Source organism: Malania oleifera, chromosome 12 (assembly GCF_029873635.1).
Source record: "Malania oleifera isolate guangnan ecotype guangnan chromosome 12, ASM2987363v1, whole genome shotgun sequence".
Taxonomy (NCBI): Eukaryota; Viridiplantae; Streptophyta; class Magnoliopsida; order Santalales; family Ximeniaceae; genus Malania; species Malania oleifera.
In genome coordinates, this window is record NC_080428.1 from 61,830,686 (window position 1) to 61,902,774 (window position 72,089).

The 72,089-nt window shown below is 37.8% G+C and overlaps 2 protein-coding genes and 1 pseudogene across 2 annotated transcripts; 1 reads left to right on the top strand and 2 right to left on the bottom strand.

Moving 5' to 3' along the window:
- Positions 1-4,852: 4,852 nt before the first annotated feature.
- On the top strand, positions 4,853-7,511 carry LOC131143814 (pentatricopeptide repeat-containing protein At4g21705, mitochondrial). The gene is made up of 2 exons (XM_058092185.1): positions 4,853-5,320; positions 6,004-7,511. The coding sequence occupies exons 1-2, from the start codon at positions 5,024-5,026 to the stop codon at positions 7,249-7,251; spliced, it is 1,545 nt and encodes a 514-aa protein (XP_057948168.1). The 5' UTR covers positions 4,853-5,023; the 3' UTR covers positions 7,252-7,511.
- A 3,176-nt stretch (positions 7,512-10,687) lies between these two features.
- LOC131143815 (monothiol glutaredoxin-S17) lies at positions 10,688-47,700 on the bottom strand. Its single transcript, XM_058092187.1, has 3 exons — positions 47,310-47,700; positions 45,301-45,375; positions 10,688-12,286 (listed from the first exon to the last, which is right to left on the bottom strand). Exons 1-3 carry the CDS (start codon positions 47,607-47,609, stop codon positions 11,054-11,056), a joined length of 1,608 nt encoding a protein of 535 aa, XP_057948170.1. The 5' UTR covers positions 47,610-47,700; the 3' UTR covers positions 10,688-11,053.
- Positions 47,701-48,684: 984 nt separating this feature from the next.
- On the bottom strand, positions 48,685-57,272 carry LOC131143956 (putative nuclear RNA export factor SDE5; annotated as a pseudogene).
- Positions 57,273-72,089: the final 14,817 nt, after the last annotated feature.

Consider the following 72,089-nt stretch of genomic DNA (forward strand, 5'->3'; position numbering starts at 1 on the left):
CATTTGGTCGCCATGGATTCTCATCTTATTTGCAATTGCCATCATCCTGGAGAAGTAATCTGTACCGATTCTCTAGACTTCATGTGTAAAGTTTCAAAATCGCCTCGAAGTGCTTGTAGTTATGCCTTCTTTACCTTTGTTGTCCCCTCATATTTCTTCTTCATAGAGTCCCAGATCTTCTTGGAAGTTTCTTTATAAAGAATGGTTTCCAGGATGGAAGGATTAACTACCTAAAAGAGATAATTCTTTGCTTTGAGATCCTTCAACCTCTACCCTGCAAACTCCACCTTCTGTGCATCTGTCAGCACAACACCTATTGTTGGTTCTGCTACTCCAAAAACAACAACTGTCCAATATTTTTTGGACCTCAAAAAATTTTCCATGAGCATGCTCCAATGGTCATAGTGACCATCAAAGCATGGAATGGCTGACTGCACAAAAGTTTCAAAAGCCATTATGGAACTCTAACTTGGCTCTGATACCACTAATGTAAAATGGAAGAAGAAAACGATAAATTTTTTTTTTTTTTAAAAAAAGGATACAAAGTTGGATTGAAAACTCCACTACTTCATTGATAAGGAAATGACCATTATATAGGCTAAAAACAAACGGTTACAAGCACAAAAATAGGCACCACTAACATCATGCTACCACTAACTTCATGCTAAACAACTCCTAGGCACCACTAACATCATGCTAAACAACTCTTAGACACCACTAACATCATGCTAAACAACTTCTAGGCACCACTAACATCATGCTAACTAATTCCTACAAACTAGGCAGAAAATAAAACACATTTGCTGCTATTAATTTATTCAACAAAAAATAGGTATTATGTATCCTTAAAAACTTTTTTTTTTTTTGGTAGAAAATCTATACTTCAAGAACAACTAAAGGATTCTCCCAAATCCCTCAAGAAAATAGTGACAGAATAAGTATAGCTTATTATGATTAATGTTCATTTTTTGTTTTTTTTGAAGAATGTAAAAAGAATATATTAGGGCAATGGAGAATAATTGTACAAAAGAAAATTCTAAGATTTTTTAAATTATAACATCTACCTTTGCCATAAAAAATAATTCATTGAGAAATGAAATTAGAATTAAGAGTATCTTCTTCAAATAAACAGGTATTTTTTAGCTTCCCAAATATAGTATATAGAAACTATCTAATTAGACAACTTGTTAATGATTGCAAATGGTCCAATAGATAAATCCACTTGAGATCGATATCCCATCTAAAGAAAGTCCCAAGCAAACTAAGAACTTTGAGAAAGACATCTTTATGAAATCATAAGCAGAGAAAAGATGATCCTTACTTCGAGGACAATACTTATAAAAAATATAGCAAGAATTAATAATCATGTTCCACTTGGATACATTATCAAGATTGACTCAAGAATAGTCAATCTGCTTAAGATGGCTAGCCAACTTACCAACTTACTTATGAAACTTTAGCTCTAATATGATTCCAAAACAAATAGGATGAAAATTCATCAAAAAAATGTTAATTGCACATTTGTTATGTAAGAATGGAATAGAATGAGGAAGAATGGAATCAAACTTATTACTTGATTTAGTTAACTCTCCATTCTCATTCCGTTCCTTTTACATTACATTCTACAAATCAAACATGATATTAATATACATTCTATATCGGGATTTGGTGTATTTTCCATCTTTCTTCATTAATTCAAAAACTCTGTACATGGCTTTATTAGTCATTTTCGCTCTTGATTATTTATGATTTTTGAAACTTGGCATTAAACCAAACTCAATAGAGTTGAGGCCCAAACTAATAACCAAAGGGCTTAAAACATATCAACATTTTTTTTAAAGGAAAGTGCTTCTTCCATTGTCCATATTTTATTTGAAATGTTTATAAGGAAGTTTCCTAGTTTTAAGATTCGTTTTCACGTCCAAGAACAATTTGGAGGAGATTCAATAAGTTGCAACTGCGTCTTCATGAGATTTGAAGAACAGTGAAATTGCAAATATACCCCAACAATTTAAGAGTTGTAACTTCATTTCAACTTGATATCATTATATTCCCATATCAATCCCAATTTGGGTGATCGTAGTTGCAATAATTTAATGCTAAATAAGCTATACTTGAGTTCAAGAAAAATTATTCTAAAGATAAAAATAAAACTTAATAAAGATAAAATTCAATGGTGGTTTTGATCCCTTCTCCCACCTTACTAGTCTAACTATCCAATAAAAAAATATTTATAAAAATTCAAAAGTAAGCATTCTTATTCAAAGGGGAATACCCTCAAAGAAAGTTATGCAACCTTTCCAACATAAAATACTTTTCTCATCTATCCTCAATTCAATTTCTAAGTTAAGCACAAAAAATTTATTTTAAAGTCCAACTCTAGTTACCTCATCTTCTTTGTTTGTAGGGAAGCTTGAAAATCATTCGAGGCACTAACCATGACCAACATATTATACTTTGACTAATAAAATCCATTTTGACACAACCCCTAAAAAAATAAACTCATCCAAGTAAAAAAATATGTAATATGTATTCTTAAGTACAAAGATTTGTTTTTTGGTAGAAAAATATATACTTCAAGAACAATTAAAGGATTCTCCAAAATCCCTATGCAATCTCAAGAAAGTATTAAAAGAATACGTGTAGCTTATTATGATTAATATTCAATTTTTTTCCTTTGGAAGAAGGTCAAAGAATATATTGGTGTAATGGGGAAAATTTGTGCAAGAAACAATTCTAAGATTTTAAAAATCATAACATCTAAAGAAAAAGACACTGATCTCCCTTGAGGTTTGGTAAATAGACAATAACCTTTCTTGTGATTTAAAAAAATTCCAGAAACCTCTCTTGAGATTTCAAGAATTTCAAGGATCAGACCTCTCTTGAGATTTGCCAAAAAGACACAAAATTCCTCTTATAATTTGTAAAAAGACAAGTTTTTTTTAGGAATGGTATCTGTCTTTTTGGCAAATCTCAGGGGAGATTTGTGACAATTTTGAAACTTCAGGGAAGGTCTATGGCATTTTTAAAACCTTATGAGAGGTATTTGCTTTTTTGCCAAACCTCAAGAGAGGCGATTGCCTTTTGCCCTAAAAGCATTGCAAATAATAATACATTGAGAAATGAAATTAGAATTATGAGTGACTTATTCAAATAAGAAAGGATTTCTTGCTTTCCAAATATAGTATATAGAAACTATCTAATTAAGACAACTTGTTAATGAATGCGAATGATCCAACAGATAAATCCACTTGAGTTCCATTCCCCATCGCAAGTTATTCCTAAGGAGACTGAGAACTTTGCGAAATATATATTTAGTGAAATCATGAGCGAAGAAAAGATAGTCCTTACTTGCAGGGCAATACTTACAAAAAATGTTGCAAGAATTAATAACCTTGTTTCAATTGGATATCTCGTCAATATTGACTCAAGAATAGTCAACCTAGCCAACTTACCAGCTTACTTGCGAAACTTTAGCTCTAATATGATACCAAAATAAGCCAATGAAAATTATCAAAAAATTGTTTACTATATATTTGGTATGTAGGAATGAAATGGAATGGGAAATGGAGGAGAATGGAATCAAACTTATTACTTGATTTAGTCAACTCTCCATTCAAATTTTAATTCCACTCATTTCTCATTCTATTCTACAAATCAAACATGATATTATTATTTAGATAATGTTCCTTCCATATTGGGATTAGGATTATTTTCATTTTTTTTAATTAATTCAAAAACTCTACAAATGGTTTTATTAGCCATTTTCACTCTTGATTACTTATGATCTTTGAGACCTTTCCTTTAATAGGTAAACCAAATTCAATAAGGATGTTGAGGCCCAAACCAGCACCCAAAGGGCTTAAAGATATCATTTTTTTTTTTTAAAGGAAAGTGCTTCTTACATTGTGCATATATTATTAAAAATGGTTATAAGCAACTTTCCTAATTTTAAGATTCTTTTCATGTCCAAAAACAATTTGGAGGAGACTTTATAACCCAAATGCTTTTTTTTTTTTTTTTTTAATTACACCGGGTGTCCTAGGATCATCGGGTGCCACCCCCTAACCTAGACTAATCCCATGCCCACGTTTGCCTGCCCCACAGCCAACGCAGGAGTAAATCGAATTTTGATCGTGGATAGCAGGAATTGAACCTGGGACTTATACCGACAATCAGCTCATCCCAAGCTCAACCCAAAAGCTTTTATCCTTTAACAAGTGTGTCTTCACAAGATTCAAAGAAGAGTGAAATTGCAAATATACGACAATAGTTCAAAAGCTGCAACTTCATTATAACATAATATCATTATATTCCCAAATCACCTTCTAAAATGAGCTTGCAAACTTGAGACCATCGAACTTATGCCTTTTTCTAACCATTGCTTTTCACAAAAAGATGTTAACCAGCAATACTTTATAAAAGAAACATGGATGAACACCAATAACATGAATGCTCAACAAAATAGAGTTAGTGAGTTGTAACCTATCATGAAAAAGGTATTTGTGAGTTCAATCGTCAATCTTGAGAATTCATGTTCATTTTAATATAAAGAACTTTGGATTATGAATGATAAGAACTTTGAATTACGAATTTATCTTTATAATTTTTCATTCATTCCACTCCCAACTCATTTCACTCCTATATAACATGGCATTGTACTTATAATTTATAATAAGAACATGAAATACCCACATTGATATCATTCATCAATCTAAGCCCATATGGTAGGCCAAAAGCCCAGTCCAGGCCCATCAATTATCCGGGACAACCCCCACGCCAAAAGGCCATTCCTTCACGCCTAAACCCTACATTCATCAATCTAAGCCCCATATGGTAGGCCAAAAGCCCAGTCCAGGCCCATCAATTATCCGGGACAACCCCCACCCCAAAAGGCCAAGTTGGAAGCCCATTCCTTCACCCCTAAACCCTACTGAAGCTTAAAACCTCGGGGAATAATCCCCTTCTCTTGTTTTCATTTCATTTGCAGAGTTCGAGAAATCTGCAAAAAAAAAAATCTCTCATGGACGCAAAGCTCTTCTCGATCGCGAATCGATTGAGTTCGAATGTCGGAACTCAGCCAATCCAACGGCTCGCTAAAACCCTAATCGGGGATGCGAGTACGAGCAAAACATACTACACCGGCAGGAGTAGCAAAGTGAGCCTGTACTCGAAGATCAGTCCCCTGGGAAGCCCTAGCGTAAGCGTGGTGCCCGAGCTTGACCATTGGGTGGAGAAGGGGAACCGGGTTCGAGTCGGGGAGCTGCAACGCATCATTCTCGATCTCCGCAAGCGTAAGAGGTTTTCTCAAGCACTAGAGGTTTGTTTTGTGTGTGTGTTTTTATTTTTTTCCTTCCTCTCCCGAGCGATTCCGTTTGTTTGATTAGAAAGTGCTGGAAGAAGAAAATGAAAAAATAAAAAAATGAAGTCTTACGGTTTTCTTATTTAAAAGAACGCGTAAATCGTTAGTAAGAAAAAGGAGGAAAAAAAAAAAGCTTCCATCTCTCTCAGTCAGCTTAATGCTTGTATTTAGGAGGGTGATTTTTTTCCCTTTTTCCTTTTGTGGGAAGGAAGATATTTTTGTCACTAAACAATGTCTAGTCTGCTCTCTGGACTTCTTTATAAAAGCTGATAATGCATGTTTTGCAAATTTTCATATGAAACAGGGGTCTAAATGCTATTTACCTGCCAGCAGTTTTGATTTAGACTTTTTGCCCCCAGTGTAATGCACCTTCAATCAAGCTCAAGTAATTTATTTTCCTGGATCACGATAAAATTTGATAGTAAGGCTAAAATTTGATAGTCAAGCTCAAGTAATGCTGTGAAATGTCAAAAAGACATAATCTTGAAAATGCGGAGGAATTTTTTGTTACATTTAAATAGATATTCAAGAAATATTTTGTGTGGGCGTTCTGATTATCGCATGGTAAGAAGTGTTGAAACGATTTGGTTAAAATTTAACTTGTCTGTAATCTAGTGATTTGTATTTCTTTATGGGTGCAGGTTTCTGAATGGATGAATAAAAAAGGCATTTGCATATTTACACCAAGCCAGCATGCCCGGCAGCTGGATCTGATCGGTAGGGTTCGGGGGTTTCAATTTGCTGAAAGCTATTTCAATAGTTTGATGGAGCAAGATAAAACTGACAAGACTTATGGTGCTCTCCTGAGCTGTTATGTTCGGCAGCGCGTAACTGATGAATCGCTGTCCCATTTACAAAAGATGAAAGAGAAGGGTTTTGCTTCGTCTCCCCTGACTTATAATGACATCATGTGCCTCTACACAAACATTGGCCAGCATGAGAAGGTTCCTGATGTGCTGAGAGAGATGAAGGAGAGCAATGTTCCGCCTGACAATTACAGTTACAGGATATGCATCAATTCTTATGGAGCAAGATCCGATATTGAGGGAATGGAGAGACTTTTAAAGGAAATGGAGAGTCAATCTCACATCATCATGGACTGGAACACATATGCTATTGCGGCCAATTTCTACATAAAAGCAGGACTAACTGATAAAGTGTTTGATGCCCTGAAGCAATCTGAAGAGAGGCTTGATAAAAAAGATGGGCTTGGCTATAACCATTTGATCTCACTCTATGCAAAAATGGGGAAAAAGGCTGATGTTTTGAGATTGTGGGATCTTGAGAAAAGTGCTTGTAAGAAGTGTATAAACAGGGATTATATCACAATGCTGGAATCTTTGGTGCGGCTTGATGAGCTTGAAGAAGCTGAGGAACTGCTTAAGGATTGGGAATCATCTGGGAACTGTTATGATTTTAGAGTCCCAAATGTTGTCCTTATTGGCTATTTTAGGAAGCATTGGTTTGAGAAAGCGGAGGCAATGCTTGAAGACTTAATGGACAAAGGCAAGGCAACCAACCCAAACAGTTGGGGTGTAGTGGCAGCAGGGTACCTGGATAAGGGTAAAATGATGAAAGCTGTGGACTGCATGAAGGTGGCTTTCTCATTATATGTGGATGGTAAAGGATGGAAGCCCAACCCCAGGGTGATTACTGACATATTGAGTTGGCTTGGTGATGAAGGCAGCGTCGAAGAAGTTGAAGCTTTTGTATTTTCACTCAGGACAGTCGTCTCTATGGACAGACAGATGTATCATGCCTTGATGAAGGCAAACATCAGAGATGGTAAAGATGTAAACGAGCTTTTAAACAGCATGAAAGCTGATAAGATAGAAGAGGATGGGGAAACGGAGAAGATCCTGGGCATGAGGCAGAAGAATGAGCAATGACAAAATGCGTGTGATTTATTTTGCCTCGGTTGAGTTAAAAAGTGATGTGTCCCTTTGTCAAATTTTGGGCGTGGGTTATTTCCTGCAGGGGGTTAGAATATTGAGAGTTTAAACTTATAGCATTTCTATTGCTCTCTGCTCCGATAAACAACAAAAGAATATTGGCGTTGCCATGTGGCATTGTGAGACCAGCTGTTACTATTTCAGCTGATGGGTGATTTCTTGTACCAGTTATAAATAAATTCAATAACTATTCTTAACTTGGTTTCTTACAATTAACGCATTATGCATCTGGTCATTAAAGAAGGGGGCTTTCAGACTCTGATTAGGATCTTGGATCCCAAATCATCATTTTTGTCAAAAACTAGAGAGGCAGTATGAACAAGTTATTTTCATTTTAACATGTGTTTACCACCATTGGCAACATAAACATTTCAGATGTTATTATGATGCATTTTTCAAATCACAATTCTAACTTATTTTTGAAAATCAGGAGCATTTAAGGCTGAAGGGAAGGAGTGCAGAATGCTTCAAGAGTACCTTCAGTTCCTCCAGTGCTTTTATGGGGAGAAATTGAGATGGTGATGGATTTGTTGCATTCTCTTCGCTTCACCAAGATTGGAGGCAATGCTGGCAATCTCATCGAGAAATTCTGGTTGACCACATCAAGGAGTTCCGGTCATGGCAATTCATTAATTCAGTCATCCTCTGGTCGAAGTTGAGCACATAACTGAGTGGATCGCAGTTGATTCCCTCCGACTTTGCGCTCAATCACTTATCCAGAGTGGTTAAATCCCGCCCATTAATTTCTTACTATGCCACATGACAGCCAGTTGAGGTTGCAAATGCTCCCTGCAGAGGAGAGGAGCCAGAGACTTCTCTTTCTTATTTGCAATGGTTTCCGTGTTCCAAATTAATGCCTAAATCTCTGCCAATATAAATTTTTTCGAGTTTTTCTTTCTGAAATATTGAAAGTGGAAATTTGAAAAATAATCAATGGAGTGTGTGATCTATTAAAGTGTGAAAGAAAAAACTCCCAATTTTTTTTTTCAAAAGAAGGAACTTTGTTTTGATAGATTTGGTAAAATGGCAAATAGGGAGGGCAGGGGCGGCCAGTGACAGAGTGGCATTGCAAATGAAGGTCATGTGAAGGAAGGATTGCAGGGTTGAGGGAGTTGGTGTATGCGGCTACGACTTCAGGGCGGCAATCCTACAAGCTGGTTTCTTTTTGCAAGCAGGAACCCCACAAAATGACATGCCAAACAGGCTCTGCAAAGATGAAGAAAAATCTCTTCCAAAGCATAAGCCAAATTCAAGAAAAGGCAATGTCTCAAAGTTGTATTATTGCTCTTGCAAATTATGAGAGCAGAAGGCAGAAAACCCTGCATTGCTCTTGCACAGTTGCACTACTGTTTTATTCAACTTAAAGACAACCACTGCTGCCAAATTTAAATTCGTGTAAAGGAGGAGTAAATATAGTATAAAATTATATTAAATTTCTATCAAATTGGCACAAACCCCAAAAATTCATGTCCTAAAAGGCTAAAACACTACCTTAGTTGTTGGTGATTTACAAAATGTTCTCTTTTTTAGCTGCTGGTTGTCTTTTGGATTGCGGATAGGAAAGGTGAAGCATAATCTGACTACCACATATTCAGGAAGAAAATTATATTGCGACCTTCCCAAAAAATTCTTCATAAAGGAAAAGAAATACCAGTTTACACGGTTCCATTCAAATAATCACATAAATAAGGCTCTACTCGTAGAGAGAAGCTACAGCAAATACAATTCCCATGTCGCATTTGGGGCAGGCCAAATGTCAAACATATTTCTTCAAAAAGGAAAAACTAGCATTGTGACGATCCCAAAAATAATATACGTTAAGTGTAAAATATATATATATATATATATATATAAATAATAGGATAAGATTGAATAATATGATATAACATAAGGATAAAGATTAAAGAAATAATAATATAATTTATTTATTTGTTTCATTTCTTAATCTTAAGAAATCTATGAAATTACGAAAATACCCTTCCTCCATATTCCTATAAATAGAAGATTCTCAATTGAAGGAAAAATAAAGAAAAAGATTTAGAATTTATTCTAAGAATTTTTTTATATTTAAAATTCTCGCTCTTCCACTCTTTCCCAATTCACTTTAAGAATTCATTATAAACCGTATTAGAGGAGTAGACCAAGGTAAGTGGGTTTGATTATGTCATATTTTTTATAAATATGTCAAAGTTAACTTAAGTACGTGAATTTAATTATATCAGTTTTATTTAAATATGTGCTTGAGATAAATTAAACTGCGTGAATTTGATGATATCCATTTTTTATTTAAATATACTTAAGTTAAATTAAAATACGTAAATTTGATCATACCCGCTTGTTATTTAAATATACCTAAGTATATTTTGTTAAGAAACTATAAATTTTCTCAGGTAATTTATACCATTATAATAATTATTAGCACGCAAATTGTGTAGCATGAGTTTATTTTATTGCATAAATGAGTAAAGATGAAATTTTTAAGATGTTATAATTATTACTTATTTTATATTAATGAGATTTTTATGATATTATTTTTATTACATAAATTACAATTGTATGTTTTAAGAACCCTAATAGCTGAAGTGTTATGAATGCTCGGTACTACAGCTTATATATGAGTGCAACCACACTGTTGTGTAAGTGATGGTGAACAGCAATGGATTTCTCCCAAATGCACACTTGGGTCAAACTAGGATTTGATAGGAAAAATCACACTTATTAATGATGATGTTTGATTTAGTTTGGCCGACCAACCAGTTAAGTCCAATTTTCGAAATGCACAACTTACTCATGGGATAAACATGACATCCACAGGTCGAAAGGAATTTTTTTTATGCATATTTATATATTTATGTGATTAAGGTTATTAAATAAGCCTAAGTGATGATTTGAAAAAAAATATGTATATTTAACAATTTACTTAAAAGTTAAATTATTAAATGAATTTTTACACTGTAAATTTCATCTTAACCACACATTAATAATAATCTTACTTAATGACCGTCGTCTCACCCCAATTATTACCATACATTACAGATATCTTGAGTAGCATACCGAAAATCGGAGTGACCAGCGAGAACATTGATGAGATAGAAAAAGCTTTTTAGAAAAAATACGATATGCTTTTGTATGTTAGAATTTTTAAGAATATTAAATTTTGATATTAGAAATACTATTATAATAAAATAATTAATACTCTGATAATAAATGTATTTGAAGTTATATTTGCTTCCGCTGTAAAATTATTTATAAGAACCCACACAGGTTCTGATCACTACAAGCATACCTCTGGTGGTTCAATAATTATCCAATTAGGGTTAGCAAAGATGCATAGAAATTCAGGTAAGGTCCTCATCGGGAAAAAATAACTTAATTTTAACAAAATAAAGCAACCCATCTCATTGTTTAAATTTATCTAACCCATCTGTAGTTTGGATGATGCAGGTTTCTGTTGTAATACATGCAAGAACAGATGGAAACAACTGATCAGGTTACAATATAATCAAGACAATCCCTTCTACCACGTCATCACAAATAAGACAGATGATTGCCCCGGCGTAACCAAGAGAAATAAAGAGCAAAAGAGAGAGGGCTTAGTCACGGGTGGTGGGAATTTCAAATGATCACAACAGAAAGCATGTAACTAAGCGAAGGCTTAACTTGTATAATGTCACCAAACACACTTCCGACGCAGATAGGAATTAAACCTCGTCTCAAAATTATTTGATTCACACTATGCCTACTCAGATAGGGTAGATTTGAGCTCCCCATTTTTTTGCAGCTCCATTACAATATCACAGCCACCAATCAACTCACCTTTGTAATAAAGCTGTGGAAAGGTCGGCCAGTTTGAGAAAACCTTTAGCCCCTGCCGCACTTCTTCATCGCTTAAAATATCAAAAGAACCAAAAGTCACATCCTCCTTTCTTAAGGCATCTACAACCTTGGAGCTAAAACCACACATGGGAGCATCTGGGGTACCCTTCATGAAGAGCATTGTTGCTGAAGAAGTAACCAATTTTCCCAATCGTTCCTCCAGTGCCTCTTCCCGGAGGATGCCTTTCTCAGCTAAAACCCTCTTAAGTTCTCCACTTTTCTGCATCTCCAAGACGATGTCTGATCCACCAATAAGTTCACACTTTATGTATAACTGAGGATAACTGGACCAATTGGAATAAACCTTAAGCCCCTGCCGCACCTCATCATCAGAAAGAATGTCAAAACTTTCAAAATCCACCTTTTCCTGTTGAAGAATTTCAACAACCTTACGGCTGAAACCGCATTTGGGTGCATCAGGTTTTCCCTTCATAAACAGCATTACAGGGCTTGAATTGATTAGGCTTTGAAGCCGAGAGGTTAGGGTCATGCTTAAACCAGTAGATTCAGAGATGCCACCCTTTCCAATTCCAGATTCAGTCCCTACCGCCTCATCAAAATCAGAAGTTTCAACCCCATGATCTCTGAAAACGTCTATTAATTCACCACTGTCATGCATTGCAATTGCTATGTCACACCCACCAAGAAGCTCTCCCTTGCAATATAGTTGGGGAAATGTTGGCCAGTTAGAAAACTTCTTCAGACCCTCACGTACTTCATTGTCTGATAAAATATCAAAACTTCCAAAATTGACTTTTTCTTCCTTCAAAATATCAACCATCTTCTGGCTAAATCCACACCTGGGCTCTTCAGGGGTTCCTTTCATGAAAAGCATAACTGGGTGAGAGTCAATCAGCAGTCGCAGTCGGCTTTTCAGTGCATCATTGAGACCAGAGGGCAATTGGCTTTCAACTTTGGAAGAGCCATTTTCTTTTGCAAGCTCTTTAACCGACTCAAGAACAGTGGGTCCTGCAGCCATCCCAAGACTGGCAGGAGCTGCAGGTTCTCCAGTGCTGATTGGCCCAGCAACTTTAGCAACTTTGTTGGCCAAACTTGATGGATTTGCACCCTCCAATGTATCAACTGTCTTGCCATCCTGCCAAAGAGTGATTGCAGCAAGTCAAAAGAGAATTCGCACCCTCCAATGTATCAACAGTTAACGTTGAGAAAGAAAATAGTCATACTGCATTAATATGAGCACCCAGCAGGAAAAGAGTTACAGCTATAAGAACAGGAACACCAGCCAATTTTGCAGGTTCCACTTTACATAATTACAGAGTTCATTGGCCCATTGTAAACAGTTGATTGAAACATCATGTCACTCTCACCCATGAAAAAGAAAATGTAAGATTTGATTCCTCATGGAACCAAACCTAAATTTAAGTACATATTGCTGAGGCAGGGAATTGCTGCACTAAGTGTGCCACAGGTAGTTACAGTCAGAAACCCCTGGTTATGGAAAGATAACTTGTGTAGTTTTACATATCTCTTTCCCTTTAATTGCATTTAGCTAGTAAGCATTTGTTTCAAATTTGTTTAACTAATAATAGAGTTGATGTAGGAAAACAAATTCCTAACCAGGATTTATTGTAAAGGAATCAAGAGAGAGAGAGAGAGAGAGAGAGAGACTCAATACTCAACCAAGGGCTGGTCTACTCCTCAGTCCAGGGAAAAGAAATAATGTATCTCTGCTATTGTTATTCCAGGAAAGATGCACAGCCTCATTACATCAATTAGAACAGCTTTTATAACATAATACCCTCATAAAGACAAATCCTAGCCCTTAAAATATGTTTAACCTTAACCATTCAAAATAATTTCAAGAAAAGAACTGAAAAAAGGCATAAAAGCCCCTAAAAATAACCCTTCTACAGTAACATGAAGGGGCCTGAAGTCCTGAACACTGTCATGCTACAGTACTTCTATGGTACTGAGCAGATATTTAAAAGGATATTTTAGACTCCTACCCTTGCATCAATTCTCCAGGGTGGAGAGAAAAAACATGCCCTTGAGTTCTGCACAAGCTTGTTTTGATAAATTGGAATGCCAAACTATTCGCCCAATCCTTACTCTCATTGTTCCTTCAAATAAATTGATACACTACAAATTAACCTTAACTCACTAATGATAAACTTGCACTTCAAGTACAACTCTTAATCTGGTCTTTCAGTTGGCAACAACACAAACTAACTGCTAAATAAGAACTAGAATTCATCTCCTTTAATAACACAGAACCTTGTCCCATCAACAAACTAAATGTCATTTTCCTAATTTTTGAAATTCGACAAATCAATTCTCAAACCACCGAGGTGGTAGCATAGTATTACGGGCTAATCTTTCATGTATCCAAGGTAAAAAATTTGAGTTAGACATAAATCGAAACTGCTAGCAGGAGAAGTGCCTGATCTCGGGTCATGTAGAGGGGTTTCTGAACCATCTAACAAAGCAATGGGGCATGGTTGCAGGCCCAGCCATCTGGCCCAGCAGCTCTGGCTCAAATCGAACATTTTCCACAGCGAGTGGGAGCCCCCTATGATTGTGCGGGGGGGTTGCAATGCTAGTTGTCCCCTGCCACCCCCTTTTCATTTAACGAAAAAAAAAAAAGGAAAAAGAAACCTGATTCATGACAACATATTCATCAAACACATTGCAAGAATTTGTATTTGGCTAGTTATTTGATGAAGTAATTAAAACTTCGCCTCCATATCATCTTCATCAGCATAAACATCATAAAAACTGGTGGAGAGTACCACGAAACAAACTCCATCATAATCTTAAATCTGCCTTTTGTCATATCTATTTGAAGCATGCATCATGAAAAAGCTTTTGCTGCCTTGAATCATAATCTTAATCCTCAAAATGATCTTAGGTATGTCCAAGGTGAAACTGCTTTCTATAGCCTCCAGCTTCCAAGCTACAAAGATAGCCACTCCAAGGTTCAATCTCTCTCAACTTCTCTATTTAATTTTAAAGCCAGATTGAGGATAAATTAAAGAATGAACATATTCGTGGTAAGTTAGGTGTAGCTCCTATAGAAGATAAGATAAGGGAGGGACGACTCAGATGGTATGGACACTTGCAACGTAAGCCTTATAGTGCACTTGTGAGGAAGAGTGACTTAGTTACTGTGGGGGCAGTAGAAAGGGTAGGGGTAGACCCAAAATAACTTGAGAGGAGATAGTGAGTAAGGATTTAATATCCTTTTTTTGGATTACGTACCGGGTTTCCACGTGTCTGTTTTACGGTCCACGTGACTAAATCTGTTCATGATCGCATAAATTGGTGGAAAAGGATTCATATAACCGACCCCACTTAGTGGGACTAAGGCTTGGTTTTGTTGTTGTTGTTGTATTGACGATCATCTTTGGTTCTGATACCAAATATATGTAGGAAAACAAAACCCGAACCAAGATTTGCTGTAAAAAGAGTATGAGAATCAAAGATAAGCAGAGATCAAATATGAAGTCAAGGGCTCATTTTCTGGAGCCTAAGTCCTGGAAAAAAGAAATGTGTACCTCTCAGATTAGAACTGTTTATTTAGCATAAAAAAACCCTAATAAATGACAAATTATAGCCCTTAAACTAGGTTCAATCCATGGTTACCAACAAAAACACACCCTAGTTCCACGAAGTGGTATGAATGTTCCAAAGCATGGAACATTTTTATTCTGAAACACTAAATCTAGCAATACAAAGTTACAAGCATCACATTATAATTCTATTTCCTGATATTATTAATATGTGTCAACTCATCAACAAAGAAAATCCCTTTTATATTTAGAACACCTCAACATCCTCTCTTAAATATACAAGTACCATTACACATTTTCACCAATATATCAACCATAAAAGGCCATATGCAAACGCCTAATGCACTGCATTTTAGAGCATGCACAGTGTGATCCCTTTTTGTGGAATATACCGCATTCTAGACAACATTGGTTTAATCTCAACCATCCAGAATAAAGAAAGTATGAAAAGGACACAAATGTCCTAAAATATTGCTACATTGTTGAATAAAACTTAGGTAGGGTTTGGCTTGCAATTTGCATCAAAATCGGAATCGGAATTGGAATGCATAATTGGAATCGAAATTGTACTATAGTGTTTGGTATTTGCAGCCATAGGAATCGGAAATGAGTCTAGTTTATCAATTATATCATTATAGTACAAAAAACTTATTCAAATAATTTAATATAGAATAATATTATAAATATAATATTATTTTATTAAGTTATATAATAAATATTTTTTTACAATAAAATCACTATGATAATCATGTATTTGATTGTACTTCGTACATTATATTTTATCAGAATTTTTAATTATTATTTTGTTTTAACTATATTATTAATATTACATTTTATCTTATAATTTCTAAGTACAAAAGATGCAAAAAAGGCCGTTAGTGAAGCTAAATATAGATCATTTAATTATTTGTATGATAGATTAGGTACAAAAGAAGGAGAAAGAGATATATTTAAACTTGCTAAAGTTAGAGAAAGGAAGAGTAAGGACTTAGAAAATGTAAAATATATAAAAAGTGAGAAAGATATTGTCTTGGTCAAGGACGAAGACATTAAATAAAGATGGCGAAGTTACTTTAGTAAGTTGTTTAATGAAAATCAAATAAAAGGCTTAAACTTAGAATTGTCAAATAAGGAAAAGACTAAAAATATGAGATTTATTCGCAAAATTAGAGTTAACGAAGTTAAGTTTGCACTTAAAAAGATGAAAAATGAGAAAGTTATAGGACCAGATAACATCCCAATTGAAGTTTGGAAATGCTTAGGTGATAACGAAATTATATGATTAACTAATTTATTTAATATAAATGTAAAAACTAAGAAAATGTCAGATGAATGGAGGAAAAGCACTTTAATACCTATATACAAAAATAAAGGAGATATTCAAAATTATAATAACTATCATGGAATTAAACTTATGAGTCATACAATGAAACTATGGGAATGGCAGTTGAACAAATATTAAGGTTAGAAACGAAGGTCTCAGAAAATCAATTTGGTTTTATGCCTGGGAGATCTACCACAGAAGCTATTTATCTTTTAAGAAGATTAATGGAAAAGTTTAGGGAAAAGAAGAGGGACTTGCATATGATATTTATTGACCTTGAGAAAGCATATTAGACCTGGCAAAGCGGTTCGGGTCGGATAATCTGTGACGGATAAGGCGGATTATCGGGTGAAGAAATCATAATCCATATTCGACTCGTTTAAATAATGGATTAGGCGGTTTCAGGTCAGATAATTCATGGCGGATGGGCGGATAATCCACCATTCTCAAATATAATTTTATTAAAAATTTATTTTGTATCATAATAATGTAAGTTGTATATGATAACTTGTAATTAGTTTGTGTATTAACTTTTCTAGTAATTATATCAATCATTCAATCGTTTATACCAATTAACAATTCGTGATTCATGTAATATTTTCTTTCATGATATTTTGTCCATTGCTTAAACTATGCCTATTTCACTATATGAGGATTCCATGATATTTTATTTTCCTTTTTTGTAATATTTTTTTTATGGTAGTTCCTAGGATTATAAAAATGTTAAAGTTTAATCCTTTCAATAGAGTGAACACATGCAAAATCTTGGATCAAGAGTTGATCAACAACCACACACAAAAAATATCAAGTTCATTTTTTTTTAATGTGAAAAACTCATGTTTAAACAGTTAAGAAATCACATAAAAAATACATGAAAAATTTTTCTTGCCTATTTTACTTTAATCATAGTGACACAATTTTACTTATAGACTATTTTTTATAATAATAATAATAACATCGAAGCAATCAAATTAATACATACCATGCTAAATCGTCTTCAATGGCCTCAAACGAAATTTTAAGATGACGTTGGAAGTAACTAAATTAATACATACCAACAAAACCCCATGTGGGAAAACTCAAAAAAAAAAAGGGTAAAATATAAGCCAAAAATCAATCGATTGATCATAAATCAATTTTTTAATTATATTTAATTTATTAAGAATATATATATATATGTGTGTGTGTGTGTGTGTGTGTGTGTGTGTGTGTGTGTGTATTTATGTATGTATAATACCTAATAGTCTCAAAAGATTCGAGCTGACTCAAATATGTGGGATGGGTAACTATAGTGCCCTCTAACTTCATGTTGGTTTTGTCGAATGTAATGGGAGTAGAAAGATACGGAATGAAAATTTGAATATAAAGAAGGATAAAATTAGATAATAAATTCAATTATATTCACCATCCCTAATATTTCATTCTATTTATATGTACCGAACATATAAACAAAAGTCTGTTGTTGTCTCCATGATCTTCTCAAGTCAAGCCCTTCTAAAAATTTGAGCACGAGTATTGCATCACAATTTAAATTATAAAAAACCAAATTAAATTACAATTTTTATTTTAAAAAAAATTAGGACTTTAATGATAATTTAGTTTCATTACTCTGAGGAACCAAACCTAGCAAAAAAATAAATAAAATTTCTCCCAAAATTAAGAGCAAAGCCCATTGCCCCATAATTTGGTAAAAGAGGAGAGTGGTTTTGATAAAATACAGTAATGTGATTTTGTGTGTCAAAAATCAGTGTGCACAGCTATGGCGCTTCCCCTATCCCTTCGTTTCCGATAGCATCTCCCGCAGCTACCCAAAAACCTACACCCCTCACTCTCACTCTCATTAATCTCCATCCCCTTCCCATTTCAACACCTTCCCATTCCTCAAAAGCAGAAGGATCTGGGCTAACTGCTTCGTCATCAACGCCATCAAAGGAGGAGGTCGCCAAGACGACAAGAAGGAGGAGGAGTCTTCCGAAACCACAACCACGCAACAACAAAATCCCCCAAAAGAACCCGAATCGCCTTTGGAGTTGGGATCGTAGATCAAAAAAGCCACGAGGGAGAGAGAAGAGAGCAAAGACAGAGATGGGTGTTTGACGAGGGCCGACTGGGCGAGTGACTGAGCAAGGGAATCGTGGCTCGTGGATAGCAGTTGGCAACGACAGTGGGAGTGGGACTTTGAGATTTGGGATTGGGCTGGCCTGGGAGTGCGACTGACGGATTGTTGGCTGTGTAGGCTGTCTGTGTGGCGTGTGAGCCGTGTGGGCACTGCCGCATTGGGCTCTAGGCAGGGTAGTTGGGCTTTTATGGGTTAATTAGTAATAGGCTTTTAAGCGGGTTGGCGGATATCCGCCATATAAACCCGACCCAACCCGCTAAGGAACCAGATATAGAAATGAAACACCATATTCGACTCATTTAGCAAGCGGTTGATTATAAGTCGGTTAAAACGAGTCGGATGCGGGTCGGTTTAACGGTTTTTTATCCATTTTGTCAAGTCTAAAGCATATGATAGGATACGTAGGGAAGTTCTATGGTAGGTTTTAGAAAAAAATAGTATATGTAATAGGTATACCGATGTCATTAAGGATATGTACAATGGGGTAATGGCTAGTGTAAGGACAATAGATGGAGAAACTAAAGAATTTCCAATCACCATATGTGTACATCAAGGATCTGCTTTGAGTCCTTATCTTTTTGTTTTAGTGATGGACCAATTGACTAAGAGTATTCAAAATGAGGTTTCATGGTGTATGTTATTTGCAAATGATATTGTATTAATTGACGAAACTAGGGACGGAGTGGAGGCTAAGTTAGAATTATGGAGAGAAGCTTTGGAATCTAGAGGCTTTAGGATAAGCAGAAATAAAATAGAATATATGAAATGTAATTTTAGTAATGATAAGCGGAATATTGGAGATAAAATTAAACTTGATGATGAAGAAATTAATAACACTTGTAGATTTCAATACCTTGGATCTATTATGCAAGCTAAAGGAGAAATCAAGATGATATAATGCATAGAGTTAAAGCAGGTTAGGTAAAATAAAGAAGTGTTTTAAGTGTGCTCTGTGATTGTAGAATACACTTAAAATTGAAAGGGAAGTTTTATAGGACAGCTATATGACCAGCTATGCTATATGGATCGGAATGTTGGGCAACGAAGAAACATAATATCCAAAAAGTAAAAGTTGCCGAGATGAAAATGCTTGGATGGATGAGTAACATTGAAAGATAAATTAAGAAATGAACATATTCGTAGTAAGTTAGGTGTAGCTCCTATAGAAGATAAGATAAGGGAGGGACAACTCAGATGGTATGGACACTTGCAACGTAAGCCACATAATGCACCTGTAAGAAAGAGTGACTTAGTTACTGTGGGGGGGGCAGTAGAAGGGGTAGGGGTAGACCTAAAATAACTTGGGAGGAGATAGTGAGTAAGGATTTAATATCCTTGAATCTATCAAAAGAAATGGACCATGATCGCATAAATTGGCGAAAAAGGATTCATATAGCCGACCCCACCTAGTGGGACTAAGGCTTGGTTTTGTTATTGTTGTTGTATCTTATAATTTCTAAGTATTATATTTTAATATGCAATTTATTAAATGTAAATTAAAATATCATATATTATAATATTGTAACATAATGTATTATTTAATATAAAATAATAATATAATAAAACAACCACCATAGCATTATATTTTATTACACAATAGTATTATATTATTTTGTATATTATATCATTGTTAAAATTTACTATTATATATATTTGTATGAATAATATCATAAATCTATAATCATATCACAATTATATCATAATATTTTGACATAATAACATTTAGTATTACTCTATTAATTTCTATATGTTATAACATTATTATATATAATAAAAATATTAATAATGATGGTTTCACATCATTAAAATATATTATTATATATTTATATTTAATGATATTATAATATTCATATTATTCTTTTAAAAAAAATTAAGTAATATATATTATATTATATGAAGTATCATAATATAATTTGTATGCATGTGTATATTTATGCATGCATCTGCATTATAATGAATAGGGTAATAAATACTGTATTTTCATAAATCAGGATTTGATTCCAAATAAAGAAAAAGGAATTAAAAAGTAACCAAAAGGGGGAATCAAATTCACGCATGGGATGGGATTACTGTAAAACTAACGTTAGGAATGAAAATCAATCATTCTGATTCTAATTCCTAGAGTTGATTCCCAATTACCAAACACCACCTTAAGGGAAATTTAGGTGGCAGTTAGTCTGCAAAGCCACAATTGAATTGAAATTCAGACCCTGATTCCATTCTGTTGTTTGGCTTTTGAAGGGGCAATCGCATGCCAGTCAAAATGTCAATTCCCACATTTAAAGGAATTATCATTCTGCCTCAGACCCATGGGAATGGTACTCCTTTTGGGCCCCTTGTCTTTAAAAACCAAAATAACCTCTTATAACTTATCATTCCAAATTTGCCCTCATCCCCACTTCATCAACCACCCTTCTCATCTCTCTTCTCTCAATACCCATGGGACAAGGGTTGTTTTCTGGCAGTTAATGCCAACTGAAACTTGCAACCAGACAAAAGGGCCTGTCGATAGCTGAAGGAGGTGGTTTGCGCTGGCTGCCGGTGATGACTCAGAAATTTTTTATTGATTTGTAAATAAAAGCCAATGTTGGTCATACTCTCTCTCTCAGCTGAAGGAGGCGGTTTGCCCTGGCTTTCGGTGACTCAACATTCATGATGACTGGGAAATTTTGTTTCAGTTTTGCAAATAAAAGCCCATGTTGGTTATACTCTCTATCTCCCACGCCCCACCCCAAAGAAGAAGAGTGTGCCATCTTAATCTTCAAATCAGTAATCTTTTTTTTTTTTTTTAATTTGTAGGACCATAATTGAGGCTTTTCTTCTAATCTCTATGAATGAAGAAGAAAACAGAAAAAAGAAGAAGACAAGATCTAACTACTCTACCTAATTTCCAGATTTGCAAATAAAAGCCTGTGTTGGTCATACTCTCTCTCTCTCTCTCTCTCTCTCTCTCTCTCTCTCTCTCTCTCTCTCTCTCTCCCCACCCCCCTCAAGAAGAAGAAGAGTGTGGCATCTTAATATTCAAAACTGTAATAATTTTTTTTTAAAAATTTGTAGGACCCTAATTGAAGCTTTTCTTCTGATCTCTATGAAAGAAGAAAACAGAAAAAAGAACAAGACAAATCTAACTACTCTACCTAAAGGGTCCAGGAAAAAGAAATCTGCAAAGTTTTTTCTTTATTATTATTATTATCATCATCATCATCATCTTCGTTATTATTATTTGATATTTGGAAACGAGTTTCGTAAATTATTTAAATATTTTTGGCAATGTAAAAATGGCGCTGCATTGAAGTTCCTGACTTGAGCGTGTTTCTGGACTCCGACTTGTCTTCCTTTCCATTCTGACAGTCATTCTGCATTTATACCGTAATGCAGTAATTCCATCCCAACATCAATTCCATTCCCAGGTCGATTCTGTTCCAGAAACCAAATGTAGTCTTAGACCTTTGGTCCTGCTTCAGGAGCAGTGAAGCTCACATGGATCTTGAACCTAAAGTCTGCCATTGGAATATTTAGCAGCACATGTAGATGTAGTGCCACTGGTTGAGAATGAAATTAAACCATATTCCACCACGTAAGATTGCGGGAACATCATGGGTTAAAATATCAGAAAGCTTAGGCTTTTATATTTTTTTTTGGATAGAAAATGAAATTCTCTAGATAGAGAAAGACTGTACAATCAGGAGAGAAGACATCTCCTTAATGAAATCTGAGAACCCCCATAGAAAACAAAAATCAAAACCAAAAAAATAAAAAATAAATAAAAAATAAAAAAAGATAAAGGGCAGCAAAAGAAAATCAACATGCCCTTAAAAGAGAATGCCAATCACGCAGAACATCTAAAGAACACAACCTCTTGAAGTTTCCATTGCCCCCACACAATAAAGAAGCCAGAAAATGAACCTTTTCCCACACTAGCAAATATGATAACTTCTTCCCTGAAAATGTAATCAAGTCAAGTTCCTTCCACAAACCCCAAAACACGGCAAATAAAGCACAATCCATAATACAATTCTTTCCTTCTTCCTACCAAACCCAATAAAAGATACTGCAAAAACTCCTACAGAGTCCTTGGACAAACCCAACTTTATTCAAAATAACTGAATAGAATGTTCCAAGCCTTCCATGCAAAATAGCAATGCAAGAAAAGATGTGGAACAGATTCTGAACAATCAAAACAAAGCACGCATATATCCAGAGAGAAAGCCTTTAAGCCTCTGTTTGGAAGCACTTAAAAAAAAGAGCTTATAGAACTTATAACTTAAAATAAGCACTTTCATCACCCCACCCCCCCCCCCCCAAAGAAAAAAAAAGTGGTGTTTGGCTTATACTATAAAAGTACTTATTGCAAAAAATGATTTTCCATAACCACTTCTTTGAGAACTTTTAAAATGAATTTTGAGAAGTGATGGAAGATACCTTTTTGGCCACTTATAAGTGATACTACTCATAAGTGAGGTCAGTTTTGTAAATATAATAAATTTTAGAGGCTATTTTGTAAATTTTAAAATAAATTAGAAAGAAATCATATATATATATATATTTATTATGCATTATAACATATTAATCATTGATGAAACATAAGTCAATTCTGGAATGAAGAAGAAGAACCATCTATTAATTTAAATGAATCCATCCATCTACGCCATTTCTCTCCAAACCCCTTCCTCACAAAAATCTTATCCAAAAAGTTACAACTCACTCTATCGTAAGCTTCTTCAAATTCCAACTTAAAATACTCCTTCCTCCTCTTAATATCCTCAACAGTTTCTTGCGCAATCAAAATGGCATTCACAATCTGTCTTCCCCCACAAAAGCACTCTGGGAGTTAGAAGTAGTCTTATCAAGCACCACACTTAACCCTCTGTCTTCCCCCACAAAAGCACTCTGGGAGTTAGAAGTAGTCTTATCAAGCACCACACTTAACCCTTAAATAGCGCTTTAATGATTATTTTGATAGCAAGTATTTTAGTGATTATTTTATTTATACACACTAGATACTAGAATAATACATCTATAAGAAATCTTAATAGACCTACTTTTCTTCGGCACCAAAGTGGTAAAAGTAGAATTAATACTCTTACTTATAGTCCCATTCCAATAGAAATCATTGAAAAGCTTCACCAAACCATTCTTCACTACCGCCCAACAATCTTGATCAAAAGATAGATTAAAACCATTTGGCCCATGAGATACCTCTCCCTCCCAAAAACTATAGCCCTAACTTCCTCTTTGTCAAAATGATAATCCCTAACCAGGCTATCCTATCAAGAGACAAGGGATCCCACTCCAATCCTTCCACCATCGGTCCACTCTTATCCTCCTCAGTATACAAATTATAATAAAAATTAGAGATCTCAGTGACCATCCTGCTAGAATCCAAGATAATAAAACCCCTATCCACCTCCATCTCTCTTATAAAATTCTCTCAGATTCCCATTAGCTATCCTATGAAAAAAATCTAGAAAGACAATCACCATCTCTTACCCATCTAAACTTCGTCTTCTGCCTCTAGCTTCTCATTTCCTTAAAGATCAGCTCTTCCAATTCGTTTTTCCGAGAAACCCTTCTTGCCTCTTCCTCCCTTGAAAGGGTCACGCCTTCTTCCTTTCTATCTCTCTCTTCCAATTCTCCTAAAAAAATAGACTTTTTAAACCTAATATCTCCAAACACCTCCCTATTTCACACTTTCAGTTTTTCTTTTAGCCTCTTCAATTTCTTCATAAATCTAAATCCCTCCCAGTCCCAACCCCTTTCCACATCCTCACTCCAAGAATCCCTAACCAAGGTCTCAAAGGAACCATGATCTAACCACATAATTTTAAACCTAAAAGAAGTGGGACCCAAGGCACCTTCCTAAATTTCAAAAGATAGGAAAATGATTGGAGGTCGGTCTGGGCAACACCACTGAAGATAGATAAGGAAACTCCTCCCACTCGTTGGAAAATAAGAACCTATTGTTAAAGCTTCATATACATAGTTGGCCCACAACCTAACAACTTAAGTTTTTAAGTAATACTCTAACATGGTATCAAAGCTAATTACTAGGAGGTCTTGGGTTCTAGTATCGTTGCCTGCATTCATTGTATAGTGTTTAAAACATTATTGTGTTCCCTGTCATGGGTGTTACTTGTTGGTGTTTATCTCTCCACATGCTGTCAAGCTGCACGTGCGGGGGAGTGTTAAAGCTTGATATACATTGTTGGCCCATAACCTAACAACTCAAGATTTTCGGTAAAGTGGTACTAACACCTATGAATTCTACTAGCCACCTCCCTAGCCCCATTCACTAACCACGTCACATTAGCATTGCCCAAAGGGAGATCCCTCAATCCACATTCCCTAATAACCAAATCAAACTTCTGCATAGATGCATTAACCCTGCCACCCCCCTTCTTTTCCCGAGGGAACCTTACCGCATGAAAATCACCACATGATCCACCTAGGCAACATAAGCTAGAAACAAAATAAAGTTCATCCAAAAAAAGAAAAAACCCCCTAAGAGCAGGCCTAGAAAGACCGTACAAAAAGGAAACCCACCAGTGACCCCTATCTCTAATTTCTAGCACGACAGAAAGAGAGAAAAAAACCCACTAAACTACCCACTCTGGTAATAGATCAAGTATCCCACAACACGAGAATGCTGCCCGCTGCTTGCCGAGTGGGTACAAAAACCCAATCCTTACACAGCCCTTCCCAAATCAAGCGAGGTTCTTTAGTTAAAATTATTGTTTGAACAAGTTATTAGTTATTTCTTGCAGCTACATACCAAAAAAGAAACAAGCTAAATACAACAGCATTAAATAATTCAGCACCAGTAATAAGCGACTGACAGCATCAATGTTGATCCCGTCCTTCTAAAACATATTTGATAATCGTAAATGAATTGTTGAGATTGTGGCGAGGATGATGAATAGGTGTTTGAAGACAGTTTGACAGGGGGTGAATGTCAGAGCTGTTGAAGTAAATGTGCAACTACCCACTGCAAGTAGATCAAGACAAAGCAGAAACCCCATCCTCATCTTCAAAAGAGAGAGATTCATCATATGCCTCTAGGGATGCCCCAAAGAAACTCATCAAAGAGGACGAGGATAGTTCACTGGAGAATGAAGATGAGAAAGAATATATTGGAGGGAAGGAGAAGATTATCTTCTATCTTTTTTTTCATTTTGATAGGCAGCACGAAAGGGGGATAATGGGGTTTGAAACCTGCTCAAATGTACGATGAGATGAGCCCTTACCACTAAATCATCCCTTGTCCTCAAAGAGAAGTGATCTCTCACTTAACGATAAGGAGTTGAGGACTATTAGCTTTTAGAATATGGAATTTTTATGTTGTACAGTTGTGCTCCTGCAGTCTTTGGGTGCTTGTTCATTGTATTTCTACATTAAACCATGCTTGGTGATTTGCATTTTCTTTGTACTCTTGTTGCTTATGCTGAAATATGCTTGGCAAGAAGCCATTTTACACGCATTTATGTTCTTAAGCTGAATCTTCAATCTTGTAGTATCTCTAAATTCAAGTATCATTTTGGATAAGAACAAATATGTTGCAGAATAAATAAGGTGCAATAACTTGAGAACATGATGTCCTCCAAAGAGCAAAATGAGAAAAATACAAAAAAAAAAAAAATACAATAAAGCTTCCCCCCAATCCTTTTGGGGCTTAGACTGAAAGAATGGGCCAAGAAAGAGGTCAAGAACACAACTTTATCCTACAAGGAGAGGAGGTGCAATCATTGAAGGTTCTTGCATTCTCTCTATCCAAAGGGTCCACAAAATAGCAAAAACCACACCAACATAAAGCTCCTCCCTACTCTTGCCAATGCCCCAATATCTAACTAGTAAGAAATCTCTCACAACCCAAGGCACCACCCAAGCTTCACCAATACAAGAAAAGAGAGTGCTCCATATATGGTTGCCACCCAACGATAAAGGAAGAGGTGTGCATTCATTTTATTAGCCTCACGACATATCAACTGATAGCCTTGTAGGGTCTTCTAGTAATAAATCATGCTTACTAAATCCCATTAAGAATCATAGTCTACATAAAAGTCCAAATCTTGAAACAAACCTTTGCCATCCAAATGATGTGGCTCCAAGATAATAAATTGGGGAAAGGAGATTTTAAAGAGACGAAACCCCCGTGCGCGCGCCGGGGGGGGGGGGTGGTGTTGTGTGAATAAGACACCTGATGAATCACTCTACCAAAAGCCTTTCATCTACTCCATTGAAACGAACAAAGTGACCCAAATCATTAAGAAAGCTAGTGAGCTTGTCAACCTCTCTTTTATTAGTTGGAAATCTCAAGAAAGAAAACACCCCTCACCAGAAAAGAACATCCCTCGAAATAAAAGAAAGAGCTTATAGGTGCATTGTGAAAAAAAAAACTTCAACAGACGAAGCACCATCATCTACAACAAGCCATCACCCACCCAAACATCTTTCCAAATCCGAACCATGTTGCCATAACCCACTTTGAAACACATGAAGGGAAAGAACAGACAAGCAATCTGGGACACGAACTACCAAGAGCTTGTATAAGAAACAATGCCACTTCCTCTAGTATTTCACCTAATCTGATGGACCCCATATCTTTTGTTATGACCTTATGGAATAAGGGATTAACCCCTAAAGGAACCTCCACAACCATTTTCCAATTAGAAAGGTTTTTTTAGAAACCATATGACCAAGTCCCAGCCCCATTCTGATTTAGGTCTACTACCTCCCTCCCAACCATTGTCTTAAATTTCCATGAAATTGTCGAGATTTCAGTCCAAATTTCCGATTTCGTCACCCACGAAATTGAAATGGCAGTCAATTACTGGCTTGCATAATTTCCCTCGAAATCTCTATGAATCATCTTAAATGTATAGAAAAACTCAAAAATTTTAGTGGAACTTGTCAAATTTTAACAATAGAATGAAATTTCATTGAAATTCAAATGAGAGATTTAGGAGTGAAGTGAAATTTCTCTCTTAATTTATTTTATTTGTTTTTATTGAAGCAAAAAGATTATTACAAGTGCTTTTGAAATTATATGAAAAAATAAACATAGAACAACATTTTACTAAACCATTAATGTCTAAATTATCATTATTTGTATAATAATATTTAAAGGATTTATGAATTTCATTTGTATTAACCGAATCTGTTTAATGCACATTATCATACAAATATGCTTGATACACATACCATATAACAATTTTTCCACCTCATACCATGGTCTTAAATTTCCACAAAATTGTCAAAATTTCCGTCAAAATTTCCGGTTTCCGTCACCATCAAAATCAAAATGGCAGTCGATTTCCGTCTTGCATAATTTCCATTGAAATTTCAAAGAATCATCCCGAAATTTATCGAAATCTCGAAATTTCAGCAAAACTTGTCAAAATTTTAACTATACAATGAAATTTCCTTGGAATTCAAATAAGAGATTTAGGAGTGAAGTGAAATTTCTCTTTAAATTTATTTTATTGAGACAATATTATTACAAATTCTTTTGAAATTATATGAAAAAATAAACTTACAGCAGCATTTTATTTAACCATTTATGTCTAAATTATCACTATTTGTATAATAAATAATATTTAAATGATTTATGAATTTCATTTGTATGAGCTAAATATGTTTATTGTACATTATCTTACAAATATGTTTGATACACATACTATATTACAACTTTTCCACTTCATACACAACATAGATGTATTAAACTTGTAATATATTTGTCCTAAACTTGCATTATTATGTTTGTTAATCAATTCTAAAGTTTCACAAAGAATTTCATGCTTTACTACTGATTTTTGTTATATTTTCAAATCAAAATCGAAATTGATATCAAAATCGAAATTTCCGTCAAAATTTCCGTACTTTTGGAGCTTCGAAATTTGAGTCGAAATCGAAATTTAAGACCTTGCCTCATACACAACATAAATGTATTTAACTTGTAATATATTAGTCCTAAAACTAACATTATTATGTATATTAACCATTTCTAAAGTTTCACAAAGAATTCCATGTTTTACTATTGATTTCCGTTATTTTTTCAGAACGAAATCGAAGCTGACATCGAAATCGAAATTTCTATAGAAATTTCCACACTTTTAGAGCTTTGAAGTCAAAATTGAAATTTAAGACCTTGCTCCCAACTTGGTGATCTCTCTCATTCTCCCCAAAACTCAACTAGAGAAAGTATCATCCTCTCTAGAGTCTCGACGACACCCATGGGCACTCCATAAAGCGATAAGAAGTAAATAAGGACGTTGGAGAGCGAAACAATAATGGTATGACCCCCAATAGAAAAGTACACCCCTGTACGCCTCTTTGCGCTCCTAGCAACTCTTTCAATCATAGGGTCCAAAGATCTAGGGAAGTTAAGACTACCTCCAAGAGGGAGACCAAGATGGGAAAGCAGCCAATCTGAAGAAGTGCAGCCCATTAGGGCCTTAAACCCTTTAAAACCCTACCAACCAAGTTATTGCCAGCCACCCCACTCTTGAACAAGTGACCTTTAATCCCTAAATCTATTCAAAAATTTGAACAAAATAATAACCTTTTGGAGTTTCACAACGCTGTCCTCTAGGAAAGACATAGTATTGTCAGCAAACTAGAGATGTGACACCTCCTCCATCCCAAACCTCTAATCACCACCACCCACAACACCCCCCTCACCCAAAAAAAAAAAAACACCCACTAGGCATGCAAGATCTTACTCAAAACATCCACAACTAGGGTAAACAAAAAAACATAGGCAACAGATTCCTTTGCCTAAGACCCTGAGAGGCCCTAAATAGCTCTCTAGACGAACCATTGACAATAACTGAAATATTGGTCAAACTCAAGCAACCTTTAATCCAATTCCTCCACACAACACCAAAGCTTCTTCTCAACATCATTTTATCCAAAAAAGAAAAGAATTTAGTTCACCCTGTCATTAGATTTTTTTAAGTCCATCTTAAATGACTCACCCCCTCTTGGCGCTCCTCCTCACATCTTGTACCACCTTATAAGCTATAAACATAGAATCGAAGGGCAGTCTCATTTCTATTCTGGTTTATGTAACTGAGGAAACAGATTATGACAATGTGTTTGCTTATGTTCGTAATATTTCTCATCTGTTTTTGATTTTTTTCAAAAAAAAAAAAAATGAAAACCAAATTTTATGATTTTCAATTGTTTCAATCCCACCTAGTGGGACAAGGCTTGACTTCTTGTTTAGTTGCTTTTTTTTTTTTTTTACGAAACCCCCAAATTTATTGATAGCCCTCACTTATGGCGGAGAAATACCGTGGTTACAACATGCCACATGGGATTTACAAATAAACTATCAAAACCATTTCAGGCATCAAAACCAATACAAGTCTATCAAAACCCGTACCATTATCCAACTAAAACAATCTAAACATGCCAATATGCAATCAAAACAAAAAAACACAAACATAAACAAATTACCTACAAACTGATGTCAATTACCTACAAATAAAAACTAGAGGAAAACAGAGGAGAACCAAATGATGACAATTAAAGACGAAGGGTTAGAATATTCATCTTATCCATACGAATGAGACCTCTCATTTTACTCAGCAGCACATCACCTACAAAATATCTCCTCGTGTTGCCTCCCTCGCCTTGACGAGCCAAGTAATCCACCACCTAATTACCTTCTCTAAATTGGTGCTTTCTAGAGAACTGAAGATCTTGTAGCTCCTCCTCTAACAATTCCCAAAAGTCCCATAAGCACTAGGAGGAGCAAATTCCAAATGTGAGTCATCCCACCACCAATTTCGAGTCGCTTTCAATACAAATATTCTGCCATCCAATCCCTTTGAATATCTAACAGTGATAAACCCCAAAAGACCCTAAAATAGTGGCCCATAATGAAGCCAGAAACATCAATTTATCCCATGATAAATTAGGGCAAGATTTGTGGCCCTTAAAGATTCCGTGTTCCTCTCAATCCAAAGGGTGCAAAAACTGCTCTGCTCCGTAAAGCACCTCCTTTTCTACTAGAGCCAATGCCCCTATGATTCACTAGCAAGAAGTCTCTTGTTCCAGGGCGTCACCCAAGCTTCACCTGTGTAAGAGAAGAGAGCATTTCAAAGGTCTGATGCCACCTTAAAATGCAGAACAAGGTGACCATTCGTTTCATTGGTGTCATGGCACATAATACACAAGTCAAGGCTGTGAGACATATAGGGGACATTTGGTTTGCTGCATCAAAAATGTTCCCATGTAATAACATTCCCAGAAATCTCATTCCTAAGAATAGGACACCTGCCTCATGGGAATATCTTATTTTGTTCGTACTGTAAGATTCCTAGAAATGTACATAAGATTCCCATGTCAAAGTTTAGTTCAACATGAGAATCCTAGTAGGTATTTGAAGAAGATGACCATTATACCCTTGGCATGTGTGTAACAAATATATGAAAAATAATTATATTTTTCAACACAAAAACTAACTAAGAGTAGGTACTTAATTTATATATTTTTTAATATCAGCAAAGAGAAAATAATATCAGCAAAGCATCAAGGGGATGCCAACCCGTGAAAAAAAATATCAACCACTCTGTGAAGTGTCACAAACATCAAGATTACATAATGATCATTAACAATTTTACCACTAAGCCACCTAGAGACAACAGCAATCCATTGGTCCTTGCAAGTTTGAAGCACAGTAGCCGAATCTTTCAAAGCTCTCTTATTTCTTTCTTCCCAAGCACACCAGAAGATGGTGAAAGGGATGAGGTTCAAAGCCTTTTGCTTCTCCTTGTGGCCTTGATGCCTTTTCAATCCTAAACCCCCCAATTGAATTTGTCTTAACCCACTATTGTCCAATCAAGGAATGAGCCAAATTCCACAGATTCCAGGGTAGTGGAGAAGAATGTGGTTGACTAATTCTGCATCAGCCATACAATCAAAACACCTATTTGTGACCATGAGACCTCTTTTCTGCAGATTGTCGATGGTTAAAATATTTCCACATACGGACTCCCAAACAAAAATGGCAACCTTTGAAGGGGCTTCTGTCCTCCAAATGTGAATCCAAGGGGCGTTGTTGCAATTTGTTCCCAATGATAAGAGCTTCTTGTGGAAAGATTTAACAATGAAAACATCATTTTCGTTCAAAAAAGCTCATTTAGATTTGTTCAAGATGTTACGGTGACAGAATTTATAAAGTAATCTGCAAAGTCAGAGAGTGCATGAAGCTCCAAATCTGCCACATTCCTAGTAAAAGGAATATCCGAGAAAATACCCTGATTCGTGATTTGGAGATGATGACTGATAAGGGCATTTTTGTCACAGGTCAAGTTATAGATGGAAGAGAAGGTAGCTCTAAGATTACTGTTCTCATGCCACACGTCATGCCAAAAGTAAACATTGGTCTCATTCCCACTTGAAATGACTCAAACTAGAAAAAATCATCCATCCTTTCCCAATGAATTTCCAATTCCCACTCCATAGGGACCCCTTCTATTGTGAGTTGTCCAATCATTGTGCTCAAGCCCATATTTAAAAACAATAATATCCCACCAAAAGTGGTATTTCTCCTACATGAACCTCCACAACCACTTCCCAAGGAGGGCTTTACTGGAAGTGCAGAGAGATTTGAACCCCAAACCTCCCGAACAAATGGGTTGTTTGACCACTCCCTATCTAACACGGTGATATTTAAAATCCTCCAAGCTTCCCCAAAGAAATCTTCTCTAAATTCCCTCCAATCTCCTAGCAACTAAGGTCTGTAAAGGAAGAAGAGACGTGAAGTAAATTGGAAAATTCATCAAAGTGCTCCTAAGAAAGGCGAGTTCACCTCCTTTTGATAAGAAATTTCTTTTCCATCCTTCCAATCTCTTTTCAATTTTTTCAATAATAGGGTCCCAGATTCCTTTGTCTTTGAATTTGGCTCCGAGGGAGACACCAAGGTAATTAATGGGAAAGGTTCCCATCTTGCAACCAAGAAGACCAAGTCGCCACCCCCCAAACCCCATGTTCTCTTCAACTGGAATAAGCTCACTCCTTACCAAGGTGAGACGGCCTCAAACCCTAACAAAATGCATCGGAGGTTGAGGGTATAAAGGGGGTCATTCACAAAAAATGATAGTATGATCTACAAAACAAAGATGAGAAACTTCTATAAATATTCCATTTCTACCAACCTTGAGACCTCTAAAGATCCCTCCTTCAATAGTTTTCATCAACATGAGGCTAAGCACCTCCATAACTAAAATAAACAAAAGAGGGCACAAGGGATCTCCTTGTCTCAAGCCTCTTCAGGAGCAAAAGAAATTAGAAGGTAAAAAGGGTCAAGTTAGAGAGAGAAGCTCTTGCCTCTCTAGGGATGCTTGACCATGTACTGAGCTTTTACCGTCCACCACCCTCCGCCCCCCTTCCTTCCGGCCACAACCATCCCCTAACCCTATACCTCTACATCACCGCAAGTCATCCTCACCCTCAGTTTCCTCATTGGTAGCCTGACCACCGGCCATCTCTCACACAACCAGTCTTTGTTCGCCCATATCCCTAGCCTTTGTTCAGGAGCTTCATTTGGGGTTGTTCGTGGACAACTACAAGCATGGTTCTTGCTCGAGCACCACTCATACTACCCTCCCTTAATCCTTTCAACCACCCTCTTTCATGTTCGGTTGCTCTCCACTTGTTTCTCCTTCCCATTGCTCACCGTACAAACTTTTTCTCATTTCCCGCCCATTCGGATTTTGAAATTTTGAACCGTTGTTTTGAAATGGTGCGTAGAGGCACACAAAAATCAGGGAAGACCCCCTTGAAGGATCCAAATTTGAAGAAGGAATTGTCTGATGCCCTAAAATTCATCAAAGACAAGGGAGGAAAAGCTGATGTTTGGGAGCACAAGAGACTAGTGGAGGTATTTTCTGAGGTTCATAGATTATCGAATCTGCCTTCATTCACGATTCAACCTGAGAAGAGTGAAAGGAAAGAAAATGCAATAATGGAAGCACTATTGCAAGAGAAGGGAGGAGTTTTCGGGCTCGCAACTCTACAAGAAAAGGAGATTGAAAGTGGGCCACGTCCTGTAAAGAATAGGGATGAAGAGGTGGAGAACTCCCTAGCTTCTAAAACCCTAGGCTTAGAAGACACTAAAAAGGAACCAGAGACTAATGAGGGTGAAGATTCTGTTCAAACAGGTACGTCTCAAATTGGGCTTGAACAGATTTCAGAAGAGATTGTGAAGGATCACCAAAAGGAACAAGAGGGTAGAACATTTATGAAGAATAACCAAAAAGTGTCATGGATTAGTCTTTTTGCGAACAACAGACAAAGGCAAAGTTGTGGTACTATACCTTCTTTTGAATCTAATGGTACAGGAGCACATGTTCCAGCTACAGATATGGATGATCTCGAAGGAATGTGGAGTAACTACCTTGTTGGGTACTTTGTTGGTAAATACCCAGGTAAGATAGCCCTCCAAGATGTTGTTAATGCCTGGAATGTGAAAGTGGAAGTCATTCACCATGTGAGTGGATGGATCATTTTCAAGTTTTGCAAGGAAGATGACTTAAGCCAAGTCTTGAAAGGAGGACCTTACATGGCCTATGGTAAGCCTTTACTTCTAAAGAAAATGCCTAAACTGTTTCAATTTGATGAAAAGGAGTTGAGTACATTACTAGTGTGCATACAGCTGAAAAACATGCCACTGGAGTTATGGACACCGAATGCACTGGGTAGAATCTACTCAGAGGTGGGTCACCCTCTCTATGCAGATAAGATGCTACCAATAGAGAAAGACTTACTTATGCTAGAATCTTGGTGCAGGTGGATGTGGCGAAGGAAATAAAACACAATGTGACAATCTGGTTGCCTAATGAGAAGGTGATATCTCAAGAAGTCCTTTATTGAAAGCTCCCTAAGCACTACAATTTCTGTAAAACTTTGTGGCACTCTGAAGATGGATGTAAATCTAAGCTAGCAAAGGAGATCCCAAAACCAACACAGATCCTGACTACTGATGCGAAGAGTCCAAATCATGCAGAGATAGATGGAGGTGTGGAGAATACAAAGGGAAGATATAGAAAAGAATGACAATGCAGTGGCTCACAATGAAGATCCTAAGGTTCCTATTATGCCAGAATTAGCAAAATCAGGGAAGGATAAAAGGAAGACTAAAACTGAGAAAGATGGAGGAAAATCAGTAGCTTCTACTCCTACTAGTATAAAAGGGGGTCGGAAGGGTGTGATTCAAATTACAGAAATTGGGGGTGTACAAACAAAGCCTAAGGTCACAAGTTTGAGTACTGCCAGAATTACAGAAGGAGAGACAGACAGAGGGAAGGTTGTAGTTGAGGGTGTAGATGGCTTCATCGAGGTGAAAAGTAAGAAGAAGATTAATGAGTTTAGAATTCTTAAACCAAATGAAAGGAAAGGGGGACATGGCCCCCTACCCAACCCATGAAGATAGCCTCCTGAAATATCAGGGGTTTTAATAAACCCCTAAAACATAATGGAGTCTTTGACTTCATTAAAAGGAATAAGATTGATGTGCTTGGCATAATTGAAACAAAACTATCCCAGAACAGCCTTGAAGAGGTGACGAAGAAGAAATTACACAATTGGAGTCAAGTAAACAATTTTGAGCATCATAGAGCAGGTAGAATTCTGGTTATCTAGAATCCCCTAAAAGTCCATCTTCAATATGTTCAGAGTAATGTCTAGGTCCTACATTGTACCATTAAACAAAACTATATCACACTGTGTTGATCATAACTCTATCCAAACTGATCATCACAGAGAATCTAAATGGATTAACCGGTTTTACTTGAAGGGGAGAAGTATTTGGAAGGCTACCTGTAAGCATGAGGACTCTCCTTTATTCAATAAGCTTGTGGAAATAAAGGGCATGATAATCAAAGAGTTCAATGAACACTCATCTGCAGAAAGCCAATTCATATCTTCGCAATAGGATGACAAACTCTACTGCAAAAAAATGTACCATCACTGGAGAAACAAAGGAAGGAGGGTTCCTTGGAATGATGAAGTATGGAAATGTAATAGTGCCCCGAAGCATGCTTTTGTCCTCTGGCTTGCTGTCAAAGGTCAACTATTAAATGATGATAAAATTGCTGTGGAAAGAATGGATCAAGTTTGCTCCCTTTGCAGGTCTGAAGTGGAAACATTAGATCACTTATTTTTCAAATGCAACATCACAGATACTGTTTGGGGACACATTAAAACCTGGATGGGGGTGACAAGAAGAATGACAACTATTAAAGCTTCACTAAAATGGTTGCACAAGGAGTCAAGAGGGACAGGTATACAAGCAATTGCAAGGAAGACTGTTTTGCAGCCACAGTGTTCCTTATATGGCATTTCAGAAACAAAACCAAATTCAAAGGAAAGGTGACTCCTCCTGAAGCAATAATCAAAACAATTCAGACTAATACGTATAGAATGGTATGCAACAAATTCCCATTGCTCATGGTTTGGAAGGAACCTAGATAAGAAATTTCTGACAGGATTTGATCTGGCTTGTCTTGAAAGCTAGTATTGGTTTCATTGATTTTAATGTTGGTTCGGTTGTCTAAATGTTGAATTGGTCACCTGAACCCAGATTTTCATTTTCATGTGGGTTTTCCTGAGCTTGATGTAAAAGCCTTAGGGCCTTAGGAATGCCCAAGTTTTTATGTAATTGATTGATTTTTTTTGTGAGTGGAGACTTAGTCTCCCTTCTCGTGGGTATGCCCAAAGCTACTGTACATATCCATTTTGGTCAATACATCTACATTTAATGATCAAAAAAAAGAAATTAGAAGGGCAGCCATTTATGAGCATTGAGAAGCTTGGGGGTTTTGATGCATTGACCAATCCAATTACACCATAGCTCCCAAAAGCCCATTTTCCTGAGAAGACAAAGAAGGAAGCTAATGTTTTCTCCATATCCAGTTACACACTATTCCTCTTTTTCCCTCCTTCATATAGGCATCCACCACCTCATTAGCAATAAGGACTGCATCCATAATCTGTCTTCCAGCCACAAAAGCATGCTGATACTGACCAATGACTTCCGGTATTGCCTTTTTAAACCTCTCAGCTAGTACTTCGGCAATGATATTATAAATGCTTCCCACCAAGCTAATAGGGCAAAAATCTTTGACATTAGCAGCTCCAGCTTCCTTGGAACAAGAGTGGCAAAAGTGGTATTGATGCAACTAACGAATTTTCTTGTTCTATGAAACTTCCTCGAACACATTTAACATTCCGTACTTGAGAAGGAAGGCTCCAATTAGCCTGAAAGAAAACCAAGGAGAAACTATCTAGTCCGGGCACTTTATCCTAATTGCAAATTTTTAAATCGCTTGGAAGAGCTATGCTTCTTCAAAGGATCTCTCAAGCCAACCTGCAGTGAAAGAATTAAGAGATTTGAAATTGATTGCATCTTTTGTAGGTCTCCAAGTCTCAGTTCCAATATAAAGGTCTTTATAAAGATCACAAATAACTTTCCTAAAATCCTCTTCCCTACTTATGGTGATTTCCCCAATTTCAATGCTAGATAAGGTGTTACTTCTACGATGATCGTTTGCTATCCAAGCGTCTGACAAAAGAATTTTGTATTACGGTCCCCCTTGAGCCATAAAGCTCTGGATTTTTGCCTCCAAGATATCTCTTCAAGATTACTAACCTCGTTCGATTCCTTCTTAAGCATAGTGTTAGGGAGTGACAATGTAATGGGGCAAAAGGGGGAGAGAGATGCTGCTCTAACTGTATTCTCCAAGGATTTATAATGAATCTTTGATTGCTTGTGTTAATGTTTGTATGGTTACTCTCTTGGATATGAATAATACAAGTAGTCTTTTTCATTATGATGTTCTGATGCCTTGGATTGTGATATATCTTATTGTTGAAGTATTATTCAGTGTATATGAATATCTTGCTCGTGTGATATCCTATCGTTCCTAGTTTCTCAAGGGTATTGAGACTTATCTGGTGCTTGTGCTTGCAGGCTTGAACATGTGACTATTGGCTGACTCATCAAGGGAAAGCTCTCCACGAGTGCCACACGACCCTTATTTGAGTCCTATTTTGGGGTCCGTGACAGTTGGTATCAAAGCACAGTGTGTGCAAGTGCCATGAGTGGTAACATGAGAAATAGGTCCAGAAAGATAAAGCACATTAAGGCACTTGAGACAAAGGTGGCAAAAATTGAAACCTTGGAGACAACGTGCTTTGAACTCCAAGGGTTGGTGGCGAAATTGATAAAGGAGAAAGGCGTGCCAACAAAGCTTGAAGCCGCCGAAGAAAACCCTAGAGGAAATCTCTATGGGGTATCAAAACTTGAGGAGAGAATTGTGGAACTTGAAAAATTCATTCCACATGTAAAATCCCTGGAGAAAAGGCCAATTGAGCTTGAGGCCTTCCAAAGGAACATCAAGCAGTTGGAAGCGCCTTTGAGAGTAGGCTAGAACATATTGAGGGCATATTGCCATCTCTAACATCCCAAGGGGGAGAGCCAATAGAGCTTGAGGCCTCCTTACGGGAGCTGACTAATAATTTCGATTTCCTTGCAGAAAACGTTAAGGAGTTTATTAGTGCTTTGAAAGAAGATTTGAAGGCGATAGGCAATTTCCAGAGTGCTATGGATCAGGTTCAGAGGGACTTACAAGAGATGACTGTGAAATTGAATGCAATGGCGCAGATGGCCCAAAGGCCGATAACTAAACCTAGTGAGGGAATTCGAATAAAGTTATCAGAACCTAAAAGTTTTGGGCGTACCCGAGATGCAAAGGAACTGGACAATCTCATCTTTGATTTGGAGCACTACTTCAAGTGTTCACGAGTTGATCTAGAGGAGGACCAAGTGAATATTGCAACAGTATACCTTGTTTGGGATGCTAAATTGTGGTGGAGAACTAAATGGGATGAAATCAGCATAATAGGTGTGTCATTAATACTTGGGGGGGATTGAAACAGGCATTGAAGACACCATTCTATCCAGAAAATGTAGAGTACATGGCACGGTGCAAGGTATATGATTTACAACAGACCGGTTCAATAAGGAGTTATGTACGGGAATTCCATGCACTAATGTTAGACATCAAAGACATGACTGAATTAGATAGGCTATTCCAGTTCCTCCGGGGTTTGAAGACATGACCGAAGAATGAATTGCGCAGACAAGGGATTAGTGACCTCTCTTCCACCCTCGCCGCTGCTGAACAGTTGGATGATTTTTCAGACAGTTCTCGAAAGCGAAATTACCCAACATCCGCCAACAATGATTCAAGGCCCAATAAATTGTACAAACCCACAAATGGGGGAAGGGACGAAGAAATGAATAGTTATTGGAAAGATAGAATAGCTCCCATGACTACGGAGTGGAGGGGCGGACGTAGAGGGGGGGGGAGCGTCGTCTGCCAGTCTCATGTTTCCTTTGCATGGGACCGCACAGAGTGGCGGAGTGCCCCAAATGAAAGGCTTTGACTGCTCTAAAGGCCCTTCAAGAGGAAACAGAAACCCCGATAGTAACCCCAGAAGAAAAACAACATATGGTGGGAGCATTGAGATTTTTGGGGGCATTGGAGCGCCAAGTAGTTACCAACAAGTCTTAAGAAAAAGGCTTAATGTATGTGGATTTACTTTTGAATGGAAAGAAAATCAAGGCCTTGATTGATATAGAGGCCACTCATAATTTCATTGCTGACACAGAAGCCCAACGGTTAGAACTATAAGTAGACAAGGATGTGGGACAAATGAAAGCGGTGAATTCTAAAGCGTTAACCATGGTGGGAGCGGCGCCTAAAGTAGCCTGCCAAATGGGGTCATGGTTAGGAACAGTTGATTTCACCGTGGCACCCCTCGACGACTTTGATGTGGTATTGGGGATGGATTTTCTTAAGGTGACGCGCTCAATGCCGATCCCAGTTGCGGACTGTCTAGTGATAATAGGAGATAACCCTTGTGCTGTTCCCGCAGCCTACAACACTTTCAACCAAAAGAAGTTGCTTTCAACCCTCTAGTTCAAGAAGGGAGTGAAAAGGGGAGAACCTTCTTTCGTGGTACTACCGATAGTTTCTGAAAATGAAAAAATAGGCGTATATCCGGTTGAAATTAAGGAAGTGTTAGAAGAATTCAAGGAGGTAATCCCAGAAAAGCTCCCCAAGGTTTTACCACCTCGACGACATATTGACCATGAAATTGAGTTTTTGCCTAGAGTAAAACCGCCAGCCCGTGCCCCTTATCGAATGGTGCCGCCTGAATTAGCTGAACTTAGAAGGCAACTAAATGATCTACTAGCAGCAGGATTCATCTGGCCATCAAAAGCACCTTTTGGGGCCCCAGTGTTAATCCAGAAGAAACAAGATGGGGTTCTGCGATAGTGCAAGATTTGCGAGATTATCGGGCTCTTAATAAGGTGACTGTTTGCAACAAGTACCCCATTCCGTTGATTGCAAATATTTTTGACTTGTTAAGTACAGCCAAATACTTTACTAAACTGGACTTGAGATCGAGATACCACCAAGTACGCATTGCAGAGGGAGATGAACCTAAGACCACTTGTGTCACCCAATATGGAGCATTTGAGTTCCTTGTCATGCCTTTTGGATTAACAAATGCACCTGCTACCTTTTGTACTATAATGAATCCGATTTTTCGGGACTATCTTGATCGATTTGTAGTCGTGTACCTTGATGACATAGTTGTGTTCAGCTCATCCTTAGCAAAACATAAAGATCACCTTCGGCAAGTCTTTCAAAAGCTCTGGGAAAATTAGTTATATGTGAAAGGGGAAAAGTGTGCTTTCGCTCAAAAGCGTATTAAATTCTTAGGGCATATCATTGAAGAGGGCCAAAAATGGATGGATCTAGTAAAAGTGCAAACAATCCATGAATGGCAAGCCCCTACATCCGTTAGAGAATTGTGAACCTTCTTAGGGCTAGCCAACTACTACAGGAAGTTTATAGAAGGGTACTCCAGAAGAATTGTGTCATTGACAGATTTATTGAGAAAAAGGGTACCATGGGGGTGGTCAAAAGAGTGTCAATCATAATTTGTTGAACTAAAGAAGAAAATTGCAGGAAATCATGTGCTAGCCCCTCCCAATATAACAAAGTCATTTGAAATGCAAGCAAACGCCTCAGACTTTGCATTAGGAGGAGTTCTCTTACATGAAGGGCATCCAATTGCTTTTGAAAGTCAAAAATTAATGGATGCCAAATGGAACTATACAGCACAAAAGAAGGAACTTTTAGTTGTAGTACACTGTCTTCGGGTGTGGAGGCACTATCTCTTGGGGTCCAAATTTGTGGTAAAGACAAATAATGTGGCGGTTACTCACTTCTTGTCACAACCAGGCCTAACTTCAAAACAAGCCCGCTAAGAAGCTAGCTGAATTCAATTTTGATTTTGAATACAAGGCAAGGAAGACAAACCAAGTGACTGATGCTTTAAGCAAAAAAACTGAATTGGCAGCACTAAAATTCATAAGTCATTTATCAACTAGCAGGGTGACTTTATCCCTAAAAGAACTTATTAGGGAACATTTAAGTACAGACCAGCAAGCGTAGACATTGAGCAAACTGATAGAAGAAAGGAAGACACAACAATTCTGGGTAGAAGATGGGTTGATAATGACTAAAGGCAGGAGACTCTACGTGCCCAAAGCTGGGAACTTGAGGAAAACCTTACTAAAAAAGTGTCATGATACATTGTGGGCGGGACATCCCGAATGGGGAAGAACTGATGCTTTGATTACACAAGGGTACTATTGGCTGAATATGCAAGATGATGTAATGAGCTATACCAAAGCATGCTTGATTTGTCAACAAGACAAGCTCGAAAGAAAGAAGACCTCGGGATTGCTGGAGCCATTGCTAGTACCTGCAAGGCCATGGGAGAGTATCTCTTTAGACTTCATTTCCTCATTGCCAAAAGTAGAGGAGTATGACACGATTTTGGTGGTAATTGATCGATTTTCAAAATATACAACTTTTGTACTAGTTTCGAAGTCATGCTCAGTAGAGAAGACAGCTTAGCTATTTTTCAAGCATGTAGTGAAATATTGGGGTGTTCCAGAGAGCCTAATCAGTGATAGGGATGTTAGATTCATTGGGGGATTTTGGGGTGAGCTTTTTTGCTTGATGGGGTCAAACCTTAATCTTTTCACCAGCTACCACCCTCAGACAGATGGTCAAACAAAGCGTTTTAATGGGATGCTAGAGGAATACTTACGACATTTTGTAAACTCAAATCAGAAAAATAGGGTTTCCTTACTGGACACAGCACAATTTTGTTTTAATTCTATGAAATCTTAAGCGACTAAGAAAAGCTTTTTTGAGATTGTGACATGACAATCGACTCTCCCGCACACTCTGGATGGTCCATACAAGGGAAATTGCCCGAAAGCATACCAGTTCACAAAGAATTGGTTGCAAAATATAAAAGTCACTCGAGCTCAGTTAGAAAAAGCATCAAAGCGCATGAAGAAATGGGCAGACAAAGGGCGACGAGCACAACAATTTGAAACCGGAGATCTAGTTCTTGTAAAAGTGTCACCAAAGACATTTCGATTTCCTCGTGACAAAGATAAAAGGCTTTTACACCGCTACGAAGGTCCAATCAAGGTGATCGAGAATGTGGGACATGCATCTTATCGACTTGAACAATCAGAGTGGATGAAGAGCCATAGACAACTAGTCCATCCAGTGTTTCACGTCAGCAACCTAAAGTCATTCCATGCTGATGAAGCAGATCCGCATCGACAAAAGGAGATCAACGATTTCCAGAAGGCAGTCTGTAAACAAAGATGTCCAAGAGATCCTTGCAAACAAAGTCGTTAACAAAGAAGGTCGTTAACAACAACAATATTTGGTTCAGTGGACGGGCTGGGAGAAGAAGAGAACAGTTGGGAAAAGGAAAAAAACCTTCAGCATGCCATGCAAGAGATTGAAGATTTCAAAAATTCAAAGACGACGACACCAGCATCAACATCAAAAGATTGAAGAGGTCTTATACAACACATCGACGAGGACGTCAATAAAATGAGTGGGGGAGGATGTTAGGGAGTGACAATGTAATGGGTTAAAATGGGAGAGAGATACTACTCTAATTGCATTCTCCAGGGATTTATAATGAATCTTTGATTGCTTGTGTTAATGTTTGTATGGTTATTCTCTTAGATATGAATAATACAAGTAGTCCTTTTCATTATGATGTTCTGTTGCCTTGGATTGTGATATATCTTATTGTTGAAGTATTATTCAGTGTATATGAATATCTTGCTTGTGTGATATCCTATCGTTCCTAGTTTCTCATGGGTATTGAGGCTTATCTGGTGCTCGTGCTTGCAGGCTTGAACGTGTGACTATTGGCTAACTCGTCGAGGGAGAGCTCTCAACGAGTGCCACACGACCCTTATTTGAGTCCTATTTTGGGGGTCCGTGAGGCATAGCTTTTTTACCTCTCTGATCATCATCAAGACCCTGAATTAATTCCTACTCATCAAGCTCTTTGATACCATTAAGGATAACAATCTTCTTCCCTTGAACATTCCCAAAGGTGTTTCTGTTATCTTTAGCTTTTCCTTTATTCCTTTCAACTTTGAGACAAGCACAAAACTAGCCTTCCTCGTGACCAAAATAGATGACCACCATGCTTTCATTAACTCCTTGAAACCGTTGTGTTTTAAGAAAAAGGGGGTTGGCCCCCATTTCACTCCCCCCGTGTCAAGAAGAACAAGGAATTGATTTGAGATGGGCCTAGGAAGTAGACTCTAAAATCATGTGAGGAAAATGAAGTTCCAACTCGACCAAAATTAGGAACTTATCAATCCTTGAAAAGGAAGGCGGCTCCCTAGAGTTGGACCAAGTGAAGTTGCCACCAATGAGAGGGAGAACAATAAGGGCATTCACGTTGATTAAGTCAAGGAATTCTATCATGCTACTAGCTCAAGGATACCCCCCACTTCTTTCATGCGGATACACAATCATATTGACATCGCCTCCAATAATCCAAGGAGCATCCACTACTCCTAATCTCAGGGAGCTCATTCCAAAAAAGAAACTTGTGGGCTCCTTCACCAAGGCCATAAACTCCTATGAAAATCCACAAGAAGCTATCATTCATGCTTTTGAATAAACAAGAGATTGAGAAGAAGTTGATGGAGTGGTCCAACAATTCCACAACACTAGGCTTCCACAAGACTAGTATACCCCTGAGCTATTGACTGCTCCAAGGGATATGCAATCACAAGCATCTTGGCCCTAGAGGTCATTGATCAAAAGCTGCTCCACCCCACTCTTGGACAAGTTGATCTTTAAGCCTGAAATACTCTCAAAAATCTTAAGCAAGATAATGACTTCGCAAGATTTTGCAATATTGTCCTTGAGGAACAACATGGTATCATCAACGAAACTAAAGATGAGAAACCTCCACTTTCTCCCTCCCCCTATGAAGGCCCCTTTGATCACACCCAAGCCCTAGGCATGCAAGAACGGAGGTTCATGCTACCGAATGGACCTTAATATTTGTTATGTCTTTAATGAACATAGGTTCCATGGCCACCATGTGCCGCAGCCTCTTAGATAAGACCTTAGAAAGAACCTAGGAAAGGCTAGTGACTGGACTAGTAGGCTTGAAGTCCCCATCCTCAAAGATCTCTCCTTCTTTGGGATTAGGGCCAAAAAGGTAGAGCTTACACTATTTTGCCAAAAAGGTAGAGCTTACACTATTTTTCACCACTTCATTATGATGAATCTCCTCGAAAAAAAGAACTCATAAAAGTCCTCATGGAGAACCTCCTAACTCTCCTAAAAAATACCATCATGAAACCATCTCAACTAGGAGCTTTCTCCCTACTCATCTCAAACCTTCAACTTCAACTAAGCTGAGATCACCTAAATTGGATTCAAATTCAATAAGCCTTCCAAAATCAATCTACTTGGGCACTCCTACAACTACAACAACAAACCAGGCCTTAACTCCCACTAGTTGGGGTCAACTTTACTTGGGCACCCCTGTGCATACAAATACATGTAGAAGTTTGTGATCTGAACTCCAATTTAAGTATGCTTTGTGTGCTCCTAGAATCTAATTCCAACTCCTTGATAAAACTTTTCCTCCTCCTCCTCCCACTAGCTACCCTATGAAAAAAGCCTAAATTACAAACCCCTTCTCCAACCCACTTCACACTTAATTTCTAGTGAACTCATGTCCTGCCACTATAACAGCTCCTTCAAATCATCAAAAAGATTATTCCTTTTAGTCATAGCCTCCACATCTAACAAACCACACTCCAACCTATCCAAGCCAAAAAAAAAAAAAAAACTCAAAAAAAAAAAAAAGTGGTTTTTGTCTCTTTGACATTCCTAAAAACCTCTTTTGTCATTGTTTACCATTAGCTCAGTGCTAAACAGCCCAATGCCATTTTATCCCTCCCTCCACAAGTCATCCAGTATAAAGTAGCAATTGCTTAAAGTAATATCCCTAAGCCCATAGTTCCTTATTAAAAATTCATGCAGCTTCGATGGAGGGTGATTTATATGGGCTTGGGCAGGGATCTGAGCAAATAAGGATAGATGGAAATCCCTCTCCCTCTTTCCCTTTGTTGTCTTTTGGACTGTGTAGAGGGTAAGTAATAGAAAAACTTTTGAGGGAACAACTTCCCTGCTGTGTGTTGTCAAATATTGGTGGTTAGCTATGGTTCTAATTGATACAATGAGATGATCGGGAGGGACATTTATGTAATACTTGATTTTACACCTTATGGTGATGGCATAAATACTAATTTTCAAGCAAAAACTTGAAAATAAATATACTAAAGTTGAAATGCTAAAACTCTATCTTAGAACACAAATTAAAAACAAAACCTCAATATCCCAATTCCATCATTTTTAAGAGTTAGAAAAGCATAAGCATGTTTCAACATAGTTTGTTCACCATTGTGTATCAAATATTACAATTATAAGAATAAATCAAAATTGACACAAATTAAAAACAAAACCTCAATATTCCAATTCCATCATTTTTAAGAGTTAGAAAAGCATAAGCATGCTTCAACATAGTTTGTTTACCATTGTGTATCAAATATTACAATTAAAAGAATAAATCAAAATTGAATGACAAATTATCCCCAAAAATTTGAATGAAAATGATCCAATTGACCCTACCTTGAAGAAGACAAAGTACGGCACAGCAGAAACTGAATAAGCATCTGAAATCTCAGGTTGTTCTTCAGCTTCAACCTAAAATAATATTAACAGTTTCAAAGGTAAGAATAAAAGAACATCATGCACATCAGAGCAAGCTAAATAGAAAATATTACAGGTTGAATCAACAGAAAATGTCAATCAAAGAAAACAACTAATTAGATATCATACTTGAAATATAGAGAAAAATAACACAAGATTTAAGAGGAAATGAGCAGAAGCGAGAGAGAGAAAATTGTTATTTAGTCATACATAGACTTCATAGGCAACAAATCTGAAATTTAAAATGAAAACCATTCACATAGTATCATTATCACAATCAGAAAATTCGAGCATGATACGCTATGAGAGATTCTTCAACCAATTATAAAGTTTTAAGTACTACAAAAGTTCATTGTGTGATTCAAATGAGAATAAGATAATTGGACAATAACATTTGCTATTTAATTCATTGCAAGCACCCATTTCAATTTTGAATGAGAATGATTTTTTATCCCTCTTTAAACTAGGTTAAAGGTCAAAACCAATTCAAGGCAGTGACAAGTACATGTTCCGAGAAAAAAACCATTAGAATTAAACTTCAACTATCAGTGCAATTCTCCACCTTTTCAATATTATTCCCCCTGTTTTTCAATTAATCTACATGAACTTTCTGCAAATTTGGTTTATCTAACTGGTTGTCAAAACCATTAAGAATTTTATGAATGACCATTGAGCTGTCAAAAAAATCCTTGCTTCCATCCTATGTCAGAACAAAGAAGCTCGATACTTTGACCATTTTAACCCTTGGTACGTATATAACTTGATCCAAAACTATTCTGCTATACTAGCCAAAATTTGTACATTTTATGAAGCAAATTTGAAAAAACCAAATTACTCATTAAATAAGACAATAGCTCCTCCTCAAGATTGAGAGTTGAGATAATATGCTGTATATTATTATTGAATTTTGAATGCAAAGTTGGGCATTGCTTTTCCTCATTTTCTTCATACTTCCTAATCAATGATAACATAAAGAGCATGATCTTCTACATTGAAAAGCATAAAATTCCATTTAGAAAGCATTAAGGTAGCTCTACAAAAGCTTGATGGATCAACCATTTTTCTAAGGAAGAAGGCAAGGGCAGCAAGTTCATATCAACACTGCAATTGCTGGTGCCTCCACCACTTTGGGAACCAATTCCAAGAGGGGTAACATGGACAAGCCTGCGCACCAAGAGCCCTTCCATAAGGGAGCAGTGTGGATCCACCATCAAAGGGCTTGAGGCCAGGATGGCGGTAGTGAGCTGCAAGACCTAAGATTAAGGTTCAGGAGTCACACCACCATCCCTAACAGCACATGACAAAAACCACATAAAACACACTGAGCACCTCAGATATCAATACCAACTATGCATACACATAACCAAAGTTAGATCCATGACAAATGTTTGGTGCCACTTAGAACCACGTGCTACTGCATATATAGAAACATAGCAACTAGCAAGGGCACGAGTCTCTTCCAACTGCACTCTCTTTGACATAACAAGAAGATCCACCAAATTTTGCAGTGCAAAATAGTAACTTACAATTTCGCTGACATCAAATCCTAGAATCCTTCAAAAAAGATATACGAAGCCCCATGCAATTTGATTGAATAAACTCCAAAAAATCATCATAAAACTAAAAGCACAATCCAAACCTCCATACAACTCCCAGCCAAAGAACCTAAAAACAAAACAATAGAACAGCGGAAGCAATAACTTCTAAATTCGTTTCTAAGCGACAGATTTATCTGAAACTTAAAATTTATAAGAACATTCAACAAATACATAACAAACCCACTAAAAAAATTCACATCAAACAAACATGCAGTCACTACCTACAGTACACCAGCTAATAATCACGATAATAAAACTCACAAAATCAGTAGCAGTGATAAAACCTTCAATAGTACAACAGGAAGAGAGAGAGAGAGAGAGAGAGAGAACCCTAAGGAAATGGGCATGGGGGAAATCGGTGGAGAGGTGGGAGAAGACTTGGTCCATCTGCTTAGAAGCTTCACACCATGAAGCCCAGAAGTGGAGGATAACGGGTGCGCCCTCTCCGATCACGTTATCCAGCTCTGCCTTTGACTGCACATCCCTCGCAAACCCGCCCATCGTCCTCTTCCTCGGCTCCTGCGCACCCAACCCAGCCAGGGAGAAAGGAGAGAGAGAACGCAACTGAGGAGAAGCTGCCGTTATACCCGAGAATAAAATAACATGGGGGGCGAGGGAGCTAGTGGACATTTTTTAATTTTATGCTCGATGCAGCGATGAGCATATATTTCGACCAATACGGTGTCGTCCGCTCATCTTATTCGCTCTTTTTTTGTTTTTTACTTTTTTCCTGAAGATAAGTAAACTCCCTCCTGCCCTTATCCCAAAATCCCCACTCACAATGAACTACTGAGTCCAAAGTCCGAGTTCCATCTTATTCGTATTGAATGTCATTATTTAATATTTATTGGATCCTTTATTCAGTTTATTTGCGCATATAAATATAAATATAAATATTAATATATATATATATATATATACATACATACATATATACCAGTTTAGCTTATAAATGGTCAGTTCATATTTCTCATTTCATTCGATAATTTTTATTGATTTTGTCTGAATTTTCTTTTAGCTAGTGATTGCGAGATTTGGAGGCATAATTTAAATTTTCAAGAAATTGAATATAATTTTATGTTAAACTTTGTTTGAGCAAACTAAAATCGAAATCAAAATTTTATTTTTTCAAATACAAAGTCAAGTGCTAAACAAGTTCTATGATAATTCAAATACTGACATCTAAAGAATCCTATTCAATATCTATATAAAATTCTAATTTATTAGTATCATGATGAATCACCTAATCTTGTTATTAAATTCTTTGGTTTCACATATTACATCCAAATGCACACACATTAGACCATACAATTACTTACCCTTCATTTTCCACTTCTAATATTTCAACTTCTTCTCAAAAATAGAATGCGTTGAATATTACTATGCATCATTAATAATATCATTGACTATAAATTTTCATAAGTAATAAGACACCATTAAGTGATTTAAGAAGAAAAAAAAACCAGTCGTTCTGGTAAATTTTAAAAAACATATGCATTTTTACGACATAACATTTTAAGTATGCAATCAAAAAATTTTCAATATGAAATATCATGTACAAACATTCAAGTTAGTATCATTTATAGATGCCAAGTGAAAATTTAAAATGTTCCATTATTTGGCATGCACAATTAGATTTATAAATGGCGTTAGAGATTTAAAAAAAAACAACATTCTTGACTTTAACTGAGATTGAAGTCGCACCTTTGAATAAATATGATTTACATATCATGTAAAAGATTGATATGATCCTGCCATTGTTGAGTACAAGTCCTTTCTTGGGCGTAAAAAAAGGAGAAAATTTACAATTTATTAATTCTTCTAATTAATGAATTCACAATTTATTCATTAGGGGAAGGTTTATTGTATTACTTCTGAAGGAAACTCAAATTTTCTCGATTGATTTCATCAATGCGAATCAATATTGCTCCACCATTCCCTTCTTCTGTCCGCTTAATTGATTCCTTCTCCAGCAACTTCGAAACCTGCTCAGAAAAAAACATGTAAAACCAATATATGAACTCTTTCTTCAGTTTTGGAAGTTTAATTCAAAATTTTATACTCGTGATACTAAGGAATGTGAAAAAGAATAAAGTTTATAGAAATGGAAAGAGATCCTCTCATTTTTTTTTTTCCCCTCTTTTTGGGGGAGATCTATATTCATAAACCCATGTGAGGTGCGAGACGTCTTCACCAACAAATTATTAATTTAGGTTGTCTAACCACATCAAAGTCTAGATATTGAATCAAATTATATGAAGGTGGGTAGGTTGCATGAATTTTCATATGTCATGTTATTTGCATCAACCAAACAACTGACGTACTCAGGATTTGACTAAAACTTGACATGTTTTCAGCAGCCTAACTTCATAATTTGTCCTCCACTTTGTATGTACCTGTGCTTTTGATCTAATGAATGATTGTTTGCCAGGGCAAAGAAAGACCCATCTTTGCATCTTGATACAATGGCTGAAATAATATTAAGTCATAAAAACAACAACAACAACAATACTAATTGCTGCTATTGTTTAACATAATTCAACATACGACATCAAATTAGGCATGAGAACATGAGTAAAACATTGGAGGTGCAAGCAAGAGGTCATTCAACGCCCCCCAATTAAGAGAAGCCTTCTCCACAAAATGATTATACAAATTCCCTTTTCTGAAAGCATAAGGCCCATTTATTGTGAAACTTCCTCTTTCAATAAACATCTTAGCACCATTAAAATTTAGAACAGAAGCAGTATTTTAAATTGAATCAGATCAGTCAAAGCCTTACCACCCATTTACACACTCCTTTTGGAGTACCTTCATTGTTTGTCCCCACTATAACCTTGAGGTATTTGATAGCTGATGGAAAAGATCAAAGATATAAATGAAAAATACTATAGATATGGCATCACAGCATCTAAATCTATTCAGCTGTAAATTATACACAAGGTAACAATAGCTTACAAGCAATGCCAGATAGTGAAGAGAGATGACTCTTCAGAAGATGGAGCGCCTCCTTGACACCATGGTTGTGTAAATCAAGGGATATTTCATCTTTTGTCTCCACATATCTACCAATGCACAAACTTGTGTCAATTATAATGTCCGAAGCAAAAGGAAAAAGTGCATACTTGCATCCCCCAACCCACAAACATGCATACTCTGTCCATTTAAGTGCACTAACCTAGTCTCAAAAATTTTTTGGGCGGATTCCTCATCTGCTTCACGAGCCCTTTTGTGAAAGAAATGCCCCTAAGAAAACCATAACCATTCATGATAATAATCATTGAACTTAATTTTGGAGTTTTATCATTTGAAAATGAAACAGAATAGACTTTGGGATGTCATTAAGACTCAATTTGGACCTAACATACATTCACAATTTTGATGCATCATGTTCCTTATTATCTATACGACTGAACCTTTTGCATCTTTGCTTATACATTTCTTTACGTATAGGTTTAAATCTAAGCATACCATTTGGACCTAAGACTCAATTTGGACCTAAGATACATTCACAATTTTGATGCATCATGTTCCTTATTATCTATACGACTGAACCTTTTGCATCTTTGCTTATACATTTCTTTACGTATAGGTTTAAATCTAAGCATACCATTTAGCCCTTTGATCAAGCCAGGACCTTGGTCAAATTCGAGACAAAGTGAAAGTCTAATTTCTGATTAGTAAACTGGTAAATCCCAAACATGGTAGATTAAAAGTTAATCCATTTGTGACAAACATTTGTTGACGCATAGTGAGCATAACTTGTAGCCTCACCCAACTGAAAAATTGCTTGTTGAAGGAAAAAGGAAACTGAACCACTAAACACAGAGAGGGAAAAAAGTGGCAAGTACCTTTTCTACAAGTTTGCTGGCTCGGCCTTGATCCCCCGCGGCAAATGCATCAACAGCCTGCAAGAAATTAATATCCTCATTTTATAGAGCTAGAACAGTATAACACAAACTATAATGCATTTTTATACTCTTATAATGCTGTCAGCCTGCAAAAGAAATGGAACATACAGCTTTATAATACTCCTTCATCGAAAATCGATACTCCTTCACAGATTTTCGAATTGCTTGGTAGCCATCTTCTTCATCTACACCTGTTTGATAGCAAATTTCATGAGATACTAAAATGGAAGATCAAGCCAGCACAAAAATAATTGACAACTGAATCATGCAGCATCAACAAAAATAACACACTAGTGTCCTCTATCCCTTTACTTGAATTATTGATAGGTTTAGACAATAATAGAGTAATTTCTATCACAGGAACCAAAGCAACTCTAAACAGTTCATCTTTTTTCATATGTAATGATGAAAAAAAAAATTTATTTTAGAGCACCAGCACAGTATAAATAAATGTACTATTATTCCCTCTGCAAAGCATGAAGGATGCAACACTTTCAGAGAAATTTTCTTTTCCAAGATGTGTAACGCCAATTGATGAACTGGTTGAAGCAAAAGCTTTTCATGAAAATGATTCAAACAGTAAAAACGAAGTTATATAAACAGCATCATTCTGCAAGGCAGTGATTCAAAGCTATGGGAAGGATAGTTGTGCTTGAGAATGACATGACATCTTAAAGTAGCAAGTAGCTATAGAGAATTGTGTAACCTCCTTTTAGAAACCATTCAACAGATTCCAAAATTCTGTCAGTATGTCCTGGTCGGTACACATTCCAAAATAATAACCCAAAATGATGTATGAATCTGAAAGCATTGTTCGAATCACAAGTATCAATTCATTGTCTATAATTGAAGCACAGCATACGCTATGCTTGTCACTCGCATCATAAGTTAACACTAAGAGTCATGGAACACTTTTTTTTTGGGGGGGAGGAACGGAGAGGGAAGGGGAGGCAAAGGCCAATTGAAGAAAAGAAAATGCTGTGAAGGATCTACCAAGTTTTCAATCTGATGAAATATTGTTAAAAGGTGATTTACGATTGTATCACAGGATTGTGCTCATCTCAAGCATTTTACTCATAACAAAGACTAAAATCATTTGAAGACTGATATTTTATGTTTTGTTTAACAACTCAGATCACATAGGAATTATCACACATTTCAGTTAAAAAAAAAAACCTTGCAAAAATTGTCAGTTTGTATTATCATGAAGGGCTGAAGATTATTTCCCCCAACAAGGAAGTAGTTATGTGCAGTTTGATCTTTGTTTCCACCAACACTTTAATAATTTGATAAAAAATTTGGTTTGTGGAATGGAATAAGGAATGAAAGAAATAAACATTTATATAGGGAAATAACAGTTCTTCAAAAAAAGAAAAAAAAGGCAAATGATCATGCAAAAGTTGTTGTTGTTGTGAAGTAGAGTCCACCGCCAATTTGAGAGCCACACCACAAAAGAAGAATAAAGAAAATCGAAGAGAAGATTGAAGAAGGTGGTAGATGGTGTAAATTTGGTCAAAAAGGGGTGGCAGTTGTTATTACTACAATATTGCATAGTACTACTACAGTAATAGTATTTTTATTATGAATAGGTTCATCCCATCTCATTTTAATCATCCCCAAAAACTTAGAATTTCTTGTACTTTGAAGGCTTGTTAGCCAATTTTGTATTTGAGTGTGGAGAGAGAATTTGAGAGTTTTTCTTTTGTATTGTTGTATTTTCCTCATTTGGATTAGTGAATTGCTTCTAACTGCTCCGTGGTTTTTCTCTCCAAATTGGAGAGTTTTCCATGTAAAATTATCGGTGTTGTATTTGTATGGCTTGTTCTTCATTGCCTTTCTCTATATCAATTCGATCTTGAATTGGGGTATAAAATAAGCGGTATCAGGTAAAGCTGAATTTGTTACTGTTTATGTATATGTTACTGTTCACGTATACGGATACTATTCAACCACGCTCCCAACAATTGGTATCAAAGTCCTATACTAGATTTAAAGAAAGATGGCAAGCGAAGACAAAAGTACAAGCGGTTCCAAAGCTACATTCATGGCAGTTTCAACACAAAGTTTGAAGTCGAAAAATTTGATGGAAGTAATAGCTTCGGAATGTGGCAATGTGAAGTTATAGATGTCCTTAATCAACAAGGACTAGACATAACGTTGGAATATAAACCCTATGACATGAAGGAGGTAGACTGGAAGCAACTGAATCAAACAGCTTGTGGGACGATCCGGCTGTTCCTCGCGAAAGATGTCAAGTACGTCGTCATGAGAGAAAACATAACCAAGGTGTTATGGCAGAAGCTGGAAGACAAATACATGATGAAGAGCATCCAAAATAGGCTGCATTTGAAAAAGAAGCTCCTTTGATTTCAATACATTGAAGGTACGTCCATGATCGATCATTTGAATGTTATGAACAAACAGTTGGCTGATTTGTTAAATTTAGATGAAGAAATTAAAGATGAAGATAAAGTTATTATTTTGCTAAACTCCTTGCCTGATCCTTATGAGCATTTTTTAACCACCATAATGTATAGGAAAGATACTCTTTCTTTTAAGGATGTCATAGATGCATTGTTGAATCATGAACTCCCTAAAAATGATAAAGAAGTTGAAAGTGATGCCTCAGAAGCTATGGTGGTACAGGGGAGGTCCAAAAGCCGCAAAACATCCAAAAGGAAAAACTCTCGCTCCAAATCGAGAGTTGTTTCTTCAAATGGAAGAAGACTCCTTGCCAAAGATGAATGCGAATTTTGTCACAACAAAGGCCATTGGAAGAAGGACTGTCCTAAATTGAAGCACAATGAGAAGCAGAATGCAAGCACTAGCACAAGTGCTAATGTACCTGATGAATCTAATGAGGATATAAACATAGCACTTATCTCCACAACAGAATGTCAGCCTGATGAATGGATCCTAGATTCGGGATGCACCCACCATTTGACATACAATAAAAGCTATTTCACTAGTCTTGAAATAGTGGATGGTGGAAAAGTACTCATGGGAGACGACCGTCCATGCCAAAAGAAAGGAGTTGGTATTGTTTGATTGGAGCTGCATAATGGAACAACCCTAAAGCTGACAAATGTCTGGTATGTACGTGGTTTGAAAAAGAATTTGATTTTAGTAGGTTATTTAGATTCCAAAGGATTCAAAATCGCTATTGAAAATGGAGTTATGAAGGTGATTAAAGGTGCTCTTGTTATTCTAAAAGGTACAAGGAGAAATAACCTATATTTTTTGCAAGGCCACATAGTTGTACGTGGAGCCAACACTGTCGTGGAAAAATCAGAAGGAGACACTTATGATACTCCAAGACTTTGGCACATGTGACTTAGACATGCTAGTGAAAAAGCTATGCAAGGGCTGGCAAAACAAGGCTTGTTGTAAAGTGACAAAACTTGTAAATTAGAATTTTGTGAACATTGTGTACTTGGCAAACAAACAAGAGAGAAGTTTGGTACTACTATCCACCAAACAAAAGGCATTCTTGACTATGTACATACTGATGTGTGGGGTCCCCACTAAGACTCCATCATTAGGCGGCAAACATTGGTTCGTCACTTTAGTAAATGACTTCTTTAGAAGACTTTGGATGTATACCATGAAGCATAAAGATGAAGTTCTGAATGTGTTCTTAGCTTGGAAGAAGATGATTGAAAACCAAATAGGAAGAAAGATCAAGTGCCTACGATTAGACAATGGTGGAGAATACAAGTTTGATCCGTTTCAGAAGTTTTGCAAAGATAAAGGAATCAGGAGGCATTTCACCGTGAAGGGAACTCCACAACAGAATGGCATAGCAAAAAGAATGAATCACACTTTGCAAGAAAAGTGAGATGCATGCTATCCAACGCTGGTTTGGGTAAGGCGTTTTGGGCAGAAGCTATTACATACGCCAGCTATATCATCAACAGATTGCCATCCGCAGTACTTGAAGGAAAAACACCCATTGAAGTATGGACTAGAAAACCTGCTACTAATTATGATCCTTACGTATTTTTGGTTGTCCAACTTATTACCATGTAACTGACGGTAAGCTTGATCCCCGAGCAAAAGAAGCCATTTTTCTTTGCTTTAGCAGTGGTGCGAAAGGTTACAGGTTGTGGAGTAAAAAAGCGAAAAAGGTGATATTTAGCAGGGATGTCATTTTTTACAAAATTCAAATGCTCGGGAAAAGAAAAGAAGATGCACCCAATGAAAATACCAACAAAGGTAATTTGCAAGATGTAGAAATCAGAAAGGCCATTATAAGACTTCTTCCGAATATACTCCAGTCACATAAGAAAATGATGAAGGAGACAATGAAAAGGAGGAATTAGCAGAAAAGCCACAACAGAAAGAAGAGTCTATTGCAACCAGGTGACCTAGAAGAGAGATTAAGAAGCCAGTGTGGTATATAGACATGGTTGCGTATGCTGTGCCTGTAGTTGAAGATGATATTCCTTCCACATATAAAGAAGTTGTTGCATGTTCTAAAAATGTGGAATGGAATAAAGCCATGAATGAAGAAATGCAATCTCTTCAAAAGAATGATACCTGGGAGCTTATAAAGTTGCCCAAAGGAAAGAAAGCAATTGGTTGCAAATGGGTCTTTGCCAAGAAGGAAGATCCAAGTAACAAAGAGAAAGTCAGATTCAAGGCTCAGTTAGCGGCAAAAGGGTATGCTCAAAAGGAAGGAATTGATTATTGAAAGATTTTTCAGAAGAAGAATAACCATTCTTATTGAATTTCAAGAGACATGATTACAAGATAAATAGTAGAAGAAGGCCACAAATTAGGAAGGCCACAAAATCAGCAAATCAAATCACCACAAAATCAGCAAATCAAATCAGCAAATCTTTAGGCTTGAAAACAAGAAACTAAAACTACTAGAAACTGAAAAAGTAATTTCAAATTTTAAAAAATAGAATTTCCTAATTTATTTCCTAGAAATCCGACACCCACCCCCCCTCAAGTTGGAGCATAGATATCTATCATGCCCAACTTGCTTACAAAGAGCTCAAAACTAGGTCTAAAAAGTCCTTTTGGTGAAGATATCGGCTATTTGTTGAGTAGTAGGAACAAAAGGCATGCAAATAGCTCCACTATCAATCTAATCTTTTATGAAGTGTCTGTCAATCTCTATATGCTTTGTGCGATCATGTTGTATTGGATTTTGAGCAATACTTTTGGCAACTTTGTTGTCACAATACAACTTCGTTGGCATGTTCACGGGCATCCGCAGCTCTTCAAGTATTCTCTTCAGCCATAGCATCTCACAAACTTCGTTAGCCATAGCCCTATATTCTGCCTCGGCACTGCTCCTTGCAACCACATTCTGTTTCTTGCTTCGCCATGTAACCATATTTCCCAAGACATAAGTACAGTATCCTGACGTGGAAGTTGGAACTCATGTCAATAACTTTGTTAAGAACTAGATTCCTAGCGAAGGTCTTGACCTTGTATCCTCCGGCTTTCTTTGGTACTTTCACTTGCAGTCAGGCCAAAAGGAGAAAAAATGGGAAAAACACACACATAAAAAGTAAATTTACTCTATGAATAAATGAACTCAGATATGATAAATGACTTTGAGAGGGATTCACAAATTTAAGGAAGAAGGCACCCCCATACGACAGTCACAACAATGAAGGAAGCATAAGCTAAAAGATCATTGGAAAAACACATAATAATTGTAATCAGTATGACAGAGGACTCAAATTAGTGTTACAGAAATCAAATAAAATGGCTTATTTTGGAAAGAATATATCAAATCAATTGAAGATTTGAAAGGGTATGATAGTGAAATCCATAAGAAAAGGATTTAAAAAATGATTTACCAAGAATTTCTCAGATCACATCCCTGTCCAAATGAAATCCACCCCCAAGCATGTTAAACAGGAAATCCTCAATATCCTGATGTACAAAAGCATCCTTTCTAGAATTTGATTTAGTTTCCTCCTCCCAAAATTCAGGCAATTTCAACTCCCTCAAGTTCAGTTTTAATGGCTTGGTTCCTGGACGAGACCCATTTGCCAATGGTATGGATATAATGTTTCCCGATAATACTTGAAACAGTGCTTGCAGAAACAGGATGCCTTTTTGGCTTCAGCGTTCTAGAATTCCCATCTACAAGACATGACCTCTCATAAGTGATATTGTCAGATAATTTTGAATATTCTCGACCTTTTTTCTGACCATTAGATGCACAAGTGGCATAGGAAGAGGCTCTTCCCCGCAAGTCATACAGAATTTCACCAGCCAAGTCTGGATTATGCCCTACCTTGCAATAAGCAGAAGCTATTTCTCTAAGAGAAAACAAAAAACCAAATGCATCAAGCAAACACTTCAAGGCCCTTTCCTCCATATCAAGTTTGCGTTTGCTCAGACCAGTTGCTTCCATTCCGAATATACTTCACACAAGAAAAGGAAAAAATGCACAGTAAGACTAGGAACTAAACAAGGAATGAAGAGGTTGCTTGAGGATGCATACAAATCATAAACTAACTAATATTGAAAATTTGAAACAATAAAAAAAGGAAGATGATGATTCCCAAGTGGGAATGATGATTAGCATGTAATTATGTAGCATAGACTGTTACTAGGTTACTGGGTTTGCTATTGTATAATAGGAAAAATTTTGTTTCTCTTTAGCTACTGGAATAGCTATCTGGTTACATTAAAACTTTGCATTTTCCAAAAAAAATAACAAATGTGCCAAAAAGATTTAAAAAAAAAAAAAGGATGACATTATTAGAAAATAATGGAAAAGAGCAAGGGCGGGTAATTACCAAATCCAAAGTAAGCCCAACATGGATACAGTGGAGAAGGGATGTTTTGTCCCTTTTAATATATCAATGTCTTAATTTCTTCCTTGATATGTCTTATTATCAACACATATGCATAGAAACTGAAGAATATTATAGAGAAGGCAGAATTTCAATGCTGCATTTTGACAACAGGATGTGAGGTCTTTGATTTGGATTTGGGTAAATTAGGAAAAACTTAATAAAAGCCAACCCACATAATTCCAAATCAAAGGCTCAAAATCTATTTTTTCCAGAATCCAAACACAGTATAAGTAACCAAAAGTGCATATTAATTGTTATCTTGTTACCAAGCATATGTTGCCCTATTAATGCCTAAAGCACTCAATATTGTTAGCTTCTTGTTACCATGCATATGTTGCCCCATTAATGCCCACAGCATTCAGTATGGTCCATGCTAGTAACAATATCAAGAGATTGCTGACTCTCTATATCTCTCTAGAGAAGTCTATGGGCTTTCTTGGAGAGTTGGAGGATTGCAATTGTCATCTTCCCAATAAGCATCTAGAAGTCTTGAGTCAGCTACACAGTTGGCATACTAGAAGAATACAAGTCAATTTGCAACTGGCTCCTACTATAAATAGGAGGTGCCCTCCTATTGTGTGTGTGTGTGTGTGAAATAAGTGTGGGCATAAGGAGCTAGGCACCAAAGTGACTCTGTGAGTTACACTTGGTGCGTGCGAGTATATTACCTGCAGTGTGAGTATGCAAGAGTTTGTACAAGACCGTAAGGTGTATAACACATTATATTTTTGTTGTAAGCATTAATAAAATTATTTTTATTTGGGTCTACCACTTGCAATTCTCAACAACAAATATGACACATTCAAGTGTAGAACAAGTTTATCAAAATTATAGATAAAACAAAATGTTCATCTTGAGCAGCAAATTGCATTTCAGCTTCCTTTGATTAAGGTACCCAATGCTTGGTATGCTAGAGTGGAATGCAAAGTGGAATAAAATGAGCAGCAATGGCAAATATGTAAAATTGTAAATACCAGTGTCATTCTATTCCATCCCATTACATTCTTGCATAAGCGTAACAAACAAATATTTATTTAATATACATTTGGTACATAAGATAGAGTGGAATTGAATGAAATAGAATCCTTTCAACTTAATTTTTGCATCTTTTTGTTCCATTTCATTTGCACTTCATTCCAATTGACAAACCGAATATGAGGGTGCACCGATCTGTTTAGCATTTTAGAAGTGCTTTTGCTGGTTTTAACCGCTATTAAGGGATGCAAAATTTTTCTTCCGGATGCAAGAAAAGTACTTATAAAAAAATTTAATAAAATTAAGCCCGCTGAGTAAGAACTGGTCCAAAAATCGAAATCAGAAGGAAATATAAAAACCATAAAGCTCGACTTAATGTTCATCAGGAAGGTAAAGGGACTAAAACGCATGACCTAGTGAAGCAAGATTAGCAGTTTATGATCAAACATTCAAATCCATAATTTCTAAAATCAAGATTAATCATTTACAATCGGGATAAACCAAATTATCTGAAAATTAAAAAACCGCGGAAATAAATGAAAATGCAGCGATTCAAAGTATTCTGGTAAAGAAGAAAAGCTTACAACCAGGTAGGCAGTAGAGATAGAGAGAGAAAATGAGGAATGGAAGGAGAGTACAGAAGCAATCAAACAGAGCCTTCTTCCGTCTATACATAAACACTAGCTGTCTGTGTACGAAATAAGAGAGGATTAAGCAACTAAGAGAAGAAAAGCTTAGTTGCAGCAAGGGTTTGACACAGAACGAGAGGGTCCTCTCGGTTCATTTGTACAGTGAGAGAGAGAGCGAGCGAGAGAGAGAGAGGCGCTCGTAGCTCAACGGCTTTTTCTTCGTACATACCCCCGCTGTTTTTTTCGGCAAGCAAGCCTTCTACGCGTTTAACATCTTCAACAAACTCTTGTTTAAGACTAAAAATGTAAGATGGTAAAATTTCTTAAAATTTATTTTATTGACAAAATAATATTTTTTAAAAATTAAACTTATGAAAAATAAATAAATAATACAAATAATTTTAAAAAATACTTAAATAACTATATTATTACAGAATATTTGTTTTGTACATTTCATGAAAATTAAATGAATAAATATATCTTTAACAAATAAAATATAGTCTGTTGCGAGATAAAAATAATGAGGATGCTTCTTCGACTCCCGTTGACCTGAAAGAGGAAGAGAAGAAAGGCTTGGAGGACTCGGGGTGTACTCCGGGAGATCTCTCCGATGCCTAAGTAAGAGGAACGCTTTTAGGAAGGCTAAACGCAACAGTAGAATAGTGTTTTGTCACTTACCTTTCCCTTTTCTCCAACTCCTTTCTTATAGGGGCTTGAGTTGACCGTCGGTTGGCTTGCATTTATTGCACGAGGGCGTAAATCGCTCTCCAGCAATAAATGTGTGCGTCTATCACTCGGTTATTAAGGGTGTCGGCGTGGATCTCTCCTTCTCTTTATTAGGTCGGAGCTAATCACTCGTCAAAATGTCAGACCCGGAGAGAGTGCGAGATAAGCATTGACCTGCCCTTATTAGTGTGATTTATTATGGACATATCAATTATCCCCCCCTTAGTTTCAAATTTCTGGATAGAATTTTGAATAATGGTTTTGTCTGCATCTTTCCCCTTAGAGGGTTTAACACTCCATTGTGTTCCTCTCGTTTTTTTTTTTTTTGGCAGAATAGTTAAGCAGCTCGTACCGAGCTGTTTTGCCTAGCTGTTCGTGTCGAGCTGTTCGTGCCGAACTGTTTGTGCCGAGCTGTTTCGTCCGAACTCTTTGAAGAATTGCTCGGGCCGAGCTAATTTGCCGAACTGTTTGTGCCGAGCTGTTTCGTCGGCCGAGCTGTTTCGTCCGAGCTCTTTGAAGAATTGCTCGGGCCGAGCTATTTTTGCCGAGCTTTTTGAAGAGTTGCTCAGGCCGAGCTGTTTCTTCCGAGCTCTTTGAAGAATTGCTCAGGCCGAGCTGTTTTGTCCGAGCTCTTTGAAGAATCGCTTGGGCCGAGCTGTTTCCTCCGAGCCCTTTAAAGAATCGCTCAAGCCGAGTTGTTCGACCTTTTCCCTGGAGTGAAGCTTGGACGACCTGTCCCATGGAAGGAATTTTTTCGACCTGTTCGTCTTGCTTTATGAAGGGGATTTGTCAATCTGTCCCATGGAGGGAAATTGGCTGAGCTCTCCGACTCCATGAAGGAAATTAGTCTGACCTGTCCCATAGAGGGAAATTGGCTGAGTTGCCCGACTCTATAAAGGAAATTAGTTCGACCTGTCCCATGGAGGGAAATTGGCTAAGTTGCCCGACTCCATAAAGGGATTAGTCCGACCTGTCCCATGGAGGGAAATTGGCTGAGCTATCCGACCTGCTCGGCTGTTTGGCCTTACAAGTCATGCTCGTTATTTGGGCCTTTGCGTCTATTGAGTCGTGCTCCTTTGCTGGGAAGTTCTGGCCTTAGGAGTCGTGCTCGTCAGTTTGGGTCATTCGCCTGATGAGTCATGCTCATCTATTGGGTTGTTCTGGCCTCACGAGTCGTGCTCGTCAGTTTGGCCTATCCGCCTGATGAGTCGTGCTCATGTGTTGGTTGTTTTGGCCTCACGAGTCGTGCTCGTTAGTTCAGCCTATCCGCCTGATGAGTCGTGCTCATCTGTTGGTTGTCCTGTCCTCACGAGTCGTGCTCGTCAATTTGGCCTATCCGCCTGATGAGTCGTGCTCATCTGTTGGTTGTCTAGTCCTCACGAGTCGTGCTTGTCAGTTTGCCCTATCCGCCAGATGAGTCGTGCTCATCTGTTGGTTGTTTCACCTTTCCGAGGTGTCATTGCACGCTTCGGTCCTGCGATAGATACATAAAAGCAGGTTTTAAATGCGTTCTACCTTGGGAAGTGGGATGGAGGAAAGTTCTCATTTATGGTCATCCGTCTAACGTTGTGTCCAAGGCGATGTGTTCTTTCCAAGGTAACGTTTGTCCTTGGGAAGTGGGTAGGAGGAAAGTTCTCATTTATGGTCATCCGTCTAACATTGTGTCCGAGGCGATGTGTTCTTTCCGAGGTAGTGTTTGTCCTTGGGAAGTCGCGTCCGTGCTATTTGTCATAGATTTTTTGTGTTCTTTTCCTCCCTCGAGACGCAATCCTTTTTGTAAATGGAAACTCTTGAGATTCCCGCCATAGGGATTCGTGCCCTCCTTTCTTTATAAAGGCCAGTGGATTCTTTCATTCCGCACTCGTCTTCATTCTGAGAGGACTCCTTTTTTCTCTTCTCTTCTTCATTCCACAAGTCCCCCATTTGGTGCTAGGTACGCTTTCCCTCTCTACAGCATTTTTGTTTTGTTGTTCTTCATGTTCTTCGTTGTTCTTGCGTTAGCTTTGTATGTTTGATTTTTTCTTGTAAGATGGCCTAGCTGTTTGTGTGTGAAATTTTACTGTCTTAATCTGTCTTGGCATCTTTTCCTCTTTGTTTTTGCTGGTGCTTTGCTCATTTGATCCTTAGGTTTAGGTATTGTTTCGTTCAGGCTTTGTTTTCCCTATGGAGTCTTCCTCACAGCCTTTAAGGGTTCCTACTACAGTTCGGAGCGCTTGTTGTGACCTCACCTCGTCCGACCTGCAGAATGTTCGTTATTTTTTTGCTATACCATCGAATATTACTGTTAGGTTGCCATCTGCTTTTGAGTCAGCTTTTGATCAAAACTCCGAGGAGCTCTGCCTCTATACTGATTATCTAGATTTGGGTCTTAGGCTTCCTTTCCCTCTTTTGTATATAACGTATTACGTTTTTACCACATAGCACCTTCTCAACTCGTCCCAAACTCTTATCTTTCGCTCACCTGTTTTGCCGTGCTTCTGCTCCGCTTGGGCCATCAGCCTACAGTTCCTCTTTTTAGAAGTTGTTTTCAAATGCGATCTCATTCTGCGGAGAAGGAGCTATATTATTTCAACTCTCTACCAGGCTATAAACTTTTCTCACTAGGCAGTTCTTCCATCCATAACTGGAAGACTCGTTACTTCTTTGCCTCGGGAGAGTTGAATTACACGGGCTCTTTTGTCTGGTCTTCTCCTCTTGATGGTAACGTTGTCTATCTTTTCTCCACCCTCTTTTGCAGGGCTTACTAGTAGGTTATCCGTCTAACTCATCTTTTCTCCTTTCACCCCTTTTTCCTTTGTAGTTCGGGTGGGCCATCTCCTCCCCAGACTTTCCCCCAAAGAGCAGGCCATCTTGAAAGAACTTCGTGTCCTCGGTGAACAGGGTATTATCCCTCATGAGGAGCTGCTCCAAGAGCGTGTCCTCGTGCAGTGGGGGATCAGCCCCGTTTCCTCAAGTCATTCCTCCCCCTGGTTATGTGTATGTGTATATTCAGATATTGTCTCTACTGTTGGTGTTCTTACTCCTTTTCTCTTTTATCCTTGCAGATATGGACTTCACTAGGTATGAATCTCTAATGGGAGAAGCTAGGAAGCAAAGGGTGAGTAGGAGTAGGAAGAAGAGAAGGGAGATCGAAGGAGAATCCTCTCAAAGGGATGCACCTGCGATAGGTGATTCCGGCACCCTTACTGATGAGGTCCATGCTGCTCCTCCTCCGACCCCGCAGGCTCAAATTGAAGCGATTTTTCACGAGCCGACCCGTTCTGCCTCTGCTCTCCGTCGAGAGCTGTGCACGCTAAGGATTTTGTACAGGCCCAGTGCACCCTTCCTGACGCTCTCTCAGTGAAGATTCGCCATACCTAGTACCAGGTATCCACTTAACTGGCTTTATTCTTTTGGACTTATACATAGTCTTGCTAACTGTTCCTACTTTGTATTCTTCCACAGCTGGCGACGATGGCTCTAGCCCAGGAGGAGAAGGTTGCAGAGATGTATCGGCAGACACTCGATGCCCGGGAGAAGTATGTTCTTGCTTAGAACGAACTGCACGAGGCCGAGGTCCGCAAGCGGGCTCTGCAAGCAGAGGTCGATCACCTTCGTAAGGAGGAACTACCTACCAGAGAAGCTACTGCTGCTGCTACTGCTTCCCGAACTGCAGTAAAGGAGTATAAAGATTCCAACCAGTTCGTTATTGATACCTTCAAAGCTTATCGAGTGGGATTCAGGAGGTGCCGAGATCAAGTAAAGACCAAACATCCTAAGCTTCCTCTTGATGGTGTAAGCTCTCATGGTTATGGCAACGAGAGCCCTGAGTCTGTGGAAGATCTGGAGGAGGATGAAGAAGGGGAGGAGGAGGAAGTTGGAGAAGGGAGTAAAGCCAACTAGTTTGTAGGAACCGAACTTGTATTTTGAATTTTTCAAACTTTATTGATGTAGTGCAACTTTTGTAATGGATACTTTTATTACAGCGCTGCAAAAAGCGATTTTTAAGAATAGTATTTTTTTAGCATTCCTGAGTTCCATGTGTTCTTAATTTCTTTCCCCCCTACATCTTCTAACTTGTATGTCCCTGGTTTTATCTCTGTTGTGACCCTGTAAAGGCCCTCCCAGTTAGGCTTTAACTTGTGCGACCCTGACTCAGACGGGTTGTTTCGCGTCTTCCTTAGGACTAAGTCTCCTGCCTGGAAATTCCGTACTTTGACACGATTGTTGTAGTACTTGGCTACCCTCTGCTGGTATGCTGCAACTTTTAAACTCGCCTGATCCTGTCTCTCTTCTAGCAGGTCTATTTCTGATCTGAGTTCCTCATTGTTGGTCTACTCGTTGAAGTACTGTCTTCGCCAAGAGGGTATCCCTACCTCTGCTGGGATGACTGCCTCTGTGCCAAAAACAAGCATGAAAGGGGTTTCACCTGTTGCTGCTCTCTTGGTGGTGTGGTATGCCCATATAAGGGAAGGGAGTTCCTCTGCCCATCTACCTTGCATGGACTCGAGTCACGTCCTTAGTCCATGCAGTATCGTCCGATTCATGTTCTCTACCTATCCATTGCTCTGAGGGTGCGCCACTGACGCAAAGAGGAGCTTAATAGATAGGTCTGAACAGAACTTTTTGAAGCGGTCGTTGTCGAACTGCTTCCCGTGGTCTATAACTATCGCCCAGGGGATGCCGTAACGACAAACCACTGAAGTCCACATGAAGCGTGTAATGTTCCGCTCTGTTATGGTGGCTAGAGGTTCAGCCTCTACCCACTTAGTGAAATAATCTATCGCTACCAATAAAAACTTTCTTTGACCTGTCGCTTGCGGTAGAGGTCCAAGAATGTCTATTCCCCACTGTGCGAAGGGGCAGGGACTAGTTAAAGGGGAGAGTAGATTAGAGGGTACGTGTGGTACAGCTGCACATCGTTGACATCTGTCACATTTCTTGACGAGCTCGACCGCGTCTTTCTTCATTGTAGGCCAGTAAAACCCCTGCCGCATGGCTTTGTGGGCTAGGGCCCTACTGGCAAGGTGGTTTCCACACACTCCTTCGTGGATTTCTCTTAGTACGTATGTCCCTTCCTCATCGTTTAGACAACAAAGGTAGGGTAGTGTTAGAGATCGTCTGTACAGCTCCCGGCCTATCAACATATACCTTGCCGCTTTCCTTCTCACTTTCTGAGCTTCCTTGTTGTCTTCTGGTAAGGATCCGTCCTAGAGAAATAGGAACAAAGGCGCCCTCCAATCATTCGTGTTGAATTCGGACTCTACTGAGTTAACTTTTTCTTCCTCGTATGATGGTTTCCCTATTCGCTCCAGATAAATAGCGTCTTTCCACTCTGCCCCGGTCTCTAAGGCCAATTTCGCGAGTGCGTCGGCCTTTTTGTTTTCTGCCCTCGGTACGTGTTCTATATCGAACTGAACAAATGCTTTCTCGTATTCTTGGGCCTTAACGAGATATTTCTTCATTCTTGGATCCCTAGCTTCAAATTCTCCTTTCAGCTGCTCTACCACCAACTGAGAATCACTAAATACCTTGATCTGTGCTACCCCTAATACTTCTGCCAAGCGCAGGCCTGCTAGCAAAGCTTCATACTCCGCATCGTTGTTGGTTGCTGTGAACTCAAGCTTCAGTGCAAAAAGAGTTTCAGTGCCATCAGGGGCCGAAAGGATGAATCCAGCTCCCCTTCCAGCAGCGTTAGATGACCCATCAACATGTAGTGTCCATACGTCTGGCTTAGTGGATGAGTCGGAGAACCTTTCTGCTGTAAAATCAGCGAGCACCTGGGCCTTGACCGCGGGCCTAGGTTAATATTGTATGTCGAACTCACTTAACTCGATTAACCATTTCGTCATCCTTCCCGAACTCTCCGGCCGCTGTAGAATTTGTCTCATCGGGAGGTTTGTTAACACTATTACCTTGTGGGCCTGAAAGTAAGGCCTCAATTTTCGCGCTGCACAAACGATGGAGAACGCGGCTTTTTCGGCTTTGCAGTAGTTCTTTTCAGCTCCGTTGAGCACCTTGCTAGTGTAGTAGATTGGTTGATGCTTCCTGCCTTCTTCCCGAACTAGGACAGAGTTGACGGCACTTTCTGTGGATGCTATATAAACGTAAAGGTCTTCCCCATTCTTTGCTTTAGTTAAGAGTGGAGGGGATCCGAGGTATTGTTTGAGCAATTCAAAGGCTTTGGCCTGCTCCTCCCCCCATTCGAGTCCTCCCTTCTTCCGTAGTGCTTTGAAGAAAGGTAAGCCTTTGTCCCCTGAGCAAGAGACAAACCTGCTGAGGGACGCTATCCTCCCTGTCAAAATTTGGATCTCCTTTTTCGTCTGTGGGGCCTCCATCTCCAGTAGCGCTCTTATTTTATCAAGGTTTGCTTCTATACCTCTACGAGTCACCATAAAGCCTAGGAATTTTCCTACAGAAACACCGAACACACACTTCGATGGGTTCAACTTCATATGGTACTGTCGAAGGAGTTCGAATGTTTCCCTCAAGTCTTTGCAATGTTGCTCCGCTACCAAGCTTTTCACCAACATGTCGTCCACGTATGCTTCCATTATTTTTCCAAGCTGGTCTTTAAAAATCCTGTTCACCAATCTCTGATATGTGGCTCCTGCATTTTTTAGCCCGAAGGGCATCACCCGATAACAATAGAGACCCCTTTCGGTGATGAAAGACGTTTTTTCTTCATCTGCTCGACTCATGGGGATTTGGTTGTATCCTGAGTAGCCATCCATGAAGCTGAGGAGCTCGTGCCCTGAGGTTGAATCTACTAGTTGGTCGATTCGGGGAAGAGGGAAGCTGTCTTTTGGGCACGCCTTATTCAAGTCAGTGAAGTCTATGCAAGTACGCCATTTTTCGTTAGGCTTTCTTACTAGAACCACGTTACTCAACCACTCTGGGTAGTCTACCTCCCTGACGAAGTTGGCTTGTACCAGCTTCGTCACTTCTTCATCGATTATTCTGATCCACTCCATTGCAAAGCTCCTCTTTTTCTGCTTCACAGGTCTATGGTTGGGATCAATCTGCAGCCTGTGCTCTATGACTGCAGGGTCGATGCCAGGCATGTCTGCAACCGACCATGCGAACAAATCAGTGAATTCGTTCAATAGTTCGGTCAGCTCCGCTTTCAAGGTTTTGAGCAATTGATCCCTGATCTGTATACTCCTATTTTGGTGGCCCTTCAATGGTATGTGCTTGATATCTTCATCTACCGTACTAATCTGAGGATACTCTCCCCTTACTTCTAGATCTTCCACCGTTAGAGCTTCCCTAGCCTCCATCTTCCCTTTCAAGGCCATTACATAGCAACTCCGAGCAGTGGCCTGATCACCCTTTGCAAACCCTATCCCTTGCGGTGTAGGGAATTTGATTTTAAGATGATATGTTGACATTACAGCCCGAACTACGTTAAGGAAAGGGCGACCCAAGATGACATTGTATACCGAAGGTCTGTCGACCACCAAGAATTCTGTCAACGTTGTTACCTACTGCGGGGTTGTCCCTATTGTTACTGGTAACGTGATTGTACCCAAGGGGTGAACAGTGTCTCCCCCGAATCCTACCAAGGGGGTCGAGACCTGCTTGAGTCGTTCCTTGTCGATCTTCATTCCAACTAGGACCGACCAGAACATGATGTTGGCCAAGCCACTGTTGTCTATCAATATGCGTTTGACCATGTAATTGGCCACAAGTAGGGAGAGCACTAAAGCATCATCATGTGGTTGCTGCACTCCTTCTTCGTCTCCACTGTCAAAGATTATGACGTCATCTTTTCTGTTTTGTTTGCTACTGGTTTTCCCCTTTTCCATCGTCAGCACCTGTTTAGCATATCTTTTGCGTGCACTCCCGCTATCTCCTCCACTAGCAGATCCTCCGAAGATCACCGCAATTTCCCCAATGACCTACTCTTCCTTCTCTTTTACGCCATGCCTTCTCTGCTTGAGTGGTTTCCTTTGTGGATTTTCTTTCTTTATAAATCTTGACAGATGTCCCCTTCTAATTAGGACTTCGATTTCTTTATTCAATTGAATGCATTCTTCTGTGTCGTGACCGTGATCCCTATGGAATGCGCAGAACTTGGACATGTTCCGCTTATGTAGAGGCGTTCGCATAGGTTCAAGCCACGAGATGTAGTCTTTCCTTTTCATCTGCATTAGTAACTCTGAGCGCGGTACATTTAGGGGTGTGTAGGTGGAGAACTTGTTGTGCTGTCCTTTCATCTTTTGACCCGTGTGCAGCGCACTAGTCTCGTGTCTTTTTGCGGATCTATGGGGATCTCCTCTTTCCCTGCTATTGTTTTTCCTTTTCCGCTCGAGGCGACTTCCTCTCATATCCATCATCTCCTCCAGATTGATGTACTTCTGCGCTCGGACCATCAGTTCCCCCATGTCTACCAGCGACTTTTTCCCCAGCGAGTATAAGAAGCTTCCAGGATGGAGAGCCGTTGTCAGGGCTGCTAGTGCAACCCCCATGTCTAAGTTCCGAATCTCTAGAGTTGCCGTGTTGAAGCGATGCATAAAATCTTTTAGAGTCTCCTGCTCTCCTTGCGCCATACTCATGAGATGACCAGTTGTTTTAGCAACCCTCCAGCTGCTAAGGAAGTGGCCAATGAAGAGTTGTTCCATGTCTAAGAAGGAATCAATGGATTCAGGTCGCAGTGTGCGGTACCAATCTCTGGCAGTACCCTTAAGGGTGGTTGCAAAAGCTCGACACATAATTGCATCTGGAGCTCCTTGCAACTGCATCAACATTTTAAAATTATCTAGGTGATCAATTGGGTCTGATAAGCCCTCGTACCGGTCAAAAGTAGGCATCTTGAATCTACTTGGCAATGGAGCCTCCATGATTTCTTTATTAAATCGGGGCTCCGAAGGCCTCATGGATGCTTCCCCATAGTAGGGTTTGGTTCTGCCCTCTTTCATCATCTTCTCTATATGATCTATCTTTTTGATTCTTTCTTCAAGCTCCGTGGATCTTTGTTAATTGACGTCCACGCTATTTGCATCTTCTACCTTCTTATTGGGTTGGGTTTTCTCCACTGGTTTGTTAGCTTGCTTGTCTGTGCTAAGATTCTATTGCGGTTGAGGGAGGACGTGCCCTTCTTGAATCTTCTATTGTAAGAGTTGGTTGAGCATGTCCTTCATTTCCTTCTGGAAAGCAAGGAACTCTTCCCTACTAACACCTGATGACTCTGCCGGCGTGGATTGGATGAATTGGGATGGTTCTTTTGTAGTAGGGAATGAGGTAGAATTGCGCGAGGTTGGCATTGCTGTAATGTTGAAAGTCGAGAGCAAGATAGTATCGCCTCCTAAAAGTAGGTTTCCATAGACGGCGCCAACTGTTGCGGAATGAAAATAATGGGGATGCTTCTTCGACTCCCGTTGACCTGAAAGAGGAAGAGAAGAAAGGCTTGGAGGACCCGGGGTGTACTCCGGGAGATCTCTCCGATGCCTAAGTAAGAGGAATGCTTTTAGGAAGGCTAAACGCAACAGTAGAATAGTGTTTTGTCACTTACCTTTCCCTTTTCTCCAACTCCCTTCTTATAGGGGCTTGAGTTGACCGCCGGTTGGCTTGCATTTATTGCACGGGGGCGTAAATCGCTCTCCAGCAATAAATGTGTGCGTCTATCACTCGGTTATTAAGGGTATCGGCGTGGATCTCTCCTCCTCTTTATTAGGTCGGAGCTAATCACTCGTTAGAATGTCAGACCCGAAGAGAGTGCGAGATAAGCGTTGACCTGCCCTCATTAGTGTGATTTATTATGGGCATATCATAGTCTAAAAAATTGATTTGAATCACAAGATTTATCGAATTACGAATTATTTCTTAGATTTAGCTGAATACCAAATTTAATAACATGACAACTTGAGTAAAATCAGGAAAATTCGGGTAAATTGTCTTGAACAATGTTCAACCAATTAATATAAATTTGAATTTTATTTATCCATTTAGCATTGATATTTTGCACGGAGAAGAACTAATATCCTGTTCTATAATTTTAATTTATAAAGAATGAATTTTGAAATTTTATTTTATCTTTTCTTAACAATATGCTTGATAAGTTACTTGAATTTAAAAATATTAAACTATGTTTTATTTGTTTTATGATATATTTAATCATTAAATTTTTATGAAATTACATCTAATAATAATTTTGTAATATTATAATTATTAGGTATTTTATGATTTTTTAGTAATGTTTATATATTTTTAAAAATAAAAAATAAAAAAAATAGTTTTTTTTGTTACGTTGATGTTAATTAGATGATTTAAACTGATTGAACCAGATAGATAAGTTAATTTGAGAATCAATTAGGTCTTCGAGTTGCTTAATTAGTTTTCTTGAATTACTTTTGTGGCAACTATTTTTTGTGTTTCGGGAATAATTTGATGATCTGTTTCATTTAAGTTTGTAAATTCTCAATCTCCTCCGGCTTGAATCTCATGCCAAAGAAGTTTCTTGGGATGAGAGACACATGATTTTCTGTTATAATTTGCTTGTAACATGATTGTTTCTCCTTTTTCACTTGTTTGAAGTGAATTAGGTAAAACTGTTGAAGTTGTTGCTTTGTAGTAAACTCGGTAGATCATTTCAAGATTTGAACTTCTTGAATCCATATTATAACCTTTGGTTTGAATATCAAGAGTTAAAAGCTTGTATAATGACTCATCATTAAGGTTTGCTCTAATGTTTGGATAACATTCAAAGTAAATTGGCCCTTCTGCAATGTTTGATTCTAACATTCCTAAAAGATAATCATTAAATTCATGATGTCTAGCATCACGAAGAATAACACAAACTAGTTTGTTAAGTCCTGCTCTTGTTAAAGGAATTAATCCTACTTGGACCATTCCAACATGAAGCCTATCATATTTTGATTTAAGGATTCTAGATCTTCTAGACCTAAAAGTCGCTTTTGTTGTCTTGCCTCAGTTGTTGTTAATGAGATTGATTTGTTAATAATTTTGATAAAATATTCTTCATTATTTTCTAATGATCCTTTATTTTTGATAATTTGACTTTCAGATCTGGCCATCTTCCAGATCTTATTTGAATCTTGATTTGGTAAGTTCTTACCATTCCAATTTGATAATCTTCTTTCAATTTTGCCTAAGGATATTTGTAATTCTTTCTTATCTGTTCTTTTGCTTATTTCTTCTTGTTTATTCTTAATTTTCTTTTAAGAATTTTCCAGTGTTCTTGGTATCAAAGCCAGTTTTATTCATTGCTCTTTCAACAGTTTTCAATATTTGTATGTTTTGATTTTCGCTAAGCGTTGGTAAGGCAGTGAAAATTCGTTGGTCAGCCCATCGAAGCTAGGAGAGCATTTTGGGTGGTCTTGGTGCCGTTCCCGATTAGGAAAACAGAAACATCCAAATAAAGAAAACCCAAAAAGAAGATGGATAAGCTAGTTCAAAATATCAAGAACACCGGAAAATTCTTAAAAGAAGTTAAGAATAAACAAGAAGAAACAAGCAAAAGAACAGATAAGAAAGAATTACAAATATCCTTAGGCAAAATTGAAAGAAGATTATCAAATTGGAATGGTAAGAACTTACCAAATCAAGATTCAAATAAGATCCAGAAGATGACAAGATCTGAAAGCCAAATTATCAAAAATAAAGGATCATTAGAAAATAATGAAGAATATTTATCAAAATTATTAACAAATCAATCTCATTAACAACAACTGAGGCAAGACAACAAAAGAGACTTTTAGGTCTAGAAGATCTAGAATTCCTTAAATCAAAATATGATAGGTTTCATGTTGGAATGGTCCAAGTAGGATTATTTCCTTGAACAAGAGCAGGACTTAACAAACTAGTTTGTGTTATCCTTCGTGATGTCAGGCATCATGAATTCAATGATTTGCTTTTAGGAATGTTAGAATCAAACATTGCGGAAGGGCCAATTTACTTTGAATGTTATCCAAACATTAGAGCAAACCTTAATGATGAGTCATTATACAAGCTTTTAACTCTTGATATTCAAACCAAAGGTTATAATATGGATTCAAGAAGTTTAAATCTTGAAATGATCTACTGAGTTTACTACAAAGC

Coding starts and splice junctions, on each gene's coding strand:
- LOC131143814 (XM_058092185.1), top strand. CDS start 5,024: ATGGACGCAAAGCTCTTCTCGATCGCGAATCGATTGAGTTCGAATGTC. Junction 5,321..6,003: donor GGTTTTCTCAAGCACTAGAG/GTTTGTTTTGTG, acceptor TTATGGGTGCAG/GTTTCTGAATGGATGAATAA.
- LOC131143815 (XM_058092187.1), bottom strand. CDS start 47,609: ATGTCCACTAGCTCCCTCGCCCCCCATGTTATTTTATTCTCGGGTATA. Junction 45,376..47,309: donor CCCATGCCCATTTCCTTAGG/GTTCTCTCTCTC, acceptor ATATTATTTTAG/GTTGAAGCTGAAGAACAACC. Junction 12,287..45,300: donor CGTACTTTGTCTTCTTCAAG/GTAGGGTCAATT, acceptor ACTCTTTGGCAG/GATGGCAAGACAGTTGATAC.